Below are 72,089 nucleotides of genomic sequence, written 5' to 3' on the forward strand. Positions count from 1 at the left end.
TGTCGTTAAGGGTGCGTTTACTTCTGAGCTAATTTTACTATTAGCACGCTCAGCCTGTACACTTTCGTCCTAGTGCTACGCTCATTGGCATTTACTGTAGAGCTATGTGACGTCATGTTTAGCGAAATTGGTAAGCTAGGAGTGCTAGGTAGTTCGTTGTCGAGCTTTGTGCTAATTCAATATGGCTGCTCTCATGAAAAATTACGTTCTGTACAGTGCAAAGTACTAAAAATGGAATTAGTTTTCGAAAAATAAACGGCAGAAAGTATTTTTATTGGTAAATTTCAATTATTTGTTGTGTAAAATGTTTACAATGATCTTTTTTTTCATTGTAAGATTCAATAGCTTCAGATGACTTTTTTTCATAAACAGAGTTAATTAATGTGAAAAAAAATAAGTTCGATTCATTGTTTATGATTAAAAGTGAGGTTTACCTAATACGCATTTGGAATCTTCAGAAATTTTATGTTCAGAGCATTAAATAAATCGTAAAGAAATGAACAGCATTAATAATAATCCAAAATTACACAAGTTTGTATACTTGAATGAATTTTCACTTAGCCTACATATGGGAAATGACTTCTCAAGAAATTGTATCATTTGAATACCATTTTTTTCATTACAAACTAAACTTATATGATGACAGAGTAATACTTATTTCTATTGAAATAGGCTACTGCTTCTTCAGTTGATGTCTTAATAGCCATATGCTTTTCATCAATAGAGCCTCTAATTCTAGGAAAACCAGATTGGGTGTAAAAAATTCCATTATTCTTACATCATCCTGCTGTGTGATGGCCAAGAGATCATTTTTCGTTTTCATTTCACACTAACTTGTAAGAAAGAATTAACAACTTTATTTAAAATATTCCATGCAGTCCGTCTAAACATATTAAAACGATCGCCAATACCCTTAGAGGAAAGAAAGAAAGAAAAAAATGTTTTGTATTTAATATCAATTATTTGTTAATTTTGAACTCAGTTTAGTTACATCACACCAAAACAACGTCACATCCATTCACTGGATAAAACAATTGCTTTAAATATGTATTACATGTATGTATAATCTACTATTCTCTTATAAACTGCATCTAATTTTATATATTACTTCGTATAAACAAACCTGAATGATTCTTGATTTGCCAATGTCCATAGACAGCATAAAAGCTGCTTTTGAGGAGACACAGGTCGTCTTCCAGATAAAGTACTTTTTCGGTGTCTATAATTAGGCTTATTTTTTAGAGGAGAATTTCAAAACATTCTCTTGTAAGTCTAAGGTTGTTTAAAATCGGTTGGCTTATAAAAAGGTAGAGTCTCTTCAATAAAAGTTTTTATCTTTTTTATTTTACCTTACTTTTCTCTTTTTTCATTTTTCTACAATTATATTCACAATAAAATCATCCTCGTCCGATTCGGAATCAAATAGTTATATCTGTAACGTAACATTTAAAATAGCATTTGACAATATTATTTGCAGGAAACCGTCATATTTCTTGTTAGCGTTCGCGTTTACTTTCGAACTGGACATGTAAGCACGAATACACATGCTAATGACGTCACTTGCGGTGTTCAGAAGTAGCACTATTAGCTCAGAAGTAAACTCACCCTAAGCTAACAAATACGATAAAAACCAGGTTTCTATCGGAACCACGTGATTCGCGTTTAATCAACTATGAAAATGCTATTTCGAGCCGTACGTTTCGTTTTCGGTTCCGATAGCCACGTGTGATAACTGAGCTTTTATTATAGATAACTCTCGAGGTGCCGTTAGGAACGTAACGAAGTGAAAACAACACGGCCTCTTTTGGTGTAAGAACGATTTTACATTCACGAGCAATTGGAGAGAGAGTTAATAAACTATGTTGTTGTATTGCTTAAAAACAATAACCTTAACTATTTATGAATGTTGTATGAATAATGTAATTGCTTTCTTGTTAAAATTTAAAGTAAGTAGCTATAGCGTGAACATTATTTCTGAAATAGGTTTCATTCGCATATGTATAAATTAAAATGATATTTATATATTTATATTCAAAGCTATTAGTTACTTTCGTCATCTTTCTGGATCTTTTGTGAGCCGACTTTATCGGAATTCAGACGAGCGACTATTTCTTGCCACAATTTCTGGCGATCTTTTACGGTAAAGGAAGCATCTAACTTCCCTGACATTAATTTAGGGTTGTCTTCCATAAAATTAACGAGCATCTCGAACTGGCGACTTGTAGTTCGCTGGCTTCGTTGTCATTTCGTCCACATTTTAAAACAAAACTATTTCACTAGCGCTGGTACACGGCAATGCTATAAGCATGTGGTTCGCGTAGAAAATGGCGGGTTGCAGTCACGTGACAAAAACACAATGTTAACTAAACTGTGATTGGTTAAAGCGTAATAGCTATCGATAGCATGGAACTCAGACGCATCTGGACCGGAAGAGTTATCGGAAGAGCTCAGAATAGGCCCAGGTCCGTTTTATGGAGGTAGCGGCATATAGAGCTCCTTCTTGCTCTTGCTTTTGCACTAATGCAGGCACTATGGGGCTTCCTTATGACAAACACCCGGAACTCTCGGTGTCTCGTCCTATTATGCGTTTAACCTGGAAAACCGATCATGTGATCGGCTATTGTTTGGAAATGAAGGTTGATTTTGTAGGTACTAGTTCAGCTCTGACTCTTGTTGACGCAACGGTGTCACACTTTCTTCTTCTTTCACAATGTTATCATTTAGTAACTAACTGTTTAAGGTCACGTCCATTTGTTGACAGAGAGTGTCACTCAATCCGTAGCTTGTGCGATTTTTCTAACAATCGCGACGAATGTTATATAAAAATTTTCTTAACGTACGTATTAAAATATCCTTAAAATCCCGGATCTCACACTATTATACTAACATTGCACTATAATAGGGAATTATTACCTTATTATATGAACAATTATACTTGTATTTTTTACTTATTACGGAAGTACCACAATAATCGAAAAGTACAGTAGCCTACTTTGTTTTTTTAGAAAGACTTACTGCTGGATGGTTCTGAAAAAAACGCTTTGAACGTTAAACAGGATGACTATACATAAAAGTTTACTAAACTCAAGTAAAAATAAATGAGAATAATGATTTAGTATTGTTTGTATATGTTTGTAGCTAATAAAGTATCTCCGAGAAGGCGTAGCTTTTCGACTGAAAATTCCCACCCCACAAACCCGAGTCGATGCTCATTCGTTAAAGGATTGTCAATTAGTTATAATATACCAATTACAGCCCAACAGGCATGTGAACGAAGGTTTGATCAGCCAATAAACAAAAGAAGGGTGTTCCATAGACATAACATGGGAAGGAGAAGTTTTGTACAAACTGTAATCAAGTCTAGCGATCTAAGCATTGATTCGCTTTCTTTTATGTGTCTTTTGACTGTCTCAACCAATAAATGTTTTGTCACCACCTCCGGGCCATAAATATTTCGCGAAAGACCGTCCTCTCCCATTGTAAAGCAATTAGTGGTAAGGAGACATATTATTGGCTGATAAAATCAATAGTCAAGTTCTTTTACACTTTAGTAAGTTTAGTTGGTTACTTTCTGTCTATGTTGATATTAGATGGATAAGTGAAAACAGTGGAGGTAAAATTTCCGCTAAATGCCATCCCTCTCAGACTACATATCTTTGAAATATTTAAACAATCGCTATAAAATCGCTTGTTTTTATAGCTTTTTTAAGCTCTAATTAGCTAATTTATTGTTCTTAGACAGTATTTAAGTGAGTAAAAATTATTTCAGAACTGTGAACTTATAAATTATTTGGGAAAGTGAACCTTTCACCTCACTGTTACACAATACAAAAAAATATGTAAATAATTGCATGCGAAATTGCGTAGTATAGTTGATTATTGTAAAAATCGTTCAAATAATATAAAAATAATGTTTATTATACGTTATCGCTAAGAAAACTTGTGTTGACTTCGACCTTCAGATGACACATCCACTCCCCTCCCAGGAGAGTAATTACAGAAGTAGTGTAAATAATGGCAATAACTTCTCACTTGCTGAAGCTAGAAGGCTATGGTTTTTTTTTTGTTTTACAAAAAATATGTATGTGACTAATAAATCTACGAAGTCTATAAATAAATAAATTTTTTTATTGTTTTATTTGAAAATTTAAAATTTCATTATAATTTTAAATTCCCGATAAACAAAAAACAAAACAATAGTAAACTGTAATATGACTTTGCTTAATACTACAATAGAAACGATACTTGCATCTGTGAAAGTGCTTTTACTGCAAAACATTGTGTTTTCGATAGAAGAACGCAGAGTTTTTATAAAAGTTTTGTACAGTATATGAATATTTTTCATTAGCTTATTATCAGAGAAAAGTTTTATCTGTCCGATATTGCTTGAGCCACACCATCCCCGGAGTTAGTCATGAAGAGAAAAATAGTATATTGTAAACATGTATACAAGACATTTCACATCCGGAGGCTATAGAGGGGTGCAGCCAGTTTTGTACAGAATACAACATATTACTTTACATTATAAAATCTGCAAATGAAACCTATTGATTTATTTTTATTTAACGCTTTTTCCGAAAATGAAACATGTAAATATTTTTGTAAATTTGTATTATATTGATAAATTTGGATCAAATGTGTTTAAATAAAAATAAAATAAAAAATACTAATTGCAACAAAATAGTAAACAATCTATATAAAACAATCCATGTAGAAAGATAATAAAAAATTATGCTAGACAAGCGTGTTATTTTATATTTTCGTCTAGGACTTGATAATTACAAGCAGGTGTTCCAAAGAACTTTTATTATAAAAGCTTTTATACGTATATTTTTATGCAACTACAAAAAGTTTCTTGTATTACAATAACACTTAAGCTTAGTTCACACTGAGCGCGATTCGCTAGCGAAAGCGGAAAACAGAACGAATAACACGTCAGACACGACGGCGTTTCCGGCGAATTTTACCATTTCGCGAATCGCTTCGAAGTTCGGAACTGTCAAGCTTTTTCGCTAGCGAAAAAATTTCGCACCAATCGTATTCCCGCTAGTTGTCTCGTGGTTCTTGTTGTTTTCAAGATGGCTAGAAAAACTTTCTCACGCAATAGATTACGCATGTTGTAATTACGAATTTTAATATTTCTCTCACCCAGCATCGTTTTCTTTTTGACTTATTTTTCTTTCTTAATAAATAAACAAATGTGGTTAACGACGGAATGTCGGAAGCGGCCATTTTGTTTTTCCAGATGAAGTTTTCTCTTGCTTGCCAATGATTGGCTGCTTAAAATTCGCAATCGCTTTTCCCTGTTGGTTGTAGGGTCAATTTCACTAAGCGAATACAAATCGCTTTTCGCTTTTCACATTCGCTTTCGCTATTCGCTCAGTGTAAACTAAGCTTTATTCTATAATAGATTCCAGTTTTCTATGCTGACATAAAAAGCTTTACAAAAAACCCACAAAAAATCAGAATAATTTATAATAAACCATTTTATATAATACATTTCTACAAAATTTTAGTATAAAACTTTATTTATTTTATTATGTATTATTTAGAAACTTATTATTTTTCATATAACACAAAACTAGCAAGGAGACCCCGAGTGCAAGTTACTCGCGCGCCGCCCTGGTGGAAAATATTTATATAACAGATAGGAGAAAAATCCAAAGGGTTTCTTCTCTATATGAACCCTTACCAAAGAAAGGGTTTCTTGGTACAGAAATGAAGTAAAAGTTTTCAATTTCTACTTACCAAATTTTAAATGTTTTAATACAATATACAATTAAAAAATAGAACTTTCGTTAACTGGAATGTAATTTTTTTCTTTTAGTCAATAATGCCTGATATAATTTTAACATGTGGTTTTCAACCCGTCCATACTGACGAATTTTTTACATCTTCGGGATGGAAGAAAAGAATTTTACCTGCAAAGGCTAAGCATGTAGTTGCAATTAAAGAAATTAAAAACGATGGAGGAAGTACTGTACAGTTACAGCTACTTGCCTACTCCAAATGAAAATAAATGAGAAATCATTATATTTATATTAACGCATTTTTTACNCGGGATGGAAGAAAAGAATTTTACCTGCAAAGGCTAAGCATGTAGTTGCAATTAAAGAAATTAAAAACGATGGAGGAAGTACTGTACAGTTACAGCTACTTGCCTACTCCAAATGAAAATAAATGAGAAATCATTATATTTATATTAAGGCATTTTTTTTTACATTTAAATTGATAATTTGCACTTTTAAATAATTTTAGATGTCAGCATAACCACCCTGCAATAAACAAACAGCATGATTTGCATGATAACAAAATTTGTATATCGCTGCTTTTAATAAGCTATATACAGTACTGTTGAATTTTTCTTTAATAAAAATGTTTCATACATGTTTCGCGAATTATTTTTAATACAAATTAATTTTCAGTTATCAGCAGATAGAAAAATAGTTACAGCAACGTGTAAGTTCAAGGGAGGTATCCATGGTCAGTGTAAACATGTAGCAGCAATGATTTTTGCATTAAATAACTATAAAAACGNGCCACAATTTCTGGCGATCTTTTACGGTAAAGGAAGCATCTAACTTCCCTGACATTAATTTAGGGTTGTCTTCCATAAAATTAACGAGCATCTCGAACTGGCGACTTGTAGTTCGCTGGCTTCGTTGTCATTTCGTCCACATTTTAAAACAAAACTATTTCACTAGCGCTGGTACACGACAATGCTATAAGCACGTGCTTCGCGTAGAAAATGGCGGGTTGCAGTCACGTGACAAAAACACAATGTTAACTAAACTGTGATTGGTTAAAGCGTAATAGCTATCGATAGCATGGAACTCAGACGCATCTGGACCGGAAGAGTTATCGAAAGAGCTCAGAATAGGACCCAGGTCCGTTTTATGGAGGTAGCGACATATAGAGCTCTTTCTTGCTCTTGCTTTTGCACTAATGCAGCCTCTATGAGGCTTCCTAATGACAAACACCCAGAACTCTCGGTGTCTCGTCCTATTATGCGTTTAACCTGGGAAAACGATCATGTGATCGGCTATTGTTTGGAAATGAAGGTTGATTTCGCAGGTGCTAGTTCAGCTCTGACTCTTGTTGACGCAACAGTGTCACACTTTCTTCTTCTTTCACAATCGGATGTTATCATTTAGTAACTAACTGTCCATTTGTTGACAGAGAGTGTCACTCAATCCGTAGCTTGTGCAATTTTTCTAACAATCGCGACAAATGTTATATAAAAATTTTCTTAAAAACGTATTAAAATATCCTTAAAATCCCGGATCTCACACTATTATACTAACATTGCACTATAATATGAAATTATTACCTTATTAGGCCTATATGAACGATTATACTTGTATTCTTACGTATTACGGAAGTACCACAATAATCGAAAAGTACAGTACAGTACTTTGTTTTTTAGAAAGACTTACTGCTGGATGGTTCTGAAAAAACGCTTATAAACGTTAAACAGGATGACTATACATAAAAGTTTACTAAACTTAGGTAAAAATAAGTGAGAATAATTATTTATTATTGTTTGTATATGTTTGTAGCTGATAAAGTATTTCCGAGAAGGCGTAGCTTTTCGACTGAAAATTCCCACCCCACAAACCCGAGTCGATGCTCATTCGTTGAAGGATTGTCAATTAGTTATAATATACCAATTACAGCCCAACAGGCATATGAACGAAGGTTTGATCATCCAATAAACAAAAGAAGGGTGTTCCATAGACATAACATGGGAAGGAGAAGTTTTGTACAAACTGTAATCAAGTCTACCGATCTAAGCATTGATTCGCTTTCTTTTATGTGTCTTTTGACTGTCTCAACGAATAAATGTTTTGTCACCACCTCCGGGCCATAAATATTTCGCGAAAGACCGTCCTCTCCCATTGTAAAGCAATTAGTGGTAAGGCGACAGATTAGTGGCTGATAAAATCGATAGTCAACTTCTTTTACACTTTAGTTCAGGGGTGGCCAACAAGTCGATCGCGATCGACCGGTCGATCACGAAGCCAATTTTGGTCGATCGCTCGCGATGTCTTGAATTAATGTGTTACACTTTTAAGCGAACGTAACGCGCAAACGCAAATTTAGTGCTATTGGACCACCGCGTCTTCCCTCAGATGCGGTTTTGTCGGTCCATGTGCTATTCATTTGCGTACAGTTGTAAAAGGGGAATAAGAAATGTAGACAAATGATCGTAAAATCAAAAAAAAAAAAAAAAAAGAGGGGGACAGGCAAGGCCTATAACTTGATGCAAACAGTAATGCATATATTTAGATACAAAATACATATGTTCCTTTTTGTAAATTTATAAAATATTACCTTGTAAAAGCTAAGTCAATAAAATTTTATTAAATAACTAACTGAAAATTATCATTTTTTAAATCTTAATTTTCAAATTTGGCTTAAATACTTATTTTTGAAACTGAATTATTAAATTTAAAAATATAAGTATTTTTTGAACCCAAGCAAGTATACAATTATTAAATTTTTTTCATTGAAAAATTTCCAATGAATTAATTGTAACAGTTGATTTTTTTAAAATAATTTAGATACCTCCTGCCCCACCAAGACCTGATTTTGATGCATCAAGAGAGAAACTTCAAAAACTTGGAGAAGGGGAAGGAAATATGACTAAAGAAGAATTTAGTAAAATGAAACAAGAATTGGAAGCGTGAGTAGTAATTTGTAATTTTTAGTTAGTTTTTTTTTTCTTTATACTACCTAATGTTACTACACAAATAAATAATTTTATGCAATTTTTGTTTTAAATAATACCACAATGTATTCAAGGAGGTGGAAAAACTGGATAGACCCAAATAAACCAATAAACTAAACCTTGGTAAATCCAGCTACAAATTTATTGAAATAATGTTTTCAATCAGATTTCACTGATCTTCAGTTACAAGTGTTTTGAATTCTTAATTACAATGTATTTCACATTAATTCCATACTTTTTTATTTTCAAGAGAGTATTTGGCTACTTTCAAGAAAACAGTTGCAATGCATGAAGTATTTCTTCAAAGATTAGCTATTCATCCAATGTTCCGACATGACCATAATTTTAAAGTATTTCTTGAATATGATCAAGATGTAAGTATATGAATATTAGAAAAAAAAATTGCTAGATATTTTAGTTTGGAATTGTATGTGAAGTCTCTAGTTTTTTAGATTCATGGAGTCTTTAGTATTGGTTAAAAAACATAATAATGATGTTAATAAATTACATATTATACATTACTAACAATTTATAAATTACTAAAATAAGCAACTTATTACTTTTATCTTTTTATTTGTAACTGAAAATACCATTTTAGTTGTGTGTTCGTGGAAAGAACAAAAAAGAAAAATTAGCTGGACTCTTTAGCAATATTAGCAAATCAGCAGATGATCTGTTGTTGTCCAATACACAAAAAGTAAGTATACATTATTTGTAAAGAATAAATCAAAAATTATTTCTAGTAACCAATGCAAAATACACTGACTCTTTGTTACATGTGTTACAGATTTACATACATTCTTAGCATTTTGTATTTGTACACAGGATTCAAATTGTTAGTTTTGTGAATTTGTTGATGCAGTTAAGAACTTAAAACTTTCTGTAAAATTGCAAAAAACAAACTGGATACAAAAGTATAGATCTGTAGTAATCATATGTTTAAAATACTAAGGAATGTCTTGACATTAGGTTGAAGATTAAGTTATAAAACCATCTTAGTAAAAAGTTTGAATTTAATTTTTCAGTGCTTTAATGAAATTCTATGGATAGATGGATAATAATAATTCAACGTTTGCTAGATGATGCTGTCATCATCTAGCAAACATTGAATTATTTGAAGTAAAACTGAATCATAAATATTTTGATTTGACATTATTATAGAGCAAATAAACAAGTTTTTAGCAAAGACATTTTGGAACAGTAATCAAATCTAGAGTAAAAATCATGCTTCTCTTGTATGCTAAAATGATTGTATGCACATACTACTTAGCTAAGTTAGCTTTATATTGTATTTTCCAAGAGAATATAATACTTTAATAATTAATGCAAAATTTTTAATAGCTTTCCAAATTTTATTATTAACAATATGAATTGATAAAATAAATGTTACAATCAAGTTATTTGTTGAATTTTTTTAACAAATTCAAATTATTTATTACTGGCAAAATTATCTATTTTGCTTTATAGCTCAGTTAAACTTCTCAATTATGTTATGAATGTTTTTGTCATGCTTGGTTTCAAAAGAATTGGTAGCGGGAAAATCATTTTCTGCAATCATCCTGGTATTTGATGTGAATATTTCATCACTGCATAATGTACCATTGTTCTTCCTATTTTATTCTTATGCCTATTTGTATGTGTAACATTTATCATTTTCCCATGACATTATTATTGATTTCTGTTTACTGTTGTAATTTTGTACAGATAACAAAGCATGTAACAAAGTTTGAATATTCTATAGTAATTAAATGCTAGTTTGTATGGGCTATATTTTCACTAATTATTATTATTATTTATTATTCCTAAAGATAGACAGTGTAATTTCTCTATTATACTAATCTTAATACAGTAGAAACTGAATTTAATGTTTACACATTTAATGTATTTTTGCATTTAACACACTTTTTTCATTTGTCCCTTCAAATCTTCATAAACAACAATGTAAATGTTACTGCATTTAACTCCCTGGACACCCTGAGGCTATTTATTAGTGAAGAAGCACAAGCCAGGCCAGCAATTCTGCCCTTTCATAAAGCAAGATCCCCAATGTTCTTTATGAAGAGAATCCATTACCTCAAAGGGTAACCTATATAATAACCAACCCATTAGCTTAATGTCATGCAGTTTGAAGATAACTGGTAGAGAACACACTACTGTACTTGATTTTGAATTCATGTTTTTGCCTATTTGTCTTGATCCCTATTTTTGTGCATTACAAATTTTGGAGCTTAAACACTTGTCAAAGGAGAAAAGGAAGTATAGCACAAGTGAGTTTTACATCCAAAAATGAGGTACTCGTAGGTAGCCCTCTCTTTGGTGATTTAAGTGAGTTGGTTTTCTGATTTTTGAAGCAGCATACCTTGAAGAGATTTTTACTGGACATATTATTATACACTAGATACAGTAAGACCTCTGCTTAACACTGCCTCGCTTAACACTGATTTGATATAACAGTCTGCTCGAAGCCTGAAAAAAAAAGCTCAAAATTTACGCTCCATTTAAATTATTGTGGCATTTTATTGATTCATACAATATTCATACATATTGATTCATACATTCATTTATGAACATGAACCAATCAGAAAAAGGTGGCAAAAAGGTGTACTTTCTTTAAATCTGTTTGTTTGGTGCAATAATGGTTCAATAATGGTTCTGAAGTTTTTCTCCAGCCTACCAAATGGTTCTTTGGAAAGTTTAGATCTTACCTTAATCTGTTTAACTATACTTTAATGGAAACTGATTTGTGCAGTATTTAATACTAAGAAAATGTTTTGTTGAATGAAAATTATTTGGACTTGGTGGATTAGGGTTCTAAAATAGAATATTATTTTATTCATTTCAATAATACTTTAATGTAATTTTAATAGTATTCTAGAAAAGTTATTAATGTAAGAGTGCAATAATGCTGCTTTTGTTTATCTTAATGTAAGTTTTTATATACAGTGGGTGATTGGTTAACAAACAGTTCGGATAGCATACAAATCAGATAACAAACACATTTGCGAAAGATTTTTATGATTGGACAATGAACACATGTTTGGATAATGAACACATGTTTGGATAACGAACACTTTACTGAACAAACATAAAAAGAAGCAATGGAAAATAACGAATACCGACTGATTTTTTCCCTTGTCTTCAGGTAACAGTTTGAAACCTTTCGGAACATGGTAGTTGTCAACATCAACGCTCAACCCAATAGAGATAGGATAGTATTCCTCTGAATGTTGAAACTCTCCCTTGTAATTCTAGCTTTTTGTTTACCTTTCTGACAAATAATTTTTTATAGTATTTGTGAGACTGTCTGACAGGCACTTGTTAAGTTTTGCGTCGGGGTTTATTTACAAAAGGTGAAAGTTTAACTGTCCGATCGAATATTTGTTAACGTTTTAATACCAAATTTCGAATTTCATCTGAGCCTTGCATTTAAATAATTTTGTGGGCTATTGATTTCTGTTCTCTGAATTTTTGTAAGTGCTTTTCTGAATTTTTTATTTAAAAAAGAAACTGATAATATTATGGAGCCTAAAAAGAGGAGTGCCAAGACTGTGCTCACCATAGAAACCAAGAGATAATAGCCAAGGTAGAAAGTGGGCACAAGATGTCTGCTATTGCTAGGCACTATAGCTTGAACAGGTCTACAGTAGGCACAATCTTAGCTATGAAAGATATATCAAGAAGTCTCAAGCTGCTAATGGAGTAATGAAAATCACATCTGAGAAATAAAGAGCATTTTAGAGCTCATAATGGAAACTGATCTGACAACAGAACAANACGTACCCTATTAAAACGCAAAAAACCGCATCTAAAATAGTATAAATAGAAGCAGAGTTCTTTACGGTAAGCCTTAATCCTAACCATCTCCCTTCAGTGGGAGAAATTTCGACACGTATATTATATAAAAACACGTGCGTATTCGAATGCAGCGTTGTGTGAAAATTTCAAAGGAATCGGTAGGAACAAACGAACATTACATTTATATTTATATAGATAGATAGAAGATGATCTGCTTTAGTTCATTTTCACAGAAAATAGTAATGCCTCACAGAAAAGCAAACTTAGGGCGTCGTACTCATAGCGCCATCTGTTGGACAAAAATACCTTAACCATAGATGATATCTTTTAATTTATATGAATGTTTAACGGAATATACAGCCTATGTCCACCCTGAGGTTCCATTCTAAATATTGGTGAAAGAATTTTTAAAATCGGATGAGTAGTTTCGGAGATTACCTGCTGCAAACAAACTTACATATATACTTAGAAACATTACCTCTTTATAATATTAGTATAGATTTACCTGCAATTGTAAATAGTATTTAAGTAAATAGTCTTAATGTTTTCACAATAAAAAAATTCACTCATTTATAATTGGAGACTGCATTGAAGTCCTGATGGGGACAATTCCAATTAATTATTTTATAGTATAAACAGATTTATAGTAGGAATAAAACTGAATTTGCTATTAAACTGATGATAGCTTCTCAGTTTTAATTTCTGTACAATGATTACTCTTGTTTCATGATAATTTTCTTTAAATGATTGAAATAATGTAACCTTAATTAATACATAATTTCCAAACACAGAACAATTTAAATTTTATTTTCTCATTCTTAATATTATAACTCAGATAGAAATTAAAAAACAATAAGCGATTTACTGCGCTAGTTACGGTTTTCGAAATGTCTCAGATACAATGCATATGCATTCTTTAGCGAACTCCTATGTGTTATGTAAATATTTGCCACCAGGGCGGCGCACGAGTAACTTGCACTGGGGTCTATACACAGGCTGCAGTACATACACAGCTGGTTGTCCGCGTTCGCGGGTTGTTCNTTTAATTATAATTTGAGCGATTTATTATTTATTGAGACATCGTCACAATGTTTTCGATTTTAGTGGTGTTGTGCCCCTCATCATAGTTTTCTTCTTAGACTCATGCCATTCATCTAACTTCTTCTAGGGAAAAATTTTTGAACTGAATTCACGTGACTTCTGGAGTAGACTGGAAGTTACTATACAGTTAATCGGGCTTACTACCACATTTCAATACCTAATCTCGGCTTTCATCTGTCTGTCTCCGTTCTCGAGATTAAGGAAGGACAGTGTAAATTTATAGGTCTACGATTTTTTTCAAAGTACAGCCTAATGACGTTATTTTTGCACAGTCAAACACAAATTTGTGTGTATATCTTATTAGTCTCGTTGTTTGAGGTCGTCCTCCAATTTAGCGCCAGCCTCTTTAGAGAACGATTGGAGGATTTAAATTGAGTTTTAATTGTACTGTATTAGAAAATTGACTTTGATATGACTAAAGCAAATTGTCAAGTTTCAGATAAATTAAGTACAGTACATTTTATTAAATTTGTAAATATTTATAACATAATATCATATAATTTATACATTTATCGAAAATGTCTGAAATTTTGCAAGGAGGATTGTTTATAAGGGGATTGATGCTTTTCAATTTTTATGGTTAAAGGTCGACAGAGTGGAAAGATAAAGAGAGTCGTGTATTATATCTCGAGTATGGTAAGACTTTACTCGAGGACCTTATAATAGCTTGTTCTTTTTTAAAAGAAAGAATAGTTATATAATGATGCAAGTATTCTTCAGTAAAATTATTATGCAGTATATTTACTACTAATAAAAATATTTTGTTTTTCTTATAGTTAAGAAAGTTATTAATATTGTTAAATAATAATTTAAAAATGATTATATAAGTAAACAACGCGTCAAAAGAGTAGTTTCGATTTTTCCCTATCTTTAAACACAGGTTCATAATTTTAGTATGTAGGTCAATTGTATGCAACAAATCTGTATAAAACTAATGATATCGAAACTATTTCGCTTTATATAATATAAAATGCCATAAAATATAATATTTTGTTTCGTACTAAATCTATAAGTTAGAAAGTCATAATTGACTTTTGTAAAATAAAGTTAAACTGTATGTATATTAACATAGTTGAATGCTTATAAGAAGAATCATCTATATAAATTTTTAACATTGTTTTCTTTGTTGAATTTCATCGGATGATAATAATTTTTTTATAAATTAATTGGAGACACAGACTGTCCAAAAATTGGTAAACCACCATTTATTCACTTTACGTGTTCCAGAACATAAACCTTTGACGACCTGACCTTTTTTAGGCTGCTTGGCAGTCAAGTTTAAAAGCATTCCTTTAAACCAGTTCCAATTTTAAGTTTATAAATAATTTTAATTGGATATTTTTCTGTTTTTTAAAGGTATGCTTTTAAACTTGACGGCCAAGCAGCCTAAAAAAGAATGTCAGATCGTCAAAGTTTCTGGGACACGAGAAGTGAATAATAATTATTGAGAATGCACACTAAGAAGGAATTCTTGGAAATTCCCCCCGCGGGAAGATAGAGAGAGGATTAAGGATTAACCTAAAGAACGGCTTCTACTGTACTATTTTAGATCGATTTTTTCTTTTCAACCACGTTTAGTCTTCATTGAGTATTTAGGTGTATTAAATTGATAACATTTTAGACATTGTTATAAATATTTTCATATACCGGTATTTCGATTTTACAACCAAATATTCGAACCGTTTTTAATCCTAAATTGAACTCGTGTCGCGATTAAAAGTCCGTTACCATGGCAACTGATCAGTTTGTTTTGAGTCGTCTAAAAAGAATAAAAGAATACACCCGCGTATACCTTAGAATTTACCATTTATCGTGATTCTTTAGAGAGAAAACGGATCAGATAGAAGCTTAATTTTTTTTTAAAATAAATTTCATAGGTTTACATATAATATAATTTGCGATATTATTATGAACATTATTATTATTACTACTACTACTTTAAGAAAGGAAATATTTCATTCATCTTTTTCAATTGAAGCGGGAGAAATTATTTTGGTAGTTAGAATACGTTTATAGGAAAAGTTTATATATCAGGCACTAGATGGCAATATGTAGATGGTCTCTTGTTTCGCAAGATCGGAATATTCTATAGATTTAATTCTCATTATTCTCAGCTAAACACAAAAAATCGCATCTAAAATATTAATAGTACAGTATGTAGCAGCCGTGCATTGAATTAGAGCAAAACTCACAAGGGTTTTATTTTATATACCAGGGGTGGCCAAGCTTCTTGATAGTCCGAGCCATTTTTCAAAATTTGAAATTTTTCGCGAGCCGCAATTAAATACGTATTAAAAAGGTATGCAAAAAATTCTAGAATTATATCAGTAGCAAGAGTGATACAAATTGTTTCTTCCAGAGCACAATGTCAGCTGTCCATTGCAATGACAGTTTACAAATTCAAAATCGGTCTGGAGTCGGTCGATAATGGACGATTACGCCACTGTTTATGTTCGTTCGCGCAGTTTTCCATGAGTCATATCATTCTTAACTTGAACGGAAATGAAATTTGTTACAACGTTGCACTTAATCTTTCATATTTGTTGTTAGTAATTTAAAAGACATTTTGAAACACATACGGAACAATAATAATTTTTTAAAATATAATAACACAAAAATGAAAAGGGAACTCAGGTACATTTATCGAGAGCCACAAATAATCATTCAAAGAGCCGCATGCGGCTCGCGAGCCGCAGGTTGGCCACCCCTGTTATATACAAAAAAAGTTTTTAAATACTTTTCAATATTCGCAGTAATTCGTCATAAACATATTTCTTTGTTTCTTTCGCAAACACGAAATCTAAATGGCCCCATTCTTTTAGAGGTACTTGATAATCGGCTATCAAATTCCGGAGACGATTTCGAAGTATATCCACGTCTTTAGGATCTGCCAGAAGGTCGTTCAAACTCCAAAAAATTGCGATCTGAGTTTTAATTTTTGGAATATCATACTTTGGTGGCTGAACCTAATTGATAAACACATTTATATAAACGAAAGTAAAGATATAAATATCGAACATAAACCTTTCTCCTTACTTGTTTGTATCTTTTTAAATTTCCTAACGGTCCATAATCGAACTTCTGAAATTCTTTCGAATTTACCAGCTACGATAAGCTTAAATTATTTCAATTATTCATATTTGAATTTCCTCGAAATATTCAACAACTTAACTTACCTGTCCGTAATGAATTAAGTTTTTAGTAGATGTTCCCGCAGGAAAATGAGAAAAGTAGACATCTAGGCGAGACTGAAATAATCTAATTTATTAGATATAAGATAATTTCAAACATTCGCTACAATCTATCTTACCTTACCTCATTTAATTGAGAAAAGTCATATCCGCTTATTAGGAAAAGGATATTGGAGCATATCGATCTTACAACATCAATATTACAGGCAGTTTGAGCAAATAATTTCTTAATAAAGTCGCTTGGTGAAAATTCTTTGTGTCCCAGAACGGAAAATAAAAGCTAAAGCAATCTTCAGTTAAAATCTTTAATCGAATAATATTTAATACAACCCCGGGCAAAAATTATGGAATTTTATCATCACGATGTCGTTTTTTATAATGTTTTAAGCATGCAGCAAAGAAATAAAACAAGCAATTGGTACAGAATAACTGTAATAATGGCCATGCGTTTTTATACCGTATGTTATATATTTAATTTATATACAATTGTATAACATCACATACAAGAAAAATTTTGAAATTATAAAACAGAGAATGGTTACATATTTATAAAATATTGCTTGATATATTGTTCAATACGTAATCCGAATATAAAATAAATGTGTGTAAACAACTCACATACCCTACTTTTCTGTTATTGTAACAAAATCATTGCATCAACACAACGGAATTATCCATCGAAATAATAGAAAGAATCGTAAAGTTCTTTAAGGAAGAAAATTTAATCACGACTATTGCAAAAGAAGCAAACTGTTCACAGTCAGCCGTATCTAAATTTGTCCGCAAGTATAAAGAAATTGAGAATGTTAGAAAAGAAAACTGGTCAACTACGAAAAATATCAACGTGTCAGGATATAAAACTAAGAGCAATGTCTCTTAAAAATAACAAATGTACAACAAAACGGGTGAATAACAATTAAAAAAAAGTAAGTGTTAGGGCTTATGAGAGAAAACTAAAAATTAATTTCAAAGAAATGGTACTTTCATAAACAAAAGCAAAACGAAAGCAGAAGTCAGAACACAAAAGCTAAGAAAAAAGCAAAAAAAAAAGTTACAATGGCAAAAAAAAAGCAATTGCAAACTGTAGACTACTGAATGTAGCAGATAATTAGTGATAACTCACGAATTTGCATTGGTACGATGGTGATGCTAAAAGTTTAGTCTGACACACTTGTAACGAAGCTTATAAGGTCGGGAAAAGGACAGGGCGAGCTATCATTTATCTGATGTTTTCGAATGAGAGTATCGCCAAGAAAGTTGTCCAAAACGTCAACGTATGTCTGGGCATTATGTTGCCGTTTTGATATAGAGATGGTCAGCTCGCCCTATCTCACTTATGTTCGGTTGCGTATCAGGTAAAGGACAGAGCGAGCTGACCTGACCATCGCTATATCAAAACGGCACCGTAATGCCCAAGCATACGTTGACGTTTTGGTAAAATTTTTTATTCCATTCATTGAAAACATGTTCGATGGTGATGGTGTCATTCTCCAAGATGACAATGTATCTTTTCATGTGGTTGCAACTATTAAAATTTTATTCGCCAACACTGCATCAACACAATACACTGTCCAGAAACAGTAGACTTGTTAGAACTTGTAGACTTTTTGTGACAGAAATTAAAAAAAAAACTGGTCAGGGACAAAGCTTCGTGTAAAAATCAAGTGTCTTGATTACTGTTCTGTGAAACGGGAAAGCATTAAATAACAAATTTTATTTTCATGAATAAAATCAGTGCCCAAAAGAACTAAGATTAATTTTCTATTAGCTATTAATATACCTTAAATTCAAACTTATTATAACTACCACAAATGACTTTAAGGTGACTGTTTTTTCGCTTAACTTTTTAACTTGATTAATACTATTAATATTGTACCAACTGAACAGGGACGAATTTATACATCCTAAATACAGATTGCAGTCAACACAATATTACATAAGAAAACAGTCACTCTAAATTCATTTGTGCTAAGTTTGGGTTTAAGGCATATTAATAGTTAATAGAAAATTAATATAGTCATCGAAACAAGAAGGAAATTATGCTAGAAGTAAGGTTATCTTAAACCTCGAGGTGTAAGAATGTATTGATTAAATTATTTAAATTGCTTAAATTTTTCCTTAATTTTATGTGATTCAAAAATGTTTTCTATGTGTAAAATTAAAAAAAAGTGTTTAATTTATATACAAAGTATTCTTATTTCGATTGTTTAAGTCATAATTAAAATAGTCAAACGGTTTGACTATTATTAAAAAGATATGTTACAAATTATGAAAATTTTGCCTGGTAGCACTCGTATTGGAAGTTGTTTGATTTTAAAAGAATTTAGAACGCTGGAGTTTTGGTATGTTTGAAGTTCGCCATTTTGCTCTTGTATAACTGTTTCGTTGAAATAAATGTTCATTGTGTCTTTTTGCAATAGCATCAATTGCCTATTTTATTTCTTTGCTAAGTGCTTAAAACACTATAAAAACAACATAATGATAAACTGATTCCATAATTTTTGCTGGGAATTTATTTGTCGTAATACTTACTTGAATTTCTCTTGTAAAAAGAGCGTTTAGGCGAACAGGACTCTTAATATAACCGAGCGTTGACACTGGAGCTAGAGAAAGTACTGCTTTGATCTAGAAAATTCAATATTTTAATTTTAAATAAATTGTGTCGATATAAGTGGAGACAACTCTTACTTTGTTATACTCGGGATTCTCGGAGAGAAATGCATAGACTATCAGGTTACCTTGCGAAAATCCCACATAATATAATTGACTTTGACCTGTTATGTTTAGGACAAAGTCTATACTATCCGGTGTATCATACTTGGCATGTTCGTCAATGCTACAAAGAAATTTTTTAAATTCATGTACAAAGACCTCGCAAGTTCTTTTTATACTGACCTGAAATTCCAAAATTCATCATCTTCGGGCGAATATTTGATATGCTTTCGGGCGTAAGTGTTACCTCTCTGATTTCCCATCCAGACGTCGTAACCTTCGTCAGCCAAGATATAACCTACCATAATTTAACATAAATATTTTAAATATTAAAAAATAGAGAACATTAAAAGAATGAATATTCTCTTCAACAAGAAATAGTATTGGAATTTATGCAATGATTTATTTTATTTATTTAACTAGAATTTACTCGAACGTATGCTAAATTAAGTGCGTATCTGTACATGTTTAGAATACCAACAAAATAATAATACGTTTATTGTTACAATATGCTTATAGTTTATAATTCTAGCAGATGATCAGATAACTAGCAGATGAAAATAACAACAGCAAAGATTAAGATTATTTCCTACTTCCAACCCTTCTACTACATTATATTATAGTAGAAGGATTTATATTTACAAAGGTTTTCTTACGTAAGAGTCTATCACACCGAGTGCCCAATTTAACATATTTTAAAAATTTTTTAAAGTGTGTACAATAGAGCAATAAAGAAGTATTAAATTGTGTTTGATTGATCACACAGTGTGATAAACCCTTACGTAAGATAACCTTTATAGTTATATAGCCAATCGTACCCGTTTTCACTGGGTGCAATACTTAGGTCTTATTGTTCCGAGGCTAATTAGAAAATTTTAAATGGCTCAAAAAATATATTCGATTTTCCGCAAAAACACAAAAAACCGCATCTAATAGAAACCGAGTTATTCAGGGTAATCCTCAACTTTCTTCCTCTCCTCCGCGGGAAGAATTTCCAAAAATTTCTTTTTAATGTGCATTCTCATGACGTACCCTAACTGTGTAATAAATTTCAACTTTCAACTCCTAACCATTTAGGCTCTGCGCTTATTATTATTATTATTATTATTATTATTGTGATGGGTTTTGGAAGTTATACTCGGTTGACACCAGTGGCTTTGTACTATGCCGGACCAGAGTCAAGGCATAGAAACCAAAATAGGACAAAAATTAAATAAATGTGTCTCTGTGTGTGTCTTTATTCAGAAATTTCCTAACAATATGGCATGTATTCAATATAGTGGCCTTCTGTAGTGTGATGTATGTGTTTCTGTTCAATTGTAATGTTTCCAGGCTTTTGTGTAGTATGTGTAGTATGACATCTGTAGAGGAGAGAACGACAGGTACAATAAAAACTCTATCCATCCTCCACAGATGCCTTATTATCTGGGCGAGTTCCGTGTACTTGTTGATTCTTTCAGTGCATGTGTTTTGTACGAGTATATTGTGAGTGTTTGGAATGCCTGTGTCTAAACGTATATGATTTTATTGTACGTTTATTGTTACAATATGCTTATAGTTTATAATTCTAGCAGATGATCAGATAACTAGCAGATGAAAATAACAACAGCAAAGATTAAGATTATTTCCTACTTCCAACCCTTCTACTACATTATATTATAGTAGAAGGATTTATATTTACAAAGGTTTTCTTACGTAAGAGTCTATCACACCGAGTGCCCAATTTAACATATTTTAAAAATTTTTTAAAGTGTGTACAATAGAGCAATAAAGAAGTATTAAATTGTGTTTGATTGATCACACAGTGTGATAAACCCTTACGTAAGATAACCTTTATAGTTATATAGCCAATCGTACCCGTTTTCACTGGGTGCAATACTTAGGTCTTATTGTTCCGAGGCTAATTAGAAAATTTTAAATGGCTCAAAAAATATATTCGATTTTCCGCAAAAACACAAAAAACCGCATCTAATAGAAACCGAGTTATTCAGGGTAATCCTCAACTTTCTTCCTCTCCTCCGCGGGAAGAATTTCCAAAAATTTCTTTTTAATGTGCATTCTCATGACGTACCCTAACTGTGTAATAAATTTCAACTTTCAACTCCTAACCATTTAGGCTCTGCGCTTATTATTATTATTATTATTATTATTATTGTGATGGGTTTTGGAAGTTATACTCGGTTGACACCAGTGGCTTTGTACTATGCCGGACCAGAGTCAAGGCATAGAAACCAAAATAGGACAAAAATTAAATAAATGTGTCTCTGTGTGTGTCTTTATTCAGAAATTTCCTAACAATATGGCATGTATTCAATATAGTGGCCTTCTGTAGTGTGATGTATGTGTTTCTGTTCAATTGTAATGTTTCCAGGCTTTTGTGTAGTATGTGTAGTATGACATCTGTAGAGGAGAGAACGACAGGTACAATAAAAACTCTATCCATCCTCCACAGATGCCTTATTATCTGGGCGAGTTCCGTGTACTTGTTGATTCTTTCAGTGCATGTGTTTTGTACGAGTATATTGTGAGTGTTTGGAATGCCTGTGTCTAAACGTATATGATTTTATTGTACGTTTATTGTTACAATATGCTTATAGTTTATAATTCTAGCAGATGATCAGATAACTAGCAGATGAAAATAACAACAGCAAAGATTAAGATTATTTCCTACTTCCAACCCTTCTACTACATTATATTATAGTAGAAGGATTTATATTTACAAAGGTTTTCTTACGTAAGAGTCTATCACACCGAGTGCCCAATTTAACATATTTTAAAAATTTTTTAAAGTGTGTACAATAGAGCAATAAAGAAGTATTAAATTGTGTTTGATTGATCACACAGTGTGATAAACCCTTACGTAAGATAACCTTTATAGTTATATAGCCAATCGTACCCGTTTTCACTGGGTGCAATACTTAGGTCTTATTGTTCCGAGGCTAATTAGAAAATTTTAAATGGCTCAAAAAATATATTCGATTTTCCGCAAAAACACAAAAAACCGCATCTAATAGAAACCGAGTTATTCAGGGTAATCCTCAACTTTCTTCCTCTCCTCCGCGGGAAGAATTTCCAAAAATTTCTTTTTAATGTGCATTCTCATGACGTACCCTAACTGTGTAATAAATTTCAACTTTCAACTCCTAACCATTTAGGCTCTGCGCTTATTATTATTATTATTATTATTATTATTGTGATGGGTTTTGGAAGTTATACTCGGTTGACACCAGTGGCTTTGTACTATGCCGGACCAGAGTCAAGGCATAGAAACCAAAATAGGACAAAAATTAAATAAATGTGTCTCTGTGTGTGTCTTTATTCAGAAATTTCCTAACAATATGGCATGTATTCAATATAGTGGCCTTCTGTAGTGTGATGTATGTGTTTCTGTTCAATTGTAATGTTTCCAGGCTTTTGTGTAGTATGTGTAGTATGACATCTGTAGAGGAGAGAACGACAGGTACAATAAAAACTCTATCCATCCTCCACAGATGCCTTATTATCTGGGCGAGTTCCGTGTACTTGTTGATTCTTTCAGTGCATGTGTTTTGTACGAGTATATTGTGAGTGTTTGGAATGCCTGTGTCTAAACGTATATGATTTTATTGTACGTTTATTGTTACAATATGCTTATAGTTTATAATTCTAGCAGATGATCAGATAACTAGCAGATGAAAATAACAACAGCAAAGATTAAGATTATTTCCTACTTCCAACCCTTCTACTACATTATATTATAGTAGAAGGATTTATATTTACAAAGGTTTTCTTACGTAAGAGTCTATCACACCGAGTGCCCAATTTAACATATTTTAAAAATTTTTTAAAGTGTGTACAATAGAGCAATAAAGAAGTATTAAATTGTGTTTGATTGATCACACAGTGTGATAAACCCTTACGTAAGATAACCTTTATAGTTATATAGCCAATCGTACCCGTTTTCACTGGGTGCAATACTTAGGTCTTATTGTTCCGAGGCTAATTAGAAAATTTTAAATGGCTCAAAAAATATATTCGATTTTCCGCAAAAACACAAAAAACCGCATCTAATAGAAACCGAGTTATTCAGGGTAATCCTCAACTTTCTTCCTCTCCTCCGCGGGAAGAATTTCCAAAAATTTCTTTTTAATGTGCATTCTCATGACGTACCCTAACTGTGTAATAAATTTCAACTTTCAACTCCTAACCATTTAGGCTCTGCGCTTATTATTATTATTATTATTATTATTATTGTGATGGGTTTTGGAAGTTATACTCGGTTGACACCAGTGGCTTTGTACTATGCCGGACCAGAGTCAAGGCATAGAAACCAAAATAGGACAAAAATTAAATAAATGTGTCTCTGTGTGTGTCTTTATTCAGAAATTTCCTAACAATATGGCATGTATTCAATATAGTGGCCTTCTGTAGTGTGATGTATGTGTTTCTGTTCAATTGTAATGTTTCCAGGCTTTTGTGTAGTATGTGTAGTATGACATCTGTAGAGGAGAGAACGACAGGTACAATAAAAACTCTATCCATCCTCCACAGATGCCTTATTATCTGGGCGAGTTCCGTGTACTTGTTGATTCTTTCAGTGCATGTGTTTTGTACGAGTATATTGTGAGTGTTTGGAATGCCTGTGTCTAAACGTATATGATTTTATTGTACGTTTATTGTTACAATATGCTTATAGTTTATAATTCTAGCAGATGATCAGATAACTAGCAGATGAAAATAACAACAGCAAAGATTAAGATTATTTCCTACTTCCAACCCTTCTACTACATTATATTATAGTAGAAGGATTTATATTTACAAAGGTTTTCTTACGTAAGAGTCTATCACACCGAGTGCCCAATTTAACATATTTTAAAAATTTTTTAAAGTGTGTACAATAGAGCAATAAAGAAGTATTAAATTGTGTTTGATTGATCACACAGTGTGATAAACCCTTACGTAAGATAACCTTTATAGTTATATAGCNACAAATAAATATTAATGTAAGTTAAATATTAAAAATACTAACTATAAAAGTATTTAAGTAAACGCCCCAGGCTCCTTTCAGAGTTCAGAGTAGGGTATTCCCAGAGCCGTAACTATGCAGGTGCAACAGGTACACCCGCACAGGGCCCACTTGGAAGGGGGGCCCAAACTGCTGTTCACAAGAAATTATTAAATTAAAAATTTTTCCACCTTTCTACAGCATGGTTTGGCGATTACATTTCGCCTTACTTAGACCCTAGATGTCTGCTCACCAGTGTTCCCAACTGTGGCGACTTTTAGAGGGACGTAGTAAAGTAGCAGAGACCTCAGACAAATCAGCCAAACGTAGCGACTTTTGAGATTTTAAATTTATTTTTTGAGAAATTTAAATTTATGTTTATAGTTTTCAAATTTACAGATTTTTCTCTACTTTGTAGAGCTCTCTGGCAACTACTAATATTATTACGATATACAAAACTGTATTTCTAGATTTTTCTACAGTGTGCAGAGCTAGAAATCTGTAAAGGTAACATTTTGTAACAAAAATAAATCTGCCCGAGGATTTTTTTAAAATTACTAAATTGAAAACGGTAACTCCCGAATAAAATCTTAGTCTCGAGGTTGTAAAAGGCGTGCAGAAATTCTGACATCATTTTTTGCTTTATAGTGGTACGCATATGTGGTGTATACCTGAACGGCGGATTAAGCGGTAAGCGAACTATGCGGGCGCGTAGGGCCCCGAAGGGGCTCCCGCAGTCTTTAAAATGCTACTGAAAAAAGGGATTGCGAAAACGCAGAAGATAGAAATAGTCCAAAAAAACGCTTCGATATATATAGATACATGGAAGTAATAAATGATATAGCTTTATGGCCAACAATATTAACAGATGCTATTATTGATCATATTCTTAAAACAAACCAAAAAGTATAGAAAAGGGATTTCTTAATAAACGAAAAAAAAGAGTTAAGATAATGGAAATAGATAAAACACCAGATGAAGGAAGTAACTTGACACCCGAAAAATTATTTAAAATACAAATTTACAGTGTTCTTGACACTCTATTGTGTCAAATAGATTGGCGTTATGAAAAAATGAAAACTATCTGTGACGATTTTTGCTTTCTCTGTGGCTCGTCTTTACAATACACGATTGTTGCTGATTTAAAAAAATCGGCTGCAGATCTCGCTATTAAATATAGCAAAGATTTAAAAAAGTACGAATTCACAAGTGAAATTGAAAGTTTTAATTTTGAAGTAACGACTCTTATACAAAATATAGAAACTGCATCTCCGCTTAATATTCTACAGGCTCTTCATGATTTTGGTTTAATTGAGTCTTACCCAAATATCAATGTCGCTCTTCGAATATTTCTAACTCTTCCCGTTTCTATTGCTTCGTGCGAGAGAAGTTTTAGCAAGTTAAACTTAATAAAAATTATTTAAGATCAATTATCGGACAAGAACGATTATCCAATATTTCTATTATTTCAATAGAATGCAATATCGTTAAAAATATTAATTATGATGGTGCAGAGCCGTAACTAGGGTATGGCCAATGTCGCCCCCGCCATAGGCGTCGATTTAATAAAGGCGCCAACGAGAAGATTTCGAAATAATATGTATTCGAAATTAATAACACAAAAACATTTTTATATTTATATTTATACAGGGTTTATCAGAATGACGTTTTAAAAATTCGGGGATTGTAGAGGATAAAATTTTGAACGTTTTGATATAAGAAAACTATAGCTGGAAATTTGAACTAAAGTATCTACAGCGGTAGGAAGTGCTTGATCGCCCTTCACTTTGGTAGCTACCCTTCCGTCCATTGACGTCATGTTATTGCTGCGGATGGAAGACTGTAAACACACAACTACAGTGGTCTAACTGAGCCTGTGTACAGGACGTTGTGTACTTAGTGCCTGTCGTTCTTCAGGTCACCCCTTGCATCCACTGGCGCTGTGCTGTAAACATACAGCAAGTCAACGTGAGTCAGTGTACAGTTGTCTACTTATCGTGCTTTACGTACTGTGGATACGTTCTGGCTTCTTGGAGGGTAATTACACATTTGGAGAACTTGATAATATGCATTTGTGTTATGGTGAAGCTCGAGGAAATATCAGTGCAACATACCGACCGCATAGAACATGCAAAGTGCTGTAGAAACATTTTATCACTTTTCCGGCTATAGATTTCTCATATCAAAACGTTCAAAATTTCATCCTCTACAATCCCTCAAATTTTTAAAACGTCATTCTGATAAACCCTGTACAGTATTTAAACGTCACTAGAAAATTTTTTACAATAGCATTTATTTAAAATAAAATTATTTTTTTAATAATAAAAATTAAAAAGGCGCCATTTTTATTCTTGGCCATAGGCATCCAAAATCCTAGTTACGGCTCTGTGATGGTGTAATTAATGAATTTGCTAAAATGAAAGCCAGAAAAATTCAATTAAAAAAATATTATTAAAAATCTATTGTAATGTTTATGTTTTATTATTTTCGCAAAACCAAATAAATTAAGGGGCCTAAATGCAAATTCTTGCACGGGGCACAGGAATAGCTAGTTACGGCTCTGGGTATTCCTACGAGCGACTCTGCCTCCCATAAAGCTTTTTTATCATCATCATCATAATCATAAACTCATCTCGATTATAAGATAAGAAATTTATTAATATACATAAACGATTTTTATATTTTAAGAGATATATTTCTAATTTAAACATTTTGGTCGTTGAAACAGATCAATCTATCGTAAAAGTTGACTTACCAAGGCTCTGGTGAGGGTAATTAATCACCCAGTCGATGGCAGATTCCAGAAAGCCGTGTTGGAGGAAGATCACTGGACGATTTTTGTTATCTTCACGATTTCCTCGACCATAGGGAATCCTAAAAAGTTTCAAAAGGTAGCCATCACGCGTTTGAACCGTATATTCTTCTACTGGATAGCCTTTGTTGATTATTATTTCGGTCTATATCAAATATATAAAAAAAAACTAAAACTTAAAAAATATGTATATATATTTTTTTTCTCTTCAATATATGTATATAAATTATTATAAGATAAATATATTAGAAGTTTATAAAGCATGTGTAAATTTTAAATTTACCACATTTCTCTTTGCGTCAGGATCAATCTCGAGCAGCCGCGACTTAATAAACGATGACATGGAACTATTTATTAAATCCGAACATAAAAAGAGAAAACAAACAGCAGGATATTTCATACTTATGCGAAATTTATCAAACAGACGTGTTTAGGTGGCAATTTTGCTTTATTTATTCTGTAGAATTATTACAGTATCTATCCTGTTACGTCATACGCTGTGAGGCGTTTCAATTTAACCAATATTCATTAGTTTCCACTCAGGTGATTCATTTATTATTTGTAACTGATTTATTTATCGATGAGGATAAAGTTGATCCTCCCGAAAAAGTTACGAAAAAGTATTTTTAAATTGTCCTATTTTAAATTTATTTAATAATTCTGTCTGTTTCGTTATAACTTTCATTTTTTGACTTTATATTTTCGACTGTTCAAAACTGTCCCAGAGCAATTCAAATGTGTTGCGATTTCAGTCAAAAACATTTGTCTATTTTTTCATTTTTTTATGTTTCGTCACTAAAAGCCAGTAAAATGAATTATTATAGTAATTCCTAAATAAATGTACCCGAAACAGTTTGTGCAAATGCACGTTATTTAAATTTTTCATATTTAAAACAATCGAATTCAACACGTCTCATATGCATCTTCTTTTATTTGCATTAATGAAAATTTTTGCTGCCCTTCTGCTTTACCTTTAGCCTGCTGATCTAAAGCTATATATAACAAAATAATAGATATTGAATGCCTTTTAAAATAGCTTCTACGTAGTTAGTTTACTGTTTGGTCAGCATTAAGAATACAAATTGTGTATTTTACTTGACTGAGTACAAATTGGCAAATTATAGTTTTCTTTTTTTTATTATAAATTAGCCTATATTTCTTAAACGTTTCTTTCTGTTATATATATGTATATATATAACATAATATATAATGTTTANAAAAAATATATAATATTATATATATATATAATTTTTTCCAGTTTAAAAACAAAAAATAATATAGTGCATTAATTATATTGAATAATATAACATCTATTTAGGACAAAAACAATGTTTAATAGAAATATTTACACGGTATTATGGTATATAAAACGCGAATATTTATTAATTCAATGGTTTTAAACATGTCATAAAAATAATAGTAGAAGTAACAATTTTGTAATTAATTTATTTGTAAAAGTAATTATAACATACAATTTATATCATAATTTTCTTGCTCAGCATTTTATATCTGAAGAATAAAAATTACATACAATTGTGATGAAATTTTTAATAAATTAGCTTGTTCGTGTGAGGCCTGGCCGGTGCGAACTCCTCTACTAAAATTTGCGTTAAAATATTTAGAATGAAAAAAAAAAAAGAGAGAGAGAAATACTTTTGTGTGAAAAGCACGATGCGTAAGTATAAACATGTTAATAAACATGTTAATAATAATGTAGTGTAAGTCCAAAGATCTACCACCACCAGAATTAAACGTAAATTTTGAGCTTTCCCGCAATTTACCAAGTTGAGATCCAATTAAACTTAGCAACAGGGAACTATTTAGAAAGCCAGAACGAGAAAAACGACCAATCGTAATGGGCGAATAGTGACAGAAAATGATAAAAACCTCAAATTTCAAATCGGCGACGGCTTTTCCCGAATATTCCAAGTTTTAGATCATCTGTGTGTTGCCTGTTTCTGACTACCTTTGTCTGTTTCTCTTCCTCGGATCGACACATCTTCCCATCTCCGGAAGTCGACCGCAACCCCCTGGGCCGTCGAGACATCGGAGGAACTCTCAATCGCTAACAGGGACACTCCTTTATTTGGGACTATCTTGGAAAGAAGAGGAAGAACCAGAAGCATTGCCGACATTGAACTTTCAAGATCGCTAGAATCTTGTAAGAATCGTGTCAAATAAACAGTTTGTTTTAACTGTCGAGTCTGTCTTAGTGCCAGTCGCACCCACGTACGACCGCTTCATTCCTCTGTCCGTCCTGATCTCGGACGTTCCGATCGACACCTCACATTCTTTTCAATTGGAGTATTGTCTGAAATGTTCAAAATAAACTCAAATATTTTTAGTATATAAAAAGTTTTTCAAAAAATGCTTTGACACCCCTAAAGGCATTTAAATGCATCTGAAATATTATTCACTAACAGGACTACTGATTAAATCATATTTTTGGTCATGTTTTTCGAGAGTGAGAGTTAGAATTATCACACACATCTCTACAATGCATTTAAACACATATCTAAAATATTCATGTCCGATTGATATTACTGATTAATAAATTCTATATTTTGTTACGTTTATTCAGTATTTAATAAATAGCTTTCTGTTACAATTAAGATTCGAAGTTGATATCAAAATTTACCAATACACTTTCTTATAAATCTATATTTGAAACATACTTTACCTAATAATTTATCCTGTTCTATATGCTGTATATTTATAGTCATTTTATCAGATGAAATAAAGTTTATTAATCATCCGACACCGCCAGTCACAATCAGATAAGAACAAAAAAAGGAAGATTGATGGTGATTTAAACAAAATCCATAACATAAATTGAAGAAAAGAGAAGAAAAAAACGCGTATATGCTAAATGAAATCATTACAGTTGTTGTTACAGCATCTTGCTTATCATACCAACGAGTGGAACGTCGCGCAGTTTGTTTACAAGATGGTAAAAAACAAGTAAACAGTCACATGTAGAGAGTCCAGTAAAGTCAAAGTTCAGTAAATCATAGGTCTCGGAAAGTAAAATTTTGTAATTTCTTTTAACATGTAAAAGTTTTTCTGATTAATCGAAAAGAGATTCAGCTGACATGTCATTTCAAACTAGCAAGATAGCTTGTTGTTGGTAGAAAACTTTGATGTCTTCCAACATTGGGTGGTCAAAAACGTAGAGCCGAACTCCGTCACGTATCACACACAGTGGGCAGCAGTCGATGTCTAAGCCATGGAAACATTTGCAAATACACATTAAATAGTCCATGTTTAGCCAAGAGTTGAGAAAGTCCGTGATCTAGTTTGTTCCATTTTTTGTTAAGTCTTGGTTCAATATTCAGAAAAAACTGTCCCTCGGAGACCGTTTCCCAATCACACTGCTAAGCATCGACAGCGTTGTACCGAAGAAATTATTTCAGTATCGAAACGGGGAGACGGTTGTATTCCGAAGGAGTTGAAGAATTACCTACAGCAGTACGATCGAGGAAGTCTATCCTGTGAGTAGCAGGGGGTCACCGGGTCGAACCCTAATGACCGCTTAATCTGCACGGGTCGGGAAGACCCGCTCTCGGTTGTCGGATGGCAATAGGAGGGCAAAAAAATATGAGTGGGGAGGAGTTGGAAGTCGTGACCAGGTGTCCAGAAGACTACACGGGTTTAAATTAACGAACACATTTAATAAACAACTATGAAAATTTACACAAAGAATTTAAATACAACATACGCGTATCAAGATAAAATAGGTATTCTAAAATCTATTCTATCCTAACGCTAAAATCCGAGAGAGAGCTCACGTTAGAGAGAGATAAATAATAATGGCAAGGGTTTACCTCGAAGGCAACGTTCTCCAATTATAGGGCGTTAATAAAACACTCTGTGATCGTCGTCTTGTATTCTGAGGTGTCCTTTGAAGGCTATGTGGAGCGATGTCCTTCTCAGGCCGTGCGGCTATGTCCGGTGTGTGCTCCGTCGCTCCTAATCTGTAGAGGGTTCTTCCTGGTGAAGTTTGCTCGGAGGTTTCTTCTGTTAACCTCTTCGAGGAGTAATTCCGTCGTATCAGGAGAATAGAAAAATATTCAAAGTTTTTACCTTTGCATGGAGCGGCAATTATGAGCTTCTTAGATCCTGAGAGTGCTGGAAGATCGTGCGTCGATGTTTCTTCCCCGACGATCGCTCTTGAGGTTTGCAGAGGGGTTTCTTCGGCTTAAGCGCCCTGGCCCAGCCCCGAGTAGAGAATCCGACCCCTTTATATACCCGATCAGTGTGGGAAAAATCTGAGAATTGCTGACGTCTTTTGACATCTCTCCCTGATTTATGACAGTCTCCCGTGCCGTAGAAAAACTCCTTATTTGGTCATTTTTAGCGTCCGGTCGCTCGGACGTATGGGGGTCACGTGACATCGTGGTCCGTCGTCGATGACCTTCGGACGACGAAAGTCACTCTCACTAACTACGCAGTTAGTGAAAAAATAAAAACCTCGTCCTCATTCTCACAATCCGTTCGCTGCTCGAAGTGCCCTTGGTCCGGTTAATAGAGAATCAATTGGAAGTCCCCAGAATAGTGGTGAGAATGTCTCTGACGATTGGATATGTATTGTCTTTGTCTTCCAGTGTGGCACTGTTTGTAGCGCTATCGGAGAAGACGGTAATGGATCTGTTGATGAAGTTGTTGTTACTTCAATTTATGGCCATCAGGATAGCGAGCATTCCGAATGGAGCATATAAGTCTCACTGTGAGTTTCTCTTCCTCTGTCGAAAATTACACATGCACTCTCAATGTCCTTTTGTGTTTTCGGGCCATCAGTAAATGTTTCATCAATATCTAATATTTTTTATCCAGGAGCGCGTCCCCTTCTAACCGCTAGATGTGACAAATCAGCAATAGTTCTTTTGACCTCAAAAAGGGTGCCTCGAAGACAATCATTCCATTTTTGTCCGCACTCCTATCCTTGGATTCCCGGAAATGCTCACTGGCCATCTGGATCTGCTGAAGAATAGGGAATTTCTTATCAATTACCAGCAAGGTAGCATTAGAGACAGTTCTGTAGCACCGTGTAAGCACATGCAGCGGCACATACCAATAAGTATGTGCCGCTGCATGGATCTCTGACACTGATAATTGTGTGAATGCAGGATTACTTCACCCCACACAGCAGACGCAAAACAGATAATAGGTAAAAAACAGTCGTAAATTGAATTTACGGCCTCAAATCCGAGACCCATCTGTTCCTAGCAACATGAAGAAGACTATTAAAAATCATATCAGTGTGGTCAGTTACTTGCATAATACGGTACGTTGCTTTCATGTAAGCTTGTGATCTAAAACCACTCCAAGGAAAGTAAGGTGTTTGACAATTTTCATGATGACAAGATGTTTCGGAGAACACAACTCCCTTTTTTTCGTTCAATTTGAAGCACAGTTTATTCTCGTGTCTCCATTTCTAGGCTTTGTCCAGGACATTAACGTCCATCCTTTCAATTGTACATCTGGAATCAGCCGGAAAATTAATAATGAGTCGTCTGCGTAGGAAAGGCACAGCACTGGTTACCAAAGTTGTGTGAAATATACTGTCGAAGAGAACATCCCAAAACAAGGATCCACAAGCAGACACCTGATGGCAGCCTTGCTGAACATCCCAAGAAAAGGAAAGATGTCCTACGGAAAAGATGGACTTTTTATCTTTAAAATAATTTGTCCTAAGAATAAAAAGTTTCTCGGACACTTTTCAAAAAGTATTGTCGAAGAATCTGATGCCATCAAGCCAAGTTAAACACGTTTTTCAGGTCTAAATTGATACCGAAAACATACTTATAATTTTGGAGCATGTCATTTATACATTCTGTGAGATTCAGTAGAGCGTCGACAGCTCCTCTTTTACATCTAAAGCCATGCTGGGCCTTGTAAAACAGCCTCCTGCACTCAAGGCCGGATGGCTGAGTGGTCAAGATGGCAACCTATCGTTCTGGGGAACCAGTAGTGATAGGCTGCCATCTTAAAGATGTGGAATGGCCATAAATTGGAGTAACAACAACTTCATCAACAGATCCATTCCTGCCTTCTCTGCTACAACCATTGCCACACCCTCCAGGACTCCAACTTAGCCCGCTTGATGACTTCCTTATGCTCTTTTATGAAAGTTGAGGTAGAGTACACGCAGCTTCTCCCTGCGTTGATCGTGGCACTTCTGAAAGTTTTTACGCAAGCAGTTATTAATCTTGCGCATTGAGAAGAGATCATTAGTCCACCAAGGGGTGAACGTTCCTTGTTCTTTCTCATAGGAATGGAATCGTCGCATGCAGAAGCAATCTTTGTGTTGACCGACTCAATGTAAAATTCGGCCTGCAAGCGCCTGATATTCTGGCTGGTAAGCAATTTGCATTCTTGAATGTTGTTGTTGAACTTGCACTAATCGGCAGGTTTGACATTGAATGATCAAGCACCCCTCATTTTGTCTGTCAATAAAGTAGAAATTACATTTAAGATATTCATCATCAGAGGGACTGCGACCGCTCTAGCATTCCAATTTTGCACAAAAACACAGAGATCGTTAGAGCACATAGTAAGATCAATGTATGATGATTTATCGTGTTTTGTGGAAAAAGTAGGCAAAGGTCATTAAGCAGGAGAAGGCCATGAGCAGCGTTGAAATCTTCCAGAGCCTGTCCTCAGTCGACCCTGCTATCGCCCCCACATGAGCGAGTGTGCTTTGAAACCTCTAATAATCAAAAATTGAGTTTCTTGAAATTGGCATATGGCAGCGTCGAGATCTTGAAGTGCCTCCAGGATACTAGAACTGCTTGACCAATATACGTTAAAAACTATTACTCTAGTCTGAAAAATTTATCTCGATACATAGACAATTGGTAAAACAGATGAGATGAAGACCAGATCAGAAGTAATTATGATATTTGCAGTCCAAGGCTGTCCTTCTGATTGAATAATATTGTTTCTAGTGCTAAAACCTGACACCCTTTTGCAGCAACAAAAGGTCTCTTAAATAAGAGCGATATCAAAGTTTTTCATCTCTTGTCATCAATGGTGCACCTAGAAAAGGAACTAAGGTGTGGCACCACCAAAGTAAAAGGAAAACAACACTAGTAAATTCTCCAAAAATTTTTTATTACTTAAAATTCATTTCTTATTTATATTATTACGTGTATTTTTTTTACTTATTAGTTAACGTCAAACATAAGGTAGGAATTTTATTGAATTTTCATTAAAAATGCTTTTATCTGTTTAACTCGGCACACAAAATTAAATTTTGAGTGCGCTATTGCTCGACGTAGCTGAGAACGTGCAGCGATTGCCTGTCCGAGATTCGCTTGAACAATCCGAACTTTTGAGTTGTGGAAACGAGTACTAGTGTTGTCATTAGAGTTCATAGTCTATTATTCAGAGTAGTTGAGTTTTAACCCGAGAAAGAACGGGACAGACTCTGTCCAATGGTCCAATGTGTTATGGTTGTGTGTGGCAAGTTACTTCCAAATACAGTTAACATAACTTGGTTCTTCAGATTTATTTTGACAGTCTTTGTATGCGTGATCTCCACCATATTGACTTCAGACGCATAAAGTACCTCAGCCTCAAAGATTGCCTCCAGCAGTTGCTCTTTTTCTATACACTTCTAAACAGAATTATTTTAACAAGAGGAAGACGCCTCTAGGGAATCACAGACTGTAGTAATCCTGTAATAATCCAAGGAAAATCCTAGAGATGACGATAGAGTAATCTAGGAAGTAAATCTATCAGTCCAATCCTGCAGAAGTCTTCATTGAGGTAATCCACAAAAGGCACCACAAAAATACAAAATTTCACTAAATTAAAATTACAGATGTGTAATCCATCATAAAAAGAAAACCATTGAAATCGTTAGAACCATTAACGGTTGTTATAACGGAAAACGACGTAGCTGTGAATGCTGCGAAAAACACGAAAACTCGCCGAATCTACGTGAAAAAATGGATCCCTTTCCACAAATAGCACACCAAACGAATCCTTTTGTTGAGAGAAAATTCATGGTTGCAAAATTATCCCGGAGGAACTAAACTTCATGGAGTAAAAACAATTTATCCGAAAGTTCGAAATCATAATGTTACAGTCAAAACCTGTTTTTAGTTAGAACGCGTTTTAACTAGTTGAAACTAGTTTATACTGAATGTCTTTGTTAAAACCCGTTTTGTCTAGTTAAAACTAGTTTATACTGAATGTCTTTGTTAAAACCCGTTTTGTCTAGTTAAAACTAGTTTTAACTCAAATTCATATTTGACTACAGTAAATTCTAGTTTTAACTAGACAAAATCGGTTTTGTCTAGTTAATTTACTGCTGTACATGTTTTGACTTTAGATAAAACTAGTTTTGACTTTTAACATTAGTTAAAACTAATTTTAGCTACATAAATATGTTTGGGGGAAATAAAGTTGTGTGTCGTGATTCGGCGGAAGATGCCTAAATTTTGCTTATGAAGAAAATTACAGCGCTAATTTGAGTTTAGGAGCCCTCTAATGAAAATATCATATTCTGGAGTACGTCTTTCAAATAAAAGTTTGGAGTTTATTTTAAAAAATTCTATACTGTGTTTGCAATGATGACTTTTTCAATGTCTGGCATTTTAAGCATTTCACCCCAAGTATCTGGGTGAGATGCCAAATGCCATTAGGGTAAGATAACAAATATAATTGCTTAAAATTAATTTTTGTATTTCTTAACCAAATTTAATTTATTGCATATGTAGTGCAAAGTACTTCATACCAAGTAAACAGCACAGTATAAGTATTGTTAAGTTTCCGCCCGTTCTAACGTGTTCTATAGCTAGCTAAAAGCTTTTTTCAGTCCAAAAATTTTTTTGAGAAGTCTTTATATAATTTTTATGCATATCTTGCAATAAAACGAGAAAACAAAAGTTTATTAAAAATAGGCATATTGGAAATCAATTAACAAAAAATAGGCACGTTACCCCAAGAAAAATGTGGCATATTTTCCATTTGTTGGGGTAAGATGCCTAGTACAGTCACGAGCTCCAGCATGTCTGATCGGGATCGGTGGTAGCTGACAATGGAAACTTTAGAACCTTAACTACATCACACATTAATTGTTTTTAGCATTTTTTAATAAATTCCATTTTAGCTTCTAGTTTAAAATTATTCTAGAAACATTTCACAACAAAAACTTCGTTCTTATCTAGCTTTTATTCTTCTCGGATGTAGAAAATGAAGTAACGGTAGCCAACTACAGCTTTCCGCACTCAATATTGGCCCAACGATTCATCATACAAATACATGACAATATGTGACGTCACCGTTTGAAAATATCAAAAATTAGGCATCTTCCCCCGCTTACCATCTTACCCCGAATCACTCTATGCGTTGCAGTCAAACCAGTTTTTAGTTAGGATGCGTTTTAACTAGTTAAAACTAGTTTATACTGGATGTCTTTGTTAAAACCCGTTTTGTCTACTTAAAACTAGAATTTACTGCTAGTCAAAAATGAATTTGAGTTAAAACTAGTTTTAACTAGACAAAACGGGTTTTAACAAAGACATTCAGTATAAACTAGTTTCAACTAGTTAAAACGCGTTCTAACTAAAAACGGGTTTTGACTGTAACAATAACATTAGACAAGTTTGCATTAGAAAAAATATATCTTAAGTTTTATCAGATATCGTATTTTCAATTGATATTTATTTAGCCAATGAAATTGTGCCATTTCGTATCATCGTATAGCCATAAACATGGTAGGCTGAAATAATCAAACTCTTTATATAGTTTTCGTTTTAATATTTCTTATATCATAGTATTTGATTTATGTAACTACAAAGGTCATCTTACGTAAGGGTTTATCACACAGAGTGACCAATCTAGAACATTTTTAAAATTTTCTTCCTTGCTGTACACAATTTAAAGAATGTTTGGTTCTGTTAGGTTTAAAATCAAATACTATAATATAATATAAAAGAAGGGTTAGAAGTACGAAATAATCTAATAATCTTAATATTTGTACTTATTTTTGCCCGGGCAACGCCAGGGTTCCCTGCAAGTTATTTATAGTTTGAAAAATATTTTTTAAGCATCATACTTTAATATATAATGCATTGAAAATATAAATATTTATAATCTTTATTCTGAACCACTTATTTAATCAAAACGAATAAATTACTTTGCTGTTGGCTGATAAAGTAAACTAGAATATAAACTATTTGACACGTGCAAAGCGAATTACAAGGGAAGCAATCAAGAAGTTTTGCACTTTTTAATGTAACACAAAAAATTACAAAATTCCTTTTTAAATTTAGTTATATAACGAAATAGGTCTTCTTGGTTTTAAGTAGCCTGAATAAAACATTTCATTTGTGATATGTTAATATAATGATAGACAGCAAAACTATGTTCATAGAGATTATGAAGATTATGCAATTCTAAACTAATCATTTTGAATGTATACATGTTAAAAAGGATCTTTAAACGGAATTTAAAATCTAAGTTTTGATTATTTTGACTTGAGTACGTCTTTAAATTCGGTCCAGTGTAGAGAAGTCTTTATGAAAACTAGAGCGATCAAAAAAGGCTTTTTCGCGTTTATATCTCGTAAACAGTAAATGACAATTAGATTTAAATTTTGTTGGATAGAGAGTTTATCCTTATCTAACATGGTGGGTAGTGGAAGTGTGCAGCAGCATGAGGGAAAGATAGTGCTTGCACGTGAATAGTGAAAATGTAGACGAGGCGTGGTGTTTAGGAAGTGTAACTTTGGCTCATAGAGAGATAGAACTTAAAATGTGTATCTATTTGTAGAGAAAAAACAGAATCTACAATATTATTTAGCAATAATTATCGATAAAATAAAATTTCGAAAATTGTAAGCTCATGAGTATGCTCAGTTAAAGAAAATTTTCTTATTGTCGTGAAAATTTCAAATGAAGTATGGACAGACATTTAAGAAATGTAAATCATTGGAAATAAAAATTCAAAAGTAATCAGAAAAGCTCAAATTGACTAATTCCGAACTATACAGATTGTAAAGAGTTAGCAAAGAGCCGAAAGCGTCAACGCCGGCACGAGTACATCGCCGCCTGACCTGATGGATGTGAATTGGAATGTGATAACCACTAAGACTAAATGAATAACATTTACATCTTACCCTTCCTCTGATAACACGAAAACCGATTCACGCCTTAAACGACTGCGGTTGTATCTCTATGCACAATCCGATTTTTTTTTTTTTTTTGTTCTGTTTTATAATCAGGCATTAAGCCTACTTACCACTGGCATTTTTTTTAAGAACTAATAATTAACAATCAGCAATGAATATTATCTTGCAATATCACAGAATTGTTTCTTTCTTCAACTGAGTCGTTTAACCCATAGACAAGGCCAGCGCTACCATATAGACAAAAATTATATTTATCAGTTTCATAAATTTATATAAAATTTTCAGGCGTATAATTTTTTTAAATATTTTTATTTGTTTTTATTTACATTACACGGCGCGAATTGAATATTGATTGAAGGAGCACTTCTAATTGCTATGACATTTCAAAACATAATTTTTTAAATTTTATATAGGGAGATGAAAGGCGTCAAATACATGTCGTGCTCCGGGCGCCATACGCTCTAGCGCCTGCCCTGTCCAGTGACTGTCTTTAATAAGCTTATGTCAACACTAGGACGTTTCGATACTGCCGATACCAATACCATATCGATACTTCCTTCTATATTAAGTACTTTTTGCACTCGATACTTTTCTCGGGTATTGATCTGATATCGTTACACCGTGTTATACACAGGTAAGAAATGTAACGATTTTACGCGAAACCGGATTTTGCAGCCGAATCATAAATCGAAATGAAATTTTACATTATTTTCGGTTAAGATAAACTTATATGAGAAATAGTAATGACCAAAAACTAATAAATGTATTATGTCAGATTTCATTTCCAAATCTATATATGCTTAGAGTTCCGATTACTATTTATAAATAAGTATTCAATTAACCATTATGCAATACTTTTGTTTGTTAATAAACTTGAATCCTCGGTGATGTTTAAATGAGCGATAACTTGTATATACTGTACTTGTTTGCACTGATATTTGTAAAATTTGAACACAATTAAGAACTTTCCATGTAAAGACACTGTTTTACCTCTTCACCAGTGATTTCTTATTCACGCCTATCCCATATACAGGCCTAGTAGAACCCACGGAGCCCATTAACAGGACTGTAGATCTGTGGTTTCTTTTGTGTGCATAAGACATCATACGAATATAAACTGAAGTACTGACTGACGCACTGACTTCTGAACCATATAGCAGGAATAAAATTCCCTGGAGTAAGCAACAGAATATTAATTACAGCTCTGAGGCACACTAGCCTTAATTGTGACTAGCATAGTACAAACATCTCTATTTTTTACGCGGAAAAAACAATTTATTTAAATATTTTTAAATTTAACTTTTCGTTAAAATTGTTGAAATCAATAGTTAAATACAGTGGAACCTCGGTATACGTCTGCTTTAGAATACGTCCAATTCGGAATACGTCATGTTTGGACGAAACAAATTTTGCTCGGTATACGACTTTTGTTCGGTATACGACTTAATTCAATTATAAGCGCCATCTATGAACAAGTAGCACTATCGGTGTACTAGACCAGATTAGACGTTCGCGGTGCCACGGTTTATAACTTTGTTAAATTTCTTCTGATTTTAATTTGTAAGTAACATTTTATTATTTTTATTAATCATGAATTGCAAAAAGGCAACAAAAAATAAAAAAATGACAATGGAACTGAAAAAAGAAATTGTTGAGAAATATGAAGGTGGCACGCGTGTTCCAGATTTAACTGTTGCATTCTGTATTCCGAGAACGACGATATCGACAATCGTGAAAAATAAAGACATTATTAAATCTGCTAACGTTGCGAAAGGAGTTAAATCAATTTCTAAACAGAGATCGAAGACATTAGATCAGACTGCATTAGATCGTGTCGAGAAATTGCTTTTGCTTTGGATAACTGAAAAACAGTGCGCTGGCGACAGCGTATCGGAAGAAATTATTTGCGAGAAAGCTAAAGGGATACATGCTGATCTCATGAAAAATCAAGCAGGAACTTGCGAGGAAAGCGAGGTGTTTAAAGCCAGCCATTTTTTTACATGAGAACGGATTAATCATTTTTACATTACTTCTTATGGGAAAGGTTAGTTTGGTATACGTCCTATTCGGTATAAGTCCAAACATCAGGAACGGATTAAGGTCGTATACCGAGGTTCCACTGTATTTCTTTTTTAAGCACAGTACAGTAGTATTTTTTACTGTACATCAAAGAATGCTGTATGTCAATTTTATGTTTCCTATGCTACCTTGTGTTTACTATATTTACGTACAAATAATGCTAATGGTAAATGATTTCGAATGAAATTGCTCGTGTTTCTTTTGTAAATTGTTTATTTTTTAGTGCCATTGAAGTTGTGGATCCAATCAAGCATTTTCATACGGGATGAATATAATGTACTGTTGAGTGCAAAATGGTTTTCCTCATCGTGACGTGACGTCACGTCACGTAAGTGACGTCATTCGACCTGTCAATCATTTCTACCTGTATTCCCATTGGTTTAAAATGGACTGCGCCGTTTTATGATTTATTGGGGGGTGATAGGAATGATTCAAGAGGGATTATGTTGTGCACTATGCTTAAAAATCGTAATCACAGCTTTTTTAATATAATCGCGTTGTTTTAATAAAAATCTGGCATTACTGCCATCTGAAAATACGATTATATCGTTTATTTGTGTAATTTTCCTCCCTTCTAACGTTTCTTATGTTTATATTACTGTAATTTTATCCAAAAATGCGAAAAAAAACATATCTAGTTTCACTTCCGTTTAAGTCCTCTCATGTTTCACTGCCTGGCATCGGCTTCCTTTGTAATTGGAGAGAAGTGGGGGTGGAAGTCAAGGTCACAATAGTAAATGTTTATTACCTTTGCAGAAGGGTGTGAATCACACTCGTTTTTAACGTAAACAAACTGATAAGTGCTTTATTACAGTGTTTTATTATCTTAAGTTTCAACGATTTACATCCGCTCTCTTTGTAACTGGAGGAGTAGAATTGAATATCGAAATTACAATAGTAACCGTTTATTCCTTTCATTGAAGAGATTCATTTCATCTACTCCATCGCTAATACCAGCAACGTTGTATTACCCCGATTTCTGACAACTGATTCGATTCTGTCGTCTGCTCCTTGTTTCTCTTTTTCTCCGTTAAGTGTCGCCTCTCGTTCTCTCAAAATTTAATAAAATACTTATTCGTTTGAATATGAAAATTAGCTAAATTAGAGCTGAAAAACGACAAAAATAACGATTATCTAAGGTTTGTTTACATTTTTACCACTTAGAATCAAAATAATTAAAAAATATTTGGTAAGTATTAAAATTTGTGATAGATTTATCTAGAAAATAATAAAGATGACGTTTTGGTTAAACAAATGTGATGTCATCAACTTCGAAAATAATACGGAAGTGAAAATCTTTTCAATAAGAAAGCAAACATATTGAAGAGAGAACGTGTCAACAAAATTGCCTTCATATTAAGTGAAGAAAATTCAATTTAACATAGCAATGTATCGTTCAGAAAAATATTTTTGGAATTAGTGGATACATGGATAAAAGCACTTTAAGAGAAATATCGTTTCTGTTTCCATTTCGTTCAATTTTCCTCTCTCTTCGATTACTCCTATGGATTTATCTTAAAATCTTCGAGGCTTCAGATTTCAGTAGGTGTTCCAATTGTGAAAGTTAAGTGGAATTTTGTTTCCCTTCGCTGTAGTGTTAGCTTCCTTTTATTTTGAGATAAATACAAATATCTTTAATGGATTTCAATAAAATTCATTTAAAACGAGCAATCATTTATTGTCACATTGTCACAATGCCAAGCTATATTTTTAATCATACATTTTCAATTTATTTCATTTAAAATATATGCTCTTAATTTTAGTAGTGTCGTGCCCCTGTACATCATACTTTTCCTGATAACAATAGAGTCATTCCAGTCATCTATCTAACTCCGTTCTCGAAATTAAGGAAGGCAGATAACAGACGGAAGACAGTGGAAATTTATAGGTCTACAAATTTTTTTTTTCAAATTGCAGCCCAATAAGAAAATGTATATACGTTGAGATAATTTTTACACAAAGTACTATCGTCTGGAATAACCTTTGGATTATTTTAAATCTATAAATAGCTTGAGTAGAATAAGAAGTAATTCGAAGAGTTTGACAGTGTTACGACAAAGAGATATGATTTGATAGGAAACTGACGTGAGAAGACCACATGGTAAGAATGATAAGAAGTGACCATAAAGAAAGAAAATGGATAAAGATTAAACACAAATATGTGGAATTACACTATCTCAGATCAATATATTTTGCCAATTTTACCTCCCTAGCTGTTATATAACAGAGGGAAAGTATGGCGATCGATCAAAACCATGACCCTTAAAGATTTTTACATTTTTGGAATCGGGGGACCTTGAAATATCGTGAAATGCAAAAAAATTCAGGTGTTTCTTTTTGCATGTATGTGGAAGGGCACGATTTTGTTCACCGTTTTTGAAGTTTAATAACTCCTGAGCCTATCGTCGAATATTTCTGAAATTTTGCATAAAAGTGTGTGTAATANAATTGCTCGTGTTTCTTTTGTAAATTGTTTATTTTTTAGTGCCATTGAAGTTGTGGATCCAATCAAGCATTTTCATACGGGATGAATATAATGTACTGTTGAGTGCAAAATGGTTTTCCTCATCGTGACGTGACGTCACGTCACGTAAGTGACGTCATTCGACCTGTCAATCATTTCTACCTGTATTCCCATTGGTTTAAAATGGACTGCGCCGTTTTATGATTTATTGGGGGGTGGGTAGTGGAAGTGTGCAGCAGCATGAGGGAAAGATAGTGCTTGCACGTGAATAGTGAAAATGTAGACGAGGCGTGGTGTTTAGGAAGTGTAACTTTGGCTCATAGAGAGATAGAACTTAAAATGTGTATCTATTTGTAGAGAAAAAACAGAATCTACAATATTATTTAGCAATAATTATCGATAAAATAAAATTTCGAAAATTGTAAGCTCATGAGTATGCTCAGTTAAAGAAAATTTTCTTATTGTCGTGAAAATTTCAAATGAAGTATGGACAGACATTTAAGAAATGTAAATCATTGGAAATAAAAATTCAAAAGTAATCAGAAAAGCTCAAATTGACTAATTCCGAACTATACAGATTGTAAAGAGTTAGCAAAGAGCCGAAAGCGTCAACGCCGGCACGAGTACATCGCCGCCTGACCTGATGGATGTGAATTGGAATGTGATAACCACTAAGACTAAATGAATAACATTTACATCTTACCCTTCCTCTGATAACACGAAAACCGATTCACGCCTTAAACGACTGCGGTTGTATCTCTATGCACAATCCGATTTTTTTTTTTTTTTTTTTTTNGAGAGAAATGGGGGTGGAAGTCAAGGTCACAATAGTAAATGTTTATTACCTTTGCAGAAGGGTGTGAATCACACTCGTTTTTAACGTAAGCAAACCGATAAGTTCTTTATTACAGTGTTTTATTATCTTAAGTTTCAACGATTGACATCCACTCTCTTTGTAACTGGACAAGGATTAGAATTGAATATCAAAATTACAATAGTAATCGTTTATTCCTTTCATTGAAGATATTCATTTCAATCCCCTCCATCGCTAATACCAACAACGATTTCTGACAACTGCTTTGATTCTGTCGTCTGCTCCTTGTTTCTCTTTTTCTCCGTTAAGTGTCGCCTCTCGTTCTCTCAAAATTTAATAAAATACTTATTCGTTTGAATATGAAAATTAGCTAAATTAGAGCTGAAAAACAACAAAAATTTAATAATCTAAATTAACCTTCTAAAAATAATTTTAATTATAACCTGCATTTATTATCTATTTATTTCCCATTGCTGCGCAACAAAACAGACCTAAAAGACAGGTGATCTAAATTTTAAGTAATTATAAATGAAATCGCTAAGTCTGATTGCGTCACGACGGTTTTTGTCGCGAAAAATCAACGCCACAAAAAATATAAAAATAAATTATAATAATACAAATTGTGAAAATTGTAATATTGTTGCTAATTGCATTTTTATAACATTCAGGAATTGACATAGATGCAATTTTTAAGTATTATTATGTGAAGTTTTTTACATAATCGAAAACATGTCGTAAATATTCGAATTTTTGATGGTCCGCTTATTATTTTTAATTGCTTCATTTCATACATAGAAAACATTTTTGTCTAAAGTACCAGCAAAGAATTTTGATGTTTACTATAATGATTCGAGCCGTCTCAATTTTTGATATTAGGTGATCGAGTTAAGCCTAACATGCGACTATATCACATAAAAAATTTAAATTAAATTAATGTGTAAAGATCTAACAGAACTATCTGTTAAGTATTGAAGACAACCTTCTTATGAGTAAAATGAAATAAAAACTTAGTCAATTAGTCGATTTACAATACAGAAAGAATTTGTTAATAGAGTCATAAAACAATTAATGTTTATTGACTCTCGCGGACGCGAAGTCTATTAACAAATCTTTCTGAATGAGTCATCGTCCTTCTCCATTTACAAATAAAATAAGATTTATGTCGTTTTTCAGCTGTAATTTAGCTAATTTTCATATTTAAACGAATAAGTATTTTATTAAATTTTGAGAGAACGAGAGGCGACCCTTAACGGAGAAAAAGAGAAACAAAAAGCAGACGACAGAATCAAAGCAGTTATCGGAACTGGTGGTAATAGAACGTTGTTGATATTAGCGATGGAGTGGATGAAATGAATCTCTTCAATGAAAAGAATAAACGGTTACTACTGTGATTTTGATACCCAATTCTACCTCTTCTCTAGTTACAAAGAGAGCGGATGTCAATCGTTGAAAGTTGAAATAATTGGCACTGTAATAAAGCACTGTAATAAAGGTTTGTTTACGTTAAAAATGAGTGTGAATCTCTTCTGTAAAGATGATAAACATTTACTATTGTGACCTTAACTTCCATCTCCACTTCTCTCCAATTACAAAGGAATTGGAGAGAAGCGGGTTTCACTGCCTGGCATCGGTGCTAGGCACTGAAATCCGTTTCTGGAATAATTTAAACGGAAGTAAATCTAGATATGTTTTTTTCATTCATTTTTGGACAAATTACAGTAATATAAACAACAAAATACAAGTAATATAAACATAAGAAACGTCAGAAAAAAGAAAAATTATATAAATAAACGATATAATCGTATTTTCTAATGGCAATAGTGCCAGATTTTTATTACATAAAAAAAAACGCGATTATATTAAAAAAAGTTGTGATTACGATTTTTAAGCTTAGTGCTCAACATAATCCCTCTTGAATCATTCCTATCACCCCCCAAATAAATCATACAGCGGCGCAGTCCATTTTAAACCAATGCGAGCACAGGTAGAAATGATTGACAGGTCAAATGACGTCACTTACGTGACGTGATTCACGTCACGATGAGGAAAACCATTTTGCACTGGACAGTACATTTTTACCTGATATTTTTACAAGGCATTCTTTGGAACGTATCCACCGCGCAAATAAACGCATAAGTATAGCTTCTCTGCAATAAAAACAACTGAAAGGTGACGGGCAGACTGAACAGTGACAGCTGCCAAGATTTGCAGTTTCGAAACCCAGTACTGATACTAGTCGGTACCGAAACTTTTCTGATACTGGGATATTCCTAATTAACACTGATGTATACTCATTGAAACTGTATGATATCGACAAATGCAATTCAAAAATCACCGAGCAACTACATTGGAATGTTTTACTATGAATTAAAATAAACTGTATGATTAAGCTTTTAAATTTCTTTTAGTGTTTTTTAATCATACGTATTGTAAAAGCAAAATTATTAAGGTTTTAAATTGCATGGTAAAAGGTTATTATAACAGATGGAGATTGTAAATAAAACTTTATCTATTAATTTATAATTTATATTCTTTTAGTAACTTCATTTTCAATTTTTATCTTGTTATCTCTGTATAAATAAAAATTAAATTATCTCATTTTAATTTTTTTTATTTTAATACTTTATATTGTTTTATTTATTTGTCGAAACCGTGTCTTCTTCTTGTTTTGTTTGGTTCAATGTTATGACTTGTATCTTATGGATACAAGATACAAAATACAACCTATATATGTAACAGACTGAAGAGGGGTGAAAGCCCGAAACACGTATCTGTTTGATTTAAAAGTTGATGATGATCTTATTTGCCAAGTGTCAATAAATTCACCAAGTCGTGACATTGAACCAAACTTTATAGTGTATTACAATAACTTTGTTATATCTAATTATTTTCCCGGCTGTTATATATAATAGATACACAGTAAGGCCATCGGTCAATTTTTTTTTTAAATTTTTCACTCAGAGAACCTTACAACGTCGAGAGATTAAAAAATAATAAAAAATCAGGGGTAATTTGTATATAGATGTTAGTGTGTGTGGCACAATTTTTTTTACCCTCTCTGAAGCTCCTGTGCTTTTGTCGAAAATTTCTGAAATTTTGCAAGGAGGTTTGTGTATTAGGGAATTAATGTATTAAATTTTAATGATTAAAAGTCAAGGGGAGGAGATCAGTGGGGTCGGACTTAACGACGATTTTACTCGTTATTAGAATTTACAATTTTTTATATTTATAAAACATATCTCTACCTTCAAAACTGAGCTTTTTGCCACTTTATAATAGTTAAAAATATTAAAATTTCTTAAGTAAAATATCAAAACGAATAAATTACTTTGCTGTTGGCTGATAAAGTAAACTAGAATATAAACTATTTGACACGTGCAAAGCGAATTACAAGGGAAGCAATCAAGAAGTTTTGCACTTTTTAATGTAACACAAAAAATTACAAAATTCCTTTTTAAATTTTGTTATATAACGAAATAGGTCTTCTTGGTTTTAAGTAGCCTGAATAAAACATTTCATTTGTGATATGTTAATATAATGATAGACAGCAAAACTATGTTCATAGAGATTATGAAGATTATGCAATTCTAAACTAATCATTTTGAATGTATACATGTTAAAAAGGATCTTTAAACGGAATTTAAAATCTAAGTTTTGATTATTTTGACTTGAGTACGTCTTTAAATTCGGTCCAGTGTAGAGAAGTCTTTATGAAAACTAGAGCGATCAAAAAAGGCTTTTTCGCGTTTATATCTCGTAAACAGTAAATGACAATTAGATTTAAATTTTGTTGGATAGAGAGTTTATCCTTATCTAACATGGTGGGTAGTGGAAGTGTGCAGCAGCATGAGGGAAAGATAGTGCTTGCACGTGAATAGTGAAAATGTAGACGAGGCGTGGTGTTTAGGAAGTGTAACTTTGGCTCATAGAGAGATAGAACTTAAAATGTGTATCTATTTGTAGAGAAAAAACAGAATCTACAATATTATTTAGCAATAATTATCGATAAAATAAAATTTCGAAAATTGTAAGCTCATGAGTATGCTCAGTTAAAGAAAATTTTCTTATTGTCGTGAAAATTTCAAATGAAGTATGGACAGACATTTAAGAAATGTAAATCATTGGAAATAAAAATTCAAAAGTAATCAGAAAAGCTCAAATTGACTAATTCCGAACTATACAGATTGTAAAGAGTTAGCAAAGAGCCGAAAGCGTCAACGCCGGCACGAGTACATCGCCGCCTGACCTGATGGATGTGAATTGGAATGTGATAACCACTAAGACTAAATGAATAACATTTACATCTTACCCTTCCTCTGATAACACGAAAACCGATTCACGCCTTAAACGACTGCGGTTGTATCTCTATGCACAATCCGATTTTTTTTTTTTTTTTTTTTTTNTTAAACGGAAAAATTTTTGGAATTTATTAATTTTAATATTTGTCTACACCGATCCCATTGTTTTTATTATTTATTTGATGATTTTACTCGTTATTAGCACTTACAATTTTCTATACAACCCATCTCTACCCTCAAAATTAAGCTTTTTGCCATTTTGTAATAATTAAATATATAAAACTGTTTTTACTAGGGCTGTGGAGTCGGAGTCGTCAAAAAATTCACCGACTCCGACTCCTTTTTACTTCCCAACTTGTATATAAAACGGAAAAGTATTGGAATCGTGTCAAATTTGACCCTCCAAGTTTCTTTTGCAAATCTACACGTTTGGACACCTCCCGAACACCTCAAAAAGTCAATAAAAGTGAAAAATTCTTGCGAGTGTGTGTGTTGGCGTCTAATTTGTTTAATTTCTTTATTTTGGGTAAAGGTTAAGAAACGAAATGTGGCACTGTAGCTTGCATATAAAGGGGCATTAATACTATTAAATTTTGGTTCTTAATTAAAGGTCGACAGGGTGAAGACATAAAAGTGATCATGTGTCATATCTCTTAATGAATATTTTACTCCTTATTAACGTTCAAAATTAAAAAAATAATAATAATAAAATAAAATTCATCTTTACCCTCAAAGTAAGCTTTTTTGTCATTTTATAATAAATTAAATACCGTTAAGATGTCCTCGCCTAAGACGCTAGATTGTATATGAGGACATGATTTAGTTCAACCACTTTGACGCTTAATAACTCTTGTGTTAAACCATCTAACTCCGATTCTGACCACTCTGACCACAGAAATTATTAGGCTTCAAACAGGATGGACAAAATCATGCCCCACACACAGTCTAACATCCACACATATAGGAAAAACCTCGAATCCTTTGCATATCTCAAAATTTCAAGGTGTCCTGAGTCGAAAAATGTAAAAATTTGGGAGGGATTATTTTTTGACCGAGCGCTACACTTTTCTGTTATATATAACAGCCGGAAAAGTAAAAATTATCGAATACATATTTATATATTACTTAGAGGAGTCTTATAGCTTTATAATAAAAAGTTTCTACGTTCTATCTTTATTAGAACTCTATTTATTGAATCTTTTATTCTGAGGTCACGTGATGACATCAGAAATTCCGGGTCTCTTTCGGTAACAAGTCCGCCCCTGGTCGGGGTCGGAGTCGGAGTCGGATGGTAAGGAAAAATCGGAGTTGGAGTCGGATGATAAGGAAAGGTAGGAGTTGGAGTTGGAGTCGGTAGATTTTTACGCGACTCTACAGCCCTGGTTTTTACTAGAGTATTAAAACAGAGGCCGTCACTAGCAGTTTTAAATGTTGCCGGAAAAGGTAAGCAATTTTGGATTTTTTTTCTAGTAGAATACACATAAATTATCGTTATAAATTTAATTAAAAATTCGTCTTATTTAAGCATATTACAAAAATGCTCTTAGATTAATTAATCTGCGTAAAACAAGCAGAAAGATTGTTACAATTTGTGACTAATAGTGTGACTACATTTCCTCAAATTTTAATATACATATACTTCTGTACAACAGCTCGTATTATTTCCTGTAAATCTTTGTATACTTGCAAGTCCATGATTACACAGGATGAAGACTTTCAACAGCTTCAAATTTTCAAACAATAAAAACTTGATATAAATATTATTTCATATTTTCAAAATTAATGCTGTACAGTAACACCTGTGTAAAACGGAACCTGATTAAAACCGAATCCTGCCTAAGCGAAAATAATTCTTCGAAACGGAGCGAATTTTTTGTTAAAAAGAAACCTGTTCAAAACTGAAACTGATAAACTGGAAAAAATATTCGGTTCCGTGCGTTTCCTGTTTACACAGGTTTTTACAGTAACTCGTTTTTCGATATTTCGTGTGTTATTAAAACTACTTATAATTTTATTTTATGTGAGATAAAAGAAGGGATTTTACATTATTTTAAAATTAGGATATCCTATTACTTATTTAGATTACTAAATTCCTTTACACTTTTTAGATGGAGAAAGAGACGATTTTCGTATTTTATGGAATTAGGTATACCGGGACCGAAACCATATTTTATTTATGGAAATATGGAAGAAGTTTTTAAGAAGGTAATATAGTTTAGCAAGATGGAGGTTAGAGAAAATAATTTTCAGTTGATTATTTTAATTTTAAAAACTAAATTTACAGAGAAATATTTAAATCATTATATTCTATAAGATGATAAATTTTATTTTTTCTTAATTTATTTTTCTGAAATAGAATAAACAATCAATGTATGACCTGACGCAATTATTTAAGATTTTACAATAATAATACGCATTTCAAGTGCCTATAGCACTCGTTTTCAGACAATTACACTATTATAACCGTTTACTATTTACAATTATTATGTATTTTACTAATCTTAATTACATTTTAACAGATGTGTATGAAAAATATTACAAGAAGGGATGTATGCAACTTTGTTAAGATTAGTAAAATGCCAAATGTAGATAGTAAACAGCTATAATAATATAATTGTGTAGTTTTATAAAGATTAATGAATTAATGACTGAAGAGAGTGCCACAGACACTCGAAATGCATATTATTATTATTATAAAATCTTAATAAAATCGTTGTATCAGGTCATGGGTCGATTCTGTACTCAATTTCAGAAGAATAAATGAAAAGAAGGAATTATTAATTAATAGCACAGTTTTCCTCAATTGGAAACTGAAAAACTAAAAATTTGTTTATTTAAAATGTACAATGTATAATATATTTACAGTCAAAAAATATTTTCCTTAAAAATATTTTTAAGGTAGGATATTTTGATTTTTTAAAACATTTATTCTTTTACAAATTAGATGTGTTATCTGTTGTGACCAGATCGCTGTTATTCCAAACAGTCCTATTTATATCTTTCCTTTGGTTTCACCTATTTTCATACTTTCTTTCGGGAGTCAGTTATATATTGATTTTTTTTTTTTTTTTTAGTTTTTCTTCGTTTCTTCTATATATACTGTTCCATTTTATTATTCTGCTCCATTATCATTTCTTTGTCGTTTTTGTGTTGCATCGTTTTCTTATTTCTTTATTTTATACTTTTATTTATTTATTTATTTTAATTTTTGGAGTATAGGCTATACATTTCAGCTGTTTAAAGTATTTTAGTTCGTTTAGTGTTTTGCTCTATTTTTCATTTAGTAAGTCATTGTCAGTCTAATAACGTTATATAAATTTTTGTTTTATCTCTCACTGGAAGAACAAGCACGTACGTATTGTACTGTACGTTCGTTCCTCCAGATGAAGTCATTCAGACATTCTCCAAATTTTGTTGTTTTGGCTGTTTGTCGCATAGTTTTTTATCTCGTGTTCTATCTTTCTAGTTGAACAAAATGCCGGAATATTGAAATGTTGAATCGCAATGTATGACATTTCCTTCTCGTTCCAGTATACATCGTAATGGTTCATTTAATATTTTCATGCATTTTATTTTACAGGTTGAGTTTGGGTTAATGACTTCTTCAATAGTCTGCTGAGTTAATAAAGTATCTTCTGTAAGTTAGTTTAAGGTTTGTGTATAAGTAAAATATCGTCCATAAGACGTGATATTTTTAAATCTTTTATTCATGATTCTAATATAATTACGAGTATTTTATCTTGCAAAAATTAACCTACTTCTGGTATTCCACAAGAATCCGTTTATAAAACTGATCCTTGTGGAATACCAGATATGACCCCTTCTCTTTTGAGTATTTCGATTTCATCCTTTATAGTTTTCAGTGCTTTTTAATTGTCTATGTTCAGGCTCGCGTTAAATCTATTCTGTTATTCTACATAAATAAAACTGTAGCGGACAAAACGTTTGTTGCTGGATCACGGGAAAACGCCCAAACGAACTTTAACTAAACTTTATATTTTGAATCTGTCGGTTCAAGAGAAGATTTATAGATAAACATCATCTAAAAATCTACATTAATTAAAATAAACCGTAACAGATTTCTGTCTGTCTGTCTCTTTCTTCACTAGATGGCGAAACATGAATTAGTACTTGCTGTCAAAGTATTATATGAAGTTTACTATTATATTTGAAGAACTGACATTAAAAAGTAATTAGTTAATTAGCAAAATCTTCGAAGCATTAAAAAAGTGACGTCGTCATGCTAGAAGGCAGTACGTGTACTTATAGCGGATTTTTCGAACTGTTACATATTGTGTTCGTGATTCGTTAGGTCTAACTATATTTGCGTGAATTTTATTTATTTATGTGAGCGAAGATTATGCCTACTCGGAAACGACAAAACCTTGGCCGATCTTCAAGGAAAGCAAACAGATAAGACTTCTAGAGATTCAGAGAATTCGTTTTCGAGACAGGTTAAGCTTAGTTCTAAGAGAGAACGGCAAGCCGCTCTGTGAGTCTCTGAGAGTGCCTCTGAGCATACAAGGAGTAGTATGATTCTTTGAAAAAAGCTCCAAAGTGTTTTCATTTATGACACTCTTTCATCAGCTGATATTGGGTCTATAGATAAAGTATGTGGGCACGTACTGCAGTGCTTTGAAGGGGAATGTCACGGGGGATGTGCTGCTCTCCTGGCAAAGTTAAATTTTGATGTTCTTGCCTCCCTCTACTATCAGTATTAAATGGAACTCATCCTGACACTAAAAATTTCTTAATGAACATTAGAGCTTACAATAGTGCCTTCCAAATGATAAGTTTTGGTGCCACTGAAATACTTGAAAAAAGTTTCATTTCAACGTTCGAAATTCAAGGACAGGTTTATCATTTAACAGCTTACCATTAATCCTGACAAACTACCCATTCGAATTTAAACCCCTACAATTTCTAGTCAGTCTATACTTTGCAACAACCATTAACAATCCACAAGACTTGTTAATGATTGTTGCATTAACTACCATATCAAATATATGGTATTATATATCAAATATATTATACCATATTATTATATCAAATATAATAATATCAAATTATTATATTTGATATTATTATCAAATATAATAATTTTTGATAAAAATTATTATATTTGATAATAATTTATCAAATATGATAATTTGATAAATTATTATCAAATTTATAATAATTTGTGTATTCTATAATAATACACAAATTATTATAAATTTGTGTATTATTATAGAAATTATTAATAATTATCTGCTTTATATTTATATGGTATTCATTATGGATTTTTACACTTTTCGTCTGTCTATGATTCAAATCCATCGGTTTTCCTTTTATCTTGCCTGAGAGTTGCCTGAGAGTTGCAGGATTTGACTTCAGATGTAGTTGCTTTTTCAACTCTATGTTGCATGCTCCTGTGTTAGTAGCTGCAAATCTCTGTTCATTTGTGTCTCTCATAATAAAACACAAAATGTTGTATATCAGGGGGTTATTCTATTGAATAACCCCCTTTTAGGTAGGTAGTTTAGGTAGAAAATATTCTACATCTTCAATAGAATTATTGTAAATCTGTAACAAACAATTCTATGCAGATATACTATTTAAAAATTTTTAAATATTTCTTCAATAAATTTTCATAAAATAGTTCCGATTTTTATTTCAGTATTCCGATGCAAAACAGAATATTGTATTAATATGGATTTAAATATGGCATTTTTTATGATTTTAGGGGGCTACAAGATGTCATTTCGAATGGATTAAGAAATATGGAAATGTTGTTGGGTAAAAATATTAATTTATTACTTTTAACGTTTTCTGTTATTAAATAGCATATATTAATTACGATTGTTATAGATACTTTCAGGGTTCAAAGCCCATTCTTCTCGTATCGAATTTGGATTTTATGAAGAACTTTATGATTTCAAACCACATGGATGCATCTGGCAGAGATGTACGAATACTTTATTAAATTGATTGGATATTTAATAAATTTACTTAAAAATTTTGAAATTGTTTAGTGGTTTATTGAAGATGGTGGAGTACCATTGAAATCATTCAGAAAATCAGCAGTCGGAGTAGTTGATGGAATTTATTGGAAAGAACTTCGCAATATAATGTCTTCAAGTTTCACTAGCAGAAAATTGAAAGGGGTAATTATATTAATTTAATAATACAGATGTCTGTGAAAGAATTTAATTTTAAAATAGAAATAATTCCAAATATTCAATTTAGATTATACCAATATTAGACAAATCTGTCACTCGTCTCTTAAGCAAAATAGAAAAGAAAATAGAAAATAAAGAATTAGTTTCAATGAAAGCATTATTTAGCGAATTTGCTTTCGATAGTACAATGTTAAATATCTTTGGTGTTGAAGATAATGGACATGAAATAGGCAGAAAGTTTCACGAAGATGTTAAACAATTATCAAATGTGTCTTTTGAAGACACAATTATATCCCTTGCTCGTAAGTGAAGGTTTTGCTTTAATAATTTTATAATTAGTTAATTGTAAATTAACTTAAGATATTTCAAACATAAAAATGTCATCTATTTTGAATTTTTATTACATCGTTTACTTGATTTATTGGGCTGCAAATTGAAAACATTGTTTGAAGTGCAATTTTAAAAAATTGTAGACCTATAAATACCCACTCTTGTCCATCTGTATGTCAGTCCGTCTGTCCTTCTTTAATCTCCAGATTTGTCAATTTGAGGTTGAAAGCATATATTTAAATTAAATAAATTAAAAATATGGTTAAAAATTGCAGGCCGGCGTTGTGACGATATCACAGTAAATACTTGATTGTTAATCATATTTTTAATTTATTTAATTTAAATATATGCTTTCAACCTCAAATTAGTAGTGTCATCTTCCTATACACCAGTCTTTCCTGCTAGAAATAGAGTCGTGCCGGTCACCTTTCAGGGGAAAAATTTGAATCGAAATAACATGATTTCTGGTTTGTATCGGACGTTTATATATATTTAATCGGGGCCTCCTGCTCCCAGGATTTTCACACCTGTTCTCAGATGTTATCTTTCTAACTCCGTTCTCGAGATTATGGAATGACAGATGGACAGACAGCAGTGGAAATTTACAGGTCTACAATTTTTTGGGCTGCAATTTGAAAGTTTTGGACAATGTGACGATGTCACAATAAATATTTGCTCGTTTGTGTATTAACATCCTGTACGGTCTTTTTCATGAATGAAAAATTATTATAAATTTGTGTATTATAGAAATAATTAATAATTATCTGCTTTATATTTATATGATATTCATTATAGTTTTTNAAAGGAGCAAGTTTATTTTTGAAAAATATTGAAGATAACAATAGATAAAATTTAATATAGGCCTAATAAACTGATAAATACTGTGAAGATATAAAAATTCTGTAGTATTCGGATGTTTCCCGTTCAATTCAAATAGTGTACAGCATAAATACATCAAATACATGCATGAGTGTAAAAGTCACTTAAACTTTTCGATTTATTACCACAACTAGAAAGATGAAAGAATTTCGGAAATATAAAATTTTCTATTTTGTACAAAAACTAGGCCAGTTATATCAGAAAAATATAAAGACTTGATAGATTTATTACTAAATTCCTGTTTATCATAAATACTTTAAAACGATAAGCCCTAAATAAAAATTGAAAATATAAACAAAAAACAATAAACAGGCGTTATTCTAAGATTATTCCCCCTACTTGCACAAATATCAGTTTTGTTTCGACCAAGGCGATGAATCCTAACGTTAATAAACTGTTCTGAAAGACATAAATGGAAAATAAGGACAATAACACAAATCTTACATCTGTATAGTTATTTATTAATTTCAATCACGTTCAATCTTAATCGTTAGACATGTACTGTGTGCTTGCATGTGATATGATTTACTAAACGATAAGTACGCTGTGGTTGAGGATGCTATTGATGTTACGGCTGCATGAAAAATATTGTATATATTCAATACAAATGGTAAATCCTACCGACATTCCTTCTATACGTCTTTTTTTTTTCTGTGAGCTGAATAAAATATACAGTAAAACCTGTGTAACCGGATATTTTGCCAGTGTGGCGTTTTTTCCGTTTTGAACAGGTTCTTTTTTTAACATAGAAAATTGCTCCGTTTCGAAGAATTTTTTTAAGTTTAGGTTGGTATAAGGATAATCTGGTTCTCTTTTTCTTATGCTTTCCGTGTCTGGTCTCCACTTTCATTTATCTAAGTCCGTTCTCGAGATTAAGGAAGAACTCACAGGTCTACAATGTTTTCAAATTGCAGCCCAATAAGTACCCTTCAGTAACTGAGTGAATTAAACCACCGAATACCGGTCTTGGGTTTGCGCGTGGTCAACGAACTGGTCACGTGGAGTTTTCTGGATTTTCTTCGCGTTAGTAACACTTAAATTGAGGTCAGCTCTACATAAAAGTTTTTCCGGGATGCATTCTATTTAGCAGATCGTTCACATGTTGCGTTGCCGCGTATAAATAAACCAATTCAATTTCAATACTTTTTCTATAAACACGATATTTATGAAAACATGCTTAACTACCGGAAAACTTGGACATCCCGCCCCTCCCCTGATTTCATTTCCCCTTAGTAACTCATAAACCCTTACCCCAAATTTCTTTAACTGATAATGCTTAAGATGTTCTAACGTTCAACCAGACTAATGTATAGTACGTGCAACGATTTCAAGGCACAAAGTAGAGCTCAAAGTCTTTTTCTTTTTCTATGCCGATGTTTATTTTTCCTATTTATTATTTTATTTATTATCATGACGACATTGCTTCGTTCAAAATATTCTGTAGTAATGTGCACTTTATACACGTGTTGAGTCTTACTATCAAATCTGTTTCTAGTATTCTTATGCCACAAGTTTCAAAAGTTTCCTTTACTTAGATATTTTTGCTGAGCTTTACTTTTTCAACCTAGTTTCACCAGTTTTTTACGGGATCACATAAATCGAACGCTTCCACACACAACGATAATATTCACGCGCGTGTGTGTGTTTGTGTGTGGGGGGCACGATTTTGTTTACCCTCTTTGAAGTTTAATGACTCTTGTGCTTTTTGTCGGAAATTTCTGAAATTTTGCAGGGAGATTTATGTATTAGGGGATTGATGCTATCAAACTTTCGTGGTTAAAGGAGATAAAGAGAGGTCATGAGTCATATCTCCAGTAGAATCGGCTTAATGATGATTTTACTCGTTTAAAAAACTTTTAAGAACCACAAGTGACGTTCACTCTTTAATTCCGACTTCGATAGAGTTTAAAAAAACAGAGAAAACCAGAGAATTATTTTCACTATTTCTTACTTTATTATGTTATCCATATATATTTCGCTATTTTAGCCTCTTCAGTGGATATTACACTGTTAAGTTGCCAGTACTATTATAGTTCATCAAGCTATCCCAGCATGCATCGACATATGCTCCTGTATTTAAATTTATACAATTTGCATGTTCTTTAATACAGTAATGTTCTATGATGCGTCTTTTTACAAAATTTTTTTCTTTATACAAAATTTTAATATTACTACGATCAATAAGACAATTTTTAATACTGCAGTGTTGTTGCCACGGGGATTCAGTTCTGTTCAATCGAATTGCCGCCTCATGCNAAGAAAAAAATTTTGTAAAAAGACGCATCATAGAACATTACTGTATTAAAGAACATGCAAATTGTATAAATTTAAATACAGGAGCATATGTCGATGCATGCTGGGATAGCTTGATGAACTATAATAGTACTGGCAACTTAACAGTGTAATATCCACTGAAGAGGCTAAAATAGCGAAATATATATGGATAACATAATAAAGTAAGAAATAGTGAAAATAATTCTCTGGTTTTCTCTGTTTTTTTAAACTCTATCGAAGTCGGAATTAAAGAGTGAACGTCACTTGTGGTTCTTAAAAGTTTTTTAAACGGAAAAATTTTTGGAATTTATTAATTTTAATATTTGTCTACACCGATCCCATTGTTTTTATTATTTATTTGATGATTTTACTCGTTATTAGCACTTACAATTTTCTATACAACCCATCTCTACCCTCAAAATTAAGCTTTTTGCCATTTTGTAATAATTAAATATATAAAACTGTTTTTACTAGGGCTGTGGAGTCGGAGTCGTGGAGTTTTGGTGTTTAAGTCGGAGTCGGAGTCGTCAAAAAATTCACCGACTCCGACTCCTTTTTACTTCCCAACTTGTATATAAAACGGAAAAGTATTGGAATCGTGTCAAATTTGACCCTCCAAGTTTCTTTTGCAAATCTACACGTTTGGACACCTCCCGAACACCTCAAAAAGTCAATAAAAGTGAAAAATTCTTGCGAGTGTGTGTGTTGGCGTCTAATTTGTTTAATTTCTTTATTTTGGGTAAAGGTTAAGAAACGAAATGTGGCACTGTAGCTTGCATATAAAGGGGCATTAATACTATTAAATTTTGGTTCTTAATTAAAGGTCGACAGGGTGAAGACATAAAAGTGATCATGTGTCATATCTCTTAATGAATATTTTACTCCTTATTAACGTTCAAAATTAAAAAAATAATAATAATAAAATAAAATTCATCTTTACCCTCAAAGTAAGCTTTTTTGTCATTTTATAATAAATTAAATACCGTTAAGATGTCCTCGCCTAAGACGCTAGATTGTATATGAGGACATGATTTAGTTCAACCACTTTGACGCTTAATAACTCTTGTGTTAAACCATCTAACTCCGATTCTGACCACTCTGACCACAGAAATTATTAGGCTTCAAACAGGATGGACAAAATCATGCCCCACACACAGTCTAACATCCACACATATAGGAAAAACCTCGAATCCTTTGCATATCTCAAAATTTCAAGGTGTCCTGAGTCGAAAAATGTAAAAATTTGGGAGGGATTATTTTTTGACCGAGCGCTACACTTTTCTGTTATATATAACAGCCGGAAAAGTAAAAATTATCGAATACATATTTATATATTACTTAGAGGAGTCTTATAGCTTTATAATAAAAAGTTTCTACGTTCTATCTTTATTAGAACTCTATTTATTGAATCTTTTATTCTGAGGTCACGTGATGACATCAGAAATTCCGGGTCTCTTTCGGTAACAAGTCCGCCCCTGGTCGGGGTCGGAGTCGGAGTCGGATGGTAAGGAAAAATCGGAGTTGGAGTCGGATGATAAGGAAAGGTAGGAGTTGGAGTTGGAGTCGGTAGATTTTTACGCGACTCTACAGCCCTGGTTTTTACTAGAGTATTAAAACAGAGGCCGTCACTAGCAGTTTTAAATGTTGCCGGAAAAGGTAAGCAATTTTGGATTTTTTTTCTAGTAGAATACACATAAATTATCGTTATAAATTTAATTAAAAATTCGTCTTATTTAAGCATATTACAAAAATGCTCTTAGATTAATTAATCTGCGTAAAACAAGCAGAAAGATTGTTACAATTTGTGACTAATAGTGTGACTACATTTCCTCAAATTTTAATATACATATACTTCTGTACAACAGCTCGTATTATTTCCTGTAAATCTTTGTATACTTGCAAGTCCATGATTACACAGGATGAAGACTTTCAACAGCTTCAAATTTTCAAACAATAAAAACTTGATATAAATATTATTTCATATTTTCAAAATTAATGCTGTACAGTAACACCTGTGTAAAACGGAACCTGATTAAAACCGAATCCTGCCTAAGCGAAAATAATTCTTCGAAACGGAGCGAATTTTTTGTTAAAAAGAAACCTGTTCAAAACTGAAACTGATAAACTGGAAAAAATATTCGGTTCCGTGCGTTTCCTGTTTACACAGGTTTTTACAGTAACTCGTTTTTCGATATTTCGTGTGTTATTAAAACTACTTATAATTTTATTTTATGTGAGATAAAAGAAGGGATTTTACATTATTTTAAAATTAGGATATCCTATTACTTATTTAGATTACTAAATTCCTTTACACTTTTTAGATGGAGAAAGAGACGATTTTCGTATTTTATGGAATTAGGTATACCGGGACCGAAACCATATTTTATTTATGGAAATATGGAAGAAGTTTTTAAGAAGGTAATATAGTTTAGCAAGATGGAGGTTAGAGAAAATAATTTTCAGTTGATTATTTTAATTTAAAAAACTAAATTTACAGAGAAATATTTAAATCATTATATTCTATAAGATGATAAATTTTATTTTTTCTTAATTTATTTTTCTGAAATAGAATAAACAATCAATGTATGACCTGACGCAATTATTTAAGATTTTACAATAATAATACGCATTTCAAGTGCCTATAGCACTCGTTTTCAGACAATTACACTATTATAACCGTTTACTATTTACAATTATTATGTATTTTACTAATCTTAATTACATTTTAACAGATGTGTATGAAAAATATTACAAGAAGGGATGTATGCAACTTTGTTAAGATTAGTAAAATGCCAAATGTAGATAGTAAACAGCTATAATAATATAATTGTGTAGTTTTATAAAGATTAATGAATTAATGACTGAAGAGAGTGCCACAGACACTCGAAATGCATATTATTATTATTATAAAATCTTAATAAAATCGTTGTATCAGGTCATGGGTCGATTCTGTACTCAATTTCAGAAGAATAAATGAAAAGAAGGAATTATTAATTAATAGCACAGTTTTCCTCAATTGGAAACTGAAAAACTAAAAATTTGTTTATTTAAAATGTACAATGTATAATATATTTACAGTCAAAAAATATTTTCCTTAAAAATATTTTTAAGGTAGGATATTTTGATTTTTTAAAACATTTATTCTTTTACAAATTAGATGTGTTATCTGTTGTGACCAGATCGCTGTTATTCCAAACAGTCCTATTTATATCTTTCCTTTGGTTTCACCTATTTTCATACTTTCTTTCGGGAGTCAGTTATATATTGATTTTTTTTTTTTTTTTTAGTTTTTCTTCGTTTCTTCTATATATACTGTTCCATTTTATTATTCTGCTCCATTATCATTTCTTTGTCGTTTTTGTGTTGCATCGTTTTCTTATTTCTTTATTTTATACTTTTATTTATTTATTTATTTTAATTTTTGGAGTATAGGCTATACATTTCAGCTGTTTAAAGTATTTTAGTTCGTTTAGTGTTTTGCTCTATTTTTCATTTAGTAAGTCATTGTCAGTCTAATAACGTTATATAAATTTTTGTTTTATCTCTCACTGGAAGAACAAGCACGTACGTATTGTACTGTACGTTCGTTCCTCCAGATGAAGTCATTCAGACATTCTCCAAATTTTGTTGTTTTGGCTGTTTGTCGCATAGTTTTTTATCTCGTGTTCTATCTTTCTAGTTGAACAAAATGCCGGAATATTGAAATGTTGAATCGCAATGTATGACATTTCCTTCTCGTTCCAGTATACATCGTAATGGTTCATTTAATATTTTCATGCATTTTATTTTACAGGTTGAGTTTGGGTTAATGACTTCTTCAATAGTCTGCTGAGTTAATAAAGTATCTTCTGTAAGTTAGTTTAAGGTTTGTGTATAAGTAAAATATCGTCCATAAGACGTGATATTTTTAAATCTTTTATTCATGATTCTAATATAATTACGAGTATTTTATCTTGCAAAAATTAACCTACTTCTGGTATTCCACAAGAATCCGTTTATAAAACTGATCCTTGTGGAATACCAGATATGACCCCTTCTCTTTTGAGTATTTCGATTTCATCCTTTATAGTTTTCAGTACTTTTTAATTGTCTATGTTCAGGCTCGCGTTAAATCTATTCTGTTATTCTACATAAATAAAACTGTAGCGGACAAAACGTTTGTTGCTGGATCACGGGAAAACGCCCAAACGAACTTTAACTAAACTTTATATTTTGAATCTGTCGGTTCAAGAGAAGATTTATAGATAAACATCATCTAAAAATCTACATTAATTAAAATAAACCGTAACAGATTTCTGTCTGTCTGTCTCTTTCTTCACTAGATGGCGAAACATGAATTAGTACTTGCTGTCAAAGTATTATATGAAGTTTACTATTATATTTGAAGAACTGACATTAAAAAGTAATTAGTTAATTAGCAAAATCTTCGAAGCATTAAAAAAGTGACGTCGTCATGCTAGAAGGCAGTACGTGTACTTATAGCGGATTTTTCGAACTGTTACATATTGTGTTCGTGATTCGTTAGGTCTAACTATATTTGCGTGAATTTTATTTATTTATGTGAGCGAAGATTATGCCTACTCGGAAACGACAAAACCTTGGCCGATCTTCAAGGAAAGCAAACAGATAAGACTTCTAGAGATTCAGAGAATTCGTTTTCGAGACAGGTTAAGCTTAGTTCTAAGAGAGAACGGCAAGCCGCTCTGTGAGTCTCTGAGAGTGCCTCTGAGCATACAAGGAGTAGTATGATTCTTTGAAAAAAGCTCCAAAGTGTTTTCATTTATGACACTCTTTCATCAGCTGATATTGGGTCTATAGATAAAGTATGTGGGCACGTACTGCAGTGCTTTGAAGGGGAATGTCACGGGGGATGTGCTGCTCTCCTGGCAAAGTTAAATTTTGATGTTCTTGCCTCCCTCTACTATCAGTATTAAATGGAACTCATCCTGACACTAAAAATTTCTTAATGAACATTAGAGCTTACAATAGTGCCTTCCAAATGATAAGTTTTGGTGCCACTGAAATACTTGAAAAAAGTTTCATTTCAACGTTCGAAATTCAAGGACAGGTTTATCATTTAACAGCTTACCATTAATCCTGACAAACTACCCATTCGAATTTAAACCCCTACAATTTCTAGTCAGTCTATACTTTGCAACAACCATTAACAATCCACAAGACTTGTTAATGATTGTTGCATTAACTACCATATCAAATATATGGTATTATATATCAAATATATTATACCATATTATTATATCAAATATAATAATATCAAATTATTATATTTGATATTATTATCAAATATAATAATTTTTGATAAAAATTATTATATTTGATAATAATTTATCAAATATGATAATTTGATAAATTATTATCAAATTTATAATAATTTGTGTATTCTATAATAATACACAAATTATTATAAATTTGTGTATTATTATAGAAATTATTAATAATTATCTGCTTTATATTTATATGGTATTCATTATGGATTTTTACACTTTTCGTCTGTCTATGATTCAAATCCATCGGTTTTCCTTTTATCTTGCCTGAGAGTTGCCTGAGAGTTGCAGGATTTGACTTCAGATGTAGTTGCTTTTTCAACTCTATGTTGCATGCTCCTGTGTTAGTAGCTGCAAATCTCTGTTCATTTGTGTCTCTCATAATAAAACACAAAATGTTGTATATCAGGGGGTTATTCTATTGAATAACCCCCTTTTAGGTAGGTAGTTTAGGTAGAAAATATTCTACATCTTCAATAGAATTATTGTAAATCTGTAACAAACAATTCTATGCAGATATACTATTTAAAAATTTTTAAATATTTCTTCAATAAATTTTCATAAAATAGTTCCGATTTTTATTTCAGTATTCCGATGCAAAACAGAATATTGTATTAATATGGATTTAAATATGGCATTTTTTATGATTTTAGGGGGCTACAAGATGTCATTTCGAATGGATTAAGAAATATGGAAATGTTGTTGGGTAAAAATATTAATTTATTACTTTTAACGTTTTCTGTTATTAAATAGCATATATTAATTACGATTGTTATAGATACTTTCAGGGTTCAAAGCCCATTCTTCTCGTATCGAATTTGGATTTTATGAAGAACTTTATGATTTCAAACCACATGGATGCATCTGGCAGAGATGTACGAATACTTTATTAAATTGATTGGATATTTAATAAATTTACTTAAAAATTTTGAAATTGTTTAGTGGTTTATTGAAGATGGTGGAGTACCATTGAAATCATTCAGAAAATCAGCAGTCGGAGTAGTTGATGGAATTTATTGGAAAGAACTTCGCAATATAATGTCTTCAAGTTTCACTAGCAGAAAATTGAAAGGGGTAATTATATTAATTTAATAATACAGATGTCTGTGAAAGAATTTAATTTTAAAATAGAAATAATTCCAAATATTCAATTTAGATTATACCAATATTAGACAAATCTGTCACTCGTCTCTTAAGCAAAATAGAAAAGAAAATAGAAAATAAAGAATTAGTTTCAATGAAAGCATTATTTAGCGAATTTGCTTTCGATAGTACAATGTTAAATATCTTTGGTGTTGAAGATAATGGACATGAAATAGGCAGAAAGTTTCACGAAGATGTTAAACAATTATCAAATGTGTCTTTTGAAGACACAATTATATCCCTTGCTCGTAAGTGAAGGTTTTGCTTTAATAATTTTATAATTAGTTAATTGTAAATTAACTTAAGATATTTCAAACATAAAAATGTCATCTATTTTGAATTTTTATTACATCGTTTACTTGATTTATTGGGCTGCAAATTGAAAACATTGTTTGAAGTGCAATTTTAAAAAATTGTAGACCTATAAATACCCACTCTTGTCCATCTGTATGTCAGTCCGTCTGTCCTTCTTTAATCTCCAGATTTGTCAATTTGAGGTTGAAAGCATATATTTAAATTAAATAAATTAAAAATATGGTTAAAAATTGCAGGCCGGCGTTGTGACGATATCACAGTAAATACTTGATTGTTAATCATATTTTTAATTTATTTAATTTAAATATATGCTTTCAACCTCAAATTAGTAGTGTCATCTTCCTATACACCAGTCTTTCCTGCTAGAAATAGAGTCGTGCCGGTCACCTTTCAGGGGAAAAATTTGAATCGAAATAACATGATTTCTGGTTTGTATCGGACGTTTATATATATTTAATCGGGGCCTCCTGCTCCCAGGATTTTCACACCTGTTCTCAGATGTTATCTTTCTAACTCCGTTCTCGAGATTATGGAATGACAGATGGACAGACAGCAGTGGAAATTTACAGGTCTACAATTTTTTGGGCTGCAATTTGAAAGTTTTGGACAATGTGACGATGTCACAATAAATATTTGCTCGTTTGTGTATTAACATCCTGTACGGTCTTTTTCATGAATGAAAAATTATTATAAATTTGTGTATTATAGAAATAATTAATAATTATCTGCTTTATATTTATATGATATTCATTATAGTTTTTTTATACTCTTCGTCTGTCTATGATTCAAATCCATCGGTTTTCCTCTTTTTATTCATACCGCATATCTGTGCAGATAAGACGGTAGTTCAATCATAAAAAAGGCCCCCAAAATCCGGCGTCGTCTTATAGGACAGATGCAAAAAAATAGATTAAATTTATATAAATTAATATCTTTATAAAAAACAGAAAACCCGTAATTATTTACTAGTAGAGAGTAGGGTATGTCCACAAAATAGAATAGCCCATACGACGTGTTTGTGAATAGGGCATAATTCCGCATAAGCTATACAGTATTATTATCCAGATGATGATTACTGATCTAAACTAAATTTATAAGCCGTTGATAGTTTGGGGGTCGTCTTATAGGACAGAGGTCATATCTGAAGGTCGTCTTATCTGCGCAGATATACGACTTTGTACTTTTTTCAATAGAGTATAATACTGTTTAAAACATATAAACAATAGATTAACAGTACCGCAGAAGTTAAAAACGAAAAAAATCCATATTTTGCTAGAATAAACTGTATTAGATGAATGTAAATGATATTAACATAAGTTTTTTTAATTTTTATTTACAGTCGATCTCCCTATAACACTGTGACAATTTTGGTTTTACTCTGAATATTAAATATAAAATTTTAATTATATCTGTCATATTGATTAATTTATCACGTTTAATTATAGTATGTTTTCCGGAATTTTCAACAGTTTTTACTTTGATTAGAGAAGCGAAGGACAAAATTTCATATTACTTGGGAAGACCTTCATGTATGGGAGCATATAAAAATTTATTTAGTGTACTTTGTCTGAGGAAATCAAATCCTCAAGTATGTACAAATTAAATTACATAAAAAATTTTTGTCTTGTGAATTGATAAATACGAGAATGAGTCAAAAAGTAACCTTAATTGCTTTTTTATTTGCAAAATATACGTATAAATGAAAACACGTCGTTACTTTTCAACATAATCCCTACCACGTTTAATAGGTATGCATCAGCCTTCATTAGTTGCTTGAATTCCACAAAGAAAAATATTTTGGCTATCTATAGCCACTCATGCACCCCTGTTTTCACCTGATTTTCTGTACCGAATTTTTTGCAACCAAGAACCTTCTTAAGTAGTCTAAAAATATGATAATCATTCAGTGCAAGGTCAGGCGAATAGGTGGATGTGGAAGACACGCCATACACTGAGTCCAATATTTTTTGGACTGTTATAGAGATGTGTGTGACCGTGCATGCTGTAACTGTTTACCATGCTGAACAACGTTTGGAACTTCTTGTAAGTTTCAAACAATTCTGAAGCAAGTCACAATATGTTATGCTGTTCAATGATAATCCTGTGGGCATATAATGTTCCAGAATTGAAACTTTATCGTCCCAGAAATATATGAGCATTACCTTACCGGCCGAAGCAGTCGTGATAAATTTTCTGGTTTCAGTGATATGGAATGTCGCCACTCCTTGCTTGTTTGCTTAGTCTTTGAAAGTAATGAACTTATGATTTGTGACCAGTAACTTCACTACTCAAAAACTGAATGACTGCACGCTGCTCCTCTTTGAAGCATATCTGTAAGCGCGGCGCCATCTTTGTTAAGATCTGCTAACGTTGCAGTCCATGTGATGCTTGACGTACGGAATCTGCATGCTTCAAGACGCAATATATCACAATTAGATTTAAATGTAAAATTTTTAAAATTATATTAAGATTACTTTTTGGCTTACCCATATATTTTCAAATTTTCAGTTACTTCTGTTTTTTCATTTAAATTTTGGTTTTAAAAAATATTTCAGATTCAGAGAAATGATATTCTGCAACTTTTAATGAATGCTGGTGATGATAATTCAAAAGTAAATGTAAAACATGGTAATTATTTCAATGCTCTTATTCTAGTCATTTAAGTACATTTTTGATATCTTATACAATTTTTTATTTATTTGAACTTATGTTTTATTTTTATTTGATTATGTTTTTCATTATAATTGTATACAAGTATAAAAGACGAGGCTTAACACTGAATTGATATATTCGGTGTTGGGCCTCGTCTTTTAGTATTCGCTTCTCATCACCTCGTCAAGCCTCGCATCTCATCACCGGCCCTACATTGTGAGCCTGGCGAACACATGATAAATGTGATTAAAATGGCTTCTTAGTGCTCACAGAGCGAAAAAAAACTCTGAATATGCACATCGTACACGTCAGTAGTCGAGGCCTATTTACATTGCCTTGCTAACAGTCATTTCTATCTGTTTAAGAATTCAGTCAGTTCTTAGAATTGTCGATAGAGTCTCTAATGAAAGGTCGTGGTCGTTAATACGTTTTAAAATATTTTTTCTTGCGATATAATATTAATTTTAAAAATTCTCTGTTTTTACTTCATATATTTGTATGGTTACATCTAAGAGCACCTAATATAATAGATTATTGAAAATGTTCTAAAGCAAAAAGAAGGATCTTCTCATGGAAAAACTCCCTTAAATTGCAATAGTTTGGGATTAGTAGTTTTAATTTAAAAAGTGTTAGGAGTGATGAAAAGATTGTGGACTAGAAACTTTCAAATAAGTACCCACTGCCTTAACTTCTACAAATCTTCGGGTCTAGTCCATGGGTCAGGAAACTTAGCTGTGTAAGAACTTGCATCTAAATGAATAGGTTTTTGAACAATGGGAGTGCAGAATATGAAAATTGTACCACTGAAACCTGAGTATTTTGGAATAGATTTTGAAATTTTCGCTAAAGTGTGCTATCACAGATGAAGATCAAACATATTAGTTTGCATAAAAACATATTAATATCCGCTTATACGACACTGTCTTTGATAAATAAACTAATTCATTAGTATTTTGCATATATTGTTTGATATATTGTTTGATATGTGTAAATGCAATAAAAACTTCTAGGATATATTTCCTTTATTCAGGTCAATGTTTTTGAGGTCAATTATTTTTAATAAAATTAAATTTATTTCCTATAGAAAGTCCAAGAACAACGAGAGAGATCTTTGTATAATTAACTACACGTTACGAACATGCATAAAATATGTACAGTACTTACAAGTTTATTGATTTGTATATTTGTATAATCGTCAAACAATCAGAATTTAAGGCAAATGAATATTCATTTGCCTTAAATTCTGATTGCTTGGCGATTAGTAGTTTACGTATTCTATCCGACAAAACATCACATCTTTAAGGAAAAAATAAACTAGAAGATATTAGATGAGATGATCCTGAGTATAGTACATTAGTTTTGAAAAAACATAAATTCATAACATCACTATGAAAATAATTCTGTTTTAGGAGAATCTTTCTTTTGTAAGGAGAATCTTTCTTTTGTAGGAAGAATATTTATATACGAAATTAGAAAATCGAACCTTATGCCCAGATTAATAGTGTAAATGTAATCTTTTATGGTTGAAATAGGCCTATGTATTCTTTGTCGTACGCAAAAACTGAAATTTTCTCCAAAATAAAAAATCTAGCAACGAGTTATGTAACTTTCCGGCCTGTTATGAGGTTTAATTTAAAAAGTAATTTTTTATTGCTAATCATAATAAATAGAATCGCGTGTAGGGTTATCTGTTAGGATTTTTGGTTATAAAAATTTTTATATTATTAGTTATTATAAAATGGCATAAAGTTTAATTTTGAGGGTAATGATGAGCTTTATAAAAATTGTTAATGCTAATAACAAGTAAAATCTTCATCAAGTCCGTCTCTTCTCGAGATATGACACGTGATCCCTCTTTTCCCTTGACCTTTAACCACCAAAATTTAATAGCATCAATGCTCCTTATATACAAGATGCCATGCCAAATTTCGTTTCTTAATCTTTATGCCCATTCTGAGATATTAAACGAAATAGACGCCAACACAAAATATGTAGGTATGTGTATTAGTTTTTAGAGGTTTTTCTGTTCAGAAACTTTGCGGGTTTCTGGAATATCGATGTTTTCACATCTCTGAACTCAAAAACCGGAAAAGTTACGTAAGCCGTTGATGGATGTTTTAAATATTGTTTTAATGATATTTTTTTTAATTAGATACACAGAAAAGAACTTTATCGACGGATGAAATTATTACAAATTTGATTGATTTAGCCATCGGAAGGTAAATTATATCTTTTCTTAATAAAACGTATAAAATTTCCTTGGTGAATTCATGAAAGTATATTGTTAAACTTTCTATTCTTTATAGTTATTTAGGAAGTTTAACTTTACTTTAACTTTGATTTAATGTATTCGTGAAATTTTACGTATTAAAATTTTTTGGAAATTAAAACATTCAACACAAAAATTATACTGAAAATTAAGTCATAATTGTGGAAAAAATTTATAAATTAGTCAATGCTAAGAAATAAATTTTTATAAAAGGTATTTTTCCGGAGACAGTTAATTTAAAGAGCTGATTTCAACCTCTGGTTATGCACACAATCTTCAGCAGATAACGTTGAAAATTTCATGCTTTTTCTATGGAAAAAACTATTAACGTATGGTTCTGAATTTTAATGTAATATCTTATTGTTTAATTTTCAAAAAAATATTTATAATATAAAAAAATAAATATATCAAACATAGCGAAGTTCGATATTTATAGCCCGATTATTTAAAGCGATCATTTCATTATGTTTAAAAAATAAAATTATTTATTTTCTCAATTTATTAAATATTGAAGCAGGAAAAACTATTTAATTTTATTTAAGATGTAATATTTGCCTTTTCAGTTATGATACAACAATCTCAACATTAACTTTTACATTGTATATGATGGTGAAGCATCCGGAAATCCAAGATAAAGTTCGAAAAGAACTGAATTCCTTAAATGAAAATGAGGTGAGGAGTGTGTTTAAATATTATTTTTTTTTCAATTCTGTAAATACATTTATCTTCTCTGAAATCATATTATTACATTAATTGACGGAATTAGTAAAAAATTATTCAAAATAAAAAATAAATAAATACAATTAATCGAATTTATAATTTTATACATGAGGTCATTCAAAAATATGGTTTTCTTTTATAATATATACTAATCACTGTATAATGATAACTGTATTGTAAATTCAGATTGAATACAGTAAAATGTATAAGCCACGTACAGTAATTCAAGATAAAGTGAGATTGTTCATAAATGAATTTTAGTCGAGCTGATTAAGAACTTTTAGTTCTAAAAACACTCGAAATCTGCACTGTAACTGATGGCAAGGCATCTGGTTAACAGCCTCTCTTCTTAGAGGATCCAAATTTCAGTTTGGTTCAGCTCAGAAAATTTCAAAAGTGATTTGACTCTCGATTGTCGGGTATGTCAGTTATATCATTCTTCAGTCTGGTCGGTTCCACTAGATCACGAGGCCATCAGGCGTGCAGTAAACACTAGATCACGAGGCCAGTAAAACACTAGATCACGTGGCATAANTTTTTTTTTTTTAGTTTTTCTTCGTTTCTTCTATATATACTGTTCCATTTTATTATTCTGCTCCATTATCATTTCTTTGTCGTTTTTGTGTTGCATCGTTTTCTTATTTCTTTATTTTATACTTTTATTTATTTATTTATTTTAATTTTTGGAGTATAGGCTATACATTTCAGCTGTTTAAAGTATTTTAGTTCGTTTAGTGTTTTGCTCTATTTTTCATTTAGTAAGTCATTGTCAGTCTAATAACGTTATATAAATTTTTGTTTTATCTCTCACTGGAAGAACAAGCACGTACGTATTGTACTGTACGTTCGTTCCTCCAGATGAAGTCATTCAGACATTCTCCAAATTTTGTTGTTTTGGCTGTTTGTCGCATAGTTTTTTATCTCGTGTTCTATCTTTCTAGTTGAACAAAATGCCGGAATATTGAAATGTTGAATCGCAATGTATGACATTTCCTTCTCGTTCCAGTATACATCGTAATGGTTCATTTAATATTTTCATGCATTTTATTTTACAGGTTGAGTTTGGGTTAATGACTTCTTCAATAGTCTGCTGAGTTAATAAAGTATCTTCTGTAAGTTAGTTTAAGGTTTGTGTATAAGTAAAATATCGTCCATAAGACGTGATATTTTTAAATCTTTTATTCATGATTCTAATATAATTACGAGTATTTTATCTTGCAAAAATTAACCTACTTCTGGTATTCCACAAGAATCCGTTTATAAAACTGATCCTTGTGGAATACCAGATATGACCCCTTCTCTTTTGAGTATTTCGATTTCATCCTTTATAGTTTTCAGTGCTTTTTAATTGTCTATGTTCAGGCTCGCGTTAAATCTATTCTGTTATTCTACATAAATAAAACTGTAGCGGACAAAACGTTTGTTGCTGGATCACGGGAAAACGCCCAAACGAACTTTAACTAAACTTTATATTTTGAATCTGTCGGTTCAAGAGAAGATTTATAGATAAACATCATCTAAAAATCTACATTAATTAAAATAAACCGTAACAGATTTCTGTCTGTCTGTCTCTTTCTTCACTAGATGGCGAAACATGAATTAGTACTTGCTGTCAAAGTATTATATGAAGTTTACTATTATATTTGAAGAACTGACATTAAAAAGTAATTAGTTAATTAGCAAAATCTTCGAAGCATTAAAAAAGTGACGTCGTCATGCTAGAAGGCAGTACGTGTACTTATAGCGGATTTTTCGAACTGTTACATATTGTGTTCGTGATTCGTTNATTGGGCTGCAAATTGAAAACATTGTTTGAAGTGAAGTTTACTATTATATTTGAAGAACTGACATTAAAAAGTAATTAGTTAATTAGCAAAATCTTCGAAGCATTAAAAAAGTGACGTCGTCATGCTAGAAGGCAGTACGTGTACTTATAGCGG

The 72,089-nt window shown here is 32.0% G+C and overlaps 4 protein-coding genes across 7 annotated transcripts in view; 3 read left to right on the forward strand and 1 right to left on the reverse strand.

Moving 5' to 3' along the window:
* The first annotated feature begins 8,545 nt into the window (after positions 1-8,545).
* Positions 8,546-9,464, forward strand: LOC111630423 (sorting nexin-32-like). The gene is made up of 3 exons (XM_023374510.1): positions 8,546-8,686; positions 8,982-9,105; positions 9,330-9,464. Exons 1-3 carry the CDS (start codon positions 8,643-8,645, stop codon positions 9,447-9,449), a joined length of 288 nt encoding a protein of 95 aa, XP_023230278.1. The 5' UTR covers positions 8,546-8,642; the 3' UTR covers positions 9,450-9,464.
* A 6,892-nt stretch (positions 9,465-16,356) lies between these two features.
* LOC111630415 (gastric triacylglycerol lipase-like) lies at positions 16,357-27,669 on the reverse strand. Its single transcript, XM_023374503.1, has 9 exons — positions 27,610-27,669; positions 27,270-27,471; positions 19,714-19,828; positions 19,507-19,654; positions 19,351-19,443; positions 16,943-17,098; positions 16,804-16,875; positions 16,664-16,732; positions 16,357-16,593 (listed from the first exon to the last, which is right to left on the reverse strand). Exons 1-9 carry the CDS (start codon positions 27,667-27,669, stop codon positions 16,357-16,359), a joined length of 1,152 nt encoding a protein of 383 aa, XP_023230271.1.
* A 21,765-nt stretch (positions 27,670-49,434) lies between these two features.
* On the forward strand, positions 49,435-54,592 carry LOC111630416 (cytochrome P450 3A4-like). The gene is made up of 6 exons (XM_023374504.1): positions 49,435-49,564; positions 50,230-50,326; positions 53,847-53,899; positions 53,972-54,068; positions 54,136-54,267; positions 54,350-54,592. Exons 2-6 carry the CDS (start codon positions 50,258-50,260, stop codon positions 54,590-54,592), a joined length of 594 nt encoding a protein of 197 aa, XP_023230272.1. The 5' UTR covers positions 49,435-49,564; positions 50,230-50,257.
* Positions 54,593-59,291: 4,699 nt separating this feature from the next.
* Positions 59,292-72,089, forward strand: part of LOC111630426 (cytochrome P450 3A2-like) — a 21,477-nt gene continuing 8,679 nt past the window's right edge. For 2 of the 4 annotated variants that reach the window (XM_023374515.1, XM_023374513.1), the window contains exons 1-10: positions 59,292-59,421; positions 60,087-60,183; positions 63,704-63,756; positions 63,829-63,925; positions 63,993-64,124; positions 64,207-64,441; positions 65,954-66,096; positions 67,064-67,136; positions 69,313-69,379; positions 69,993-70,101. In XM_023374515.1, the coding sequence (XP_023230283.1) occupies positions 60,115-60,183; positions 63,704-63,756; positions 63,829-63,925; positions 63,993-64,124; positions 64,207-64,441; positions 65,954-66,096; positions 67,064-67,136; positions 69,313-69,379; positions 69,993-70,101 (978 nt within the window). In that variant the 5' untranslated portion in view covers positions 59,292-59,421; positions 60,087-60,114. Of the gene's footprint in view, positions 59,422-60,071; positions 60,184-63,703; positions 63,757-63,828; positions 63,926-63,992; positions 64,125-64,206; positions 64,442-65,953; positions 66,097-67,063; positions 67,137-69,312; positions 69,380-69,992; positions 70,102-72,089 lie in introns of those variants that run through there. The other 2 variants (XM_023374516.1, XM_023374514.1) reach the window with 2 other exon arrangements.

Source organism: Centruroides sculpturatus, unplaced genomic scaffold (assembly GCF_000671375.1).
Source record: "Centruroides sculpturatus isolate CEXI.00-Female unplaced genomic scaffold, Cexi_2.0 scaffold620, whole genome shotgun sequence".
NCBI lineage: Eukaryota > Metazoa > Arthropoda > Arachnida > Scorpiones > Buthidae > Centruroides > Centruroides sculpturatus.

Bases quoted from the DNA above. Each gene is read 5' to 3' on its own strand.
- LOC111630423 (XM_023374510.1), top strand. From the start codon at position 8,643: ATGACTAAAGAAGAATTTAGTAAAATGAAACAAGAATTGGAAGC. The intron at 8,687-8,981 runs GTGAGTAGTAAT...TTTATTTTCAAG, and splicing joins ATGAAACAAGAATTGGAAGC to AGAGTATTTGGCTACTTTCA. The intron at 9,106-9,329 runs GTAAGTATATGA...ATACCATTTTAG, and splicing joins TTCTTGAATATGATCAAGAT to TTGTGTGTTCGTGGAAAGAA.
- LOC111630415 (XM_023374503.1), bottom strand. From the start codon at position 27,669: ATGTCATCGTTTATTAAGTCGCGGCTGCTCGAGATTGATCCTGACGCA. The intron at 27,472-27,609 runs GTAAATTTAAAA...TATTTGATATAG, and splicing joins CTGACGCAAAGAGAAATGTG to ACCGAAATAATAATCAACAA. The intron at 16,733-16,803 runs GTAAGTTAAGTT...AGCTTATCGTAG, and splicing joins ACTTAATTCATTACGGACAG to CTGGTAAATTCGAAAGAATT.
- LOC111630416 (XM_023374504.1), top strand. From the start codon at position 50,258: ATGGAATTAGGTATACCGGGACCGAAACCATATTTTATTTATGGAAAT. The intron at 53,900-53,971 runs GTAAAAATATTA...CGATTGTTATAG, and splicing joins AAATATGGAAATGTTGTTGG to ATACTTTCAGGGTTCAAAGC. The intron at 54,069-54,135 runs GTACGAATACTT...GAAATTGTTTAG, and splicing joins TGGATGCATCTGGCAGAGAT to TGGTTTATTGAAGATGGTGG.